At 46.4% G+C, this 67228-nt stretch overlaps 2 protein-coding genes and 5 long non-coding RNA genes across 16 annotated transcripts; all 7 read left to right on the top strand.

Moving 5' to 3' along the window:
* The first annotated feature begins 6387 nt into the window (after positions 1-6387).
* On the top strand, positions 6388-11303 carry LOC118701006 (GTPase-activating Rap/Ran-GAP domain-like protein 3). 4 transcript variants are annotated; one of them, XR_008509061.1, is made up of 7 exons: positions 6388-6916; positions 7444-7508; positions 8128-8191; positions 8456-8524; positions 8840-8915; positions 9686-9807; positions 10231-11303. XR_008509061.1 is itself a non-coding variant. In XM_054518254.1 (6 exons), exons 1-5 carry the CDS (start codon positions 6858-6860, stop codon positions 9751-9753), a joined length of 294 nt encoding a protein of 97 aa, XP_054374229.1. In that variant the 5' UTR covers positions 6388-6857; the 3' UTR covers positions 9754-9807; positions 10231-11303. The 4 variants fall into 4 exon arrangements, 1 of the variants encoding a protein (XP_054374229.1); XR_008509062.1 differs by having other exon boundaries at positions 8456-8915; positions 10254-11303; XR_008509060.1 differs by having other exon boundaries at positions 8456-8915.
* Positions 11304-15259: 3956 nt separating this feature from the next.
* On the top strand, positions 15260-15936 carry LOC129047110 (uncharacterized). The gene is made up of 4 exons (XR_008509078.1): positions 15260-15303; positions 15398-15568; positions 15652-15732; positions 15813-15936. It is a non-coding gene; the product is annotated as an uncharacterized LOC129047110 (long non-coding RNA).
* A 7722-nt stretch (positions 15937-23658) lies between these two features.
* LOC129047107 (uncharacterized) lies at positions 23659-26260 on the top strand. Its single transcript, XR_008509070.1, has 5 exons — positions 23659-23778; positions 23875-23918; positions 24019-24184; positions 24266-25725; positions 25856-26260. It is a non-coding gene; the product is annotated as an uncharacterized LOC129047107 (long non-coding RNA).
* A 9587-nt stretch (positions 26261-35847) lies between these two features.
* Positions 35848-37612, top strand: LOC129047109 (uncharacterized). Of its 2 annotated transcripts, XR_008509075.1 has the most exons (5): positions 35848-36041; positions 36116-36157; positions 36250-36305; positions 36383-37486; positions 37565-37612. It is a non-coding gene; the product is annotated as an uncharacterized LOC129047109 (long non-coding RNA). The 2 variants fall into 2 exon arrangements; XR_008509074.1 differs by lacking the exon at positions 37565-37612 and having other exon boundaries at positions 36383-37533.
* A 2244-nt stretch (positions 37613-39856) lies between these two features.
* Positions 39857-43889, top strand: LOC129047108 (uncharacterized). 3 transcript variants are annotated; one of them, XR_008509073.1, is made up of 8 exons: positions 39857-39930; positions 40825-40887; positions 40964-41005; positions 41102-41145; positions 41246-41289; positions 41371-41411; positions 41493-42912; positions 43458-43889. It is a non-coding gene; the product is annotated as an uncharacterized LOC129047108 (long non-coding RNA). The 3 variants fall into 3 exon arrangements; XR_008509072.1 differs by having other exon boundaries at positions 39863-40887; positions 41493-42892; XR_008509071.1 differs by having other exon boundaries at positions 39863-40887.
* A 3315-nt stretch (positions 43890-47204) lies between these two features.
* LOC129047105 (uncharacterized) lies at positions 47205-52098 on the top strand. 2 transcript variants are annotated; one of them, XR_008509067.1, is made up of 6 exons: positions 47205-47726; positions 48249-48313; positions 48931-48994; positions 49253-49712; positions 50481-50602; positions 51026-52098. It is a non-coding gene; the product is annotated as an uncharacterized LOC129047105 (long non-coding RNA). The 2 variants fall into 2 exon arrangements; XR_008509068.1 differs by having other exon boundaries at positions 47208-47726; positions 49637-49712.
* Positions 52099-61218: 9120 nt separating this feature from the next.
* On the top strand, positions 61219-66844 carry LOC129047103 (GTPase-activating Rap/Ran-GAP domain-like protein 3). 3 transcript variants are annotated; one of them, XM_054518255.1, is made up of 6 exons: positions 61219-61758; positions 63637-63700; positions 63998-64024; positions 64382-64457; positions 65227-65348; positions 65772-66844. In XM_054518255.1, exons 1-5 carry the CDS (start codon positions 61700-61702, stop codon positions 65292-65294), a joined length of 294 nt encoding a protein of 97 aa, XP_054374230.1. In that variant the 5' UTR covers positions 61219-61699; the 3' UTR covers positions 65295-65348; positions 65772-66844. The 3 variants fall into 3 exon arrangements, 1 of the variants encoding a protein (XP_054374230.1); XR_008509064.1 differs by lacking the exon at positions 61219-61758 and adding an exon at positions 62817-63017 and having other exon boundaries at positions 63998-64066; XR_008509063.1 differs by lacking the exon at positions 61219-61758 and adding an exon at positions 62803-63017 and having other exon boundaries at positions 63998-64457.
* Positions 66845-67228: the final 384 nt, after the last annotated feature.

Raw genomic sequence — 67228 nt, 5'->3', positions numbered from 1 at the left:
AGGGGCTCTCTGGCACCTTTTGCCTCCGTTCTCTGCCAGCGCCCAAATCGTGTCGCAGTCCCGGAAGAGGCGCTTGTCATCCCGAGAGCCAAAAGGAAGACGTGTAAAATCCCAGCTCTGCCTTGGGTTTCGTGTGGGTTTTGTACTTCGTATCGATGTCATTCCAGAGAGCAAGGAAAGAAGAAATGTGACCGGGTCCCACTATTACTGCGTGAAGGCTTTCTTGAAAGGCTGCTGTATTTCTATTGTCTTTTTCCACTCCAAGCTTGACTTTTCCCTTTGTTTTTCGAGCTCTGCTGCATTGGGTGTCCCAAGGAGGGCGGGGTTCCTCAGCAGGGCTCTTAGGAGGTGGCGCTGATTCTGCTTTTTCTGAAGGCGTCTCAAAGCGTGCTACCAGAATGACAGTTTTGTGCACTGGAAAGCTTTCCCTCAGTGCCATCAGCGCACGTCCGTGTCTGAATTGTGGAAGCGGACGGACTAAGAACAGCCAGCACCCGGAGCAGATGTCTGTTGGCTCTGTGTCTGTGAGAAGCGGGCTGTGTGCTGGACGGGGAGAGGCGCTGTTGGAGAGTGGCATCAGCGCCAGGTGTGAGCTGTGAGGATGATGGGGGGCTCGGAGCAGCCCCAGGTGTGAGCTGTGAGGATGATGAGGGGCCGGCTCCTGCCGGGGCGGGGGGGGGAGGCAATTTTAGGGGGAGGCTTCGCCTCAGCTCCCTTTTGCATGGAGCTGCTGAGAAGAGGGGTTCATGGGGGGCTCCCGGGGCTGTCTCATGGAAGGACTGCGAGAGCTTCTCGCAGCGTCTGGGCGAACACCTGGATGCGCGCTTGGAGACGCGGAGCATCGCTTCAAGGAGGTGCCGAGGGACGAATCTTTGTGCCGGGAAGCAGCAGCCGAACGGGTGAGCGCGTGTGGATTTGGAGCGGGGACTTTGGTCCTTTCCCTTTTCGATTTGATCTTGGCAGTCCCCCCTCCCCGGTTCCCCAGGACCAAAAACGGAGCTTGTGAAGACAAAAGAAGGAGAGGCAAGCAGCTACTCTCCTAATATTGTCTGTGTTCGAACTGGGAGGGATCCGCCTTCACCTGCGGTTCGAAGGGTGTTGATTGAAGGAAAACCTGCCTTTTCCCGGCTGTTAGGGGTATCCCAGGGGTGACAGGGAATCCCTGCGTTCCATTTGAACGGGAATGGGCAAAGTATTGTTGTCATCTGAGGGGTTTGATTTGAAGGCAGCCAGCCCATTTTCATCATCCTAAGGTTTAAATGGAGGGGACAGCGCTGGTGTCCCTCCTTTGCAAGGGTTTGAATTGAGGTCCAAATCCCCCTTTCCACACGGCTTGAAGGATTTCATTGGAGGAAAGCCCCTTCTTTTCTGCTCTCCCAGGGGATGAACTTGAAGGGGAGAACCCATTTCTTTGCCCTTGTTGAAGCGAGGTGAGCGCCGCCCGCGGCGTCAGTTTCGGGGTTCAGTTGCGGGAAGCCGCAGCTCTGGCAGCGTTTGCAGGGCTGCAGTCGGGGCTGTGCCGCTGCATTTGAGGGCGCTTCTTGTGGCCGCGGCCCGGCCCGGAGCGTTGCCGCTCGGGAGAGCTGCCGGCCCGGGCCGGGCGGTTGCCGAGGCGCACGGGGAATTTGGCGCGGCAGCGGCCGAGCCGCTCTGCCGGTGCGAGCCGCCGTGCGGAGCCGAGGGCGGCTGGCGCCGGGCCGGCCGAGGGCGGCAGAGGCGGCGCGGGCGCTGCTGCGCCGGCCCGGCCGGTGCCCGCCGCTCTGTCCGCTCCGGGCGCGGGGCTCGGGCGCCGCCGGGGTCCCCCGGGCAGGGGGAGCGGGCGGGGGCGGGGGGGTCTCCGGGGCGGCGCCGCCCCTGCTCGCCGGAGGAGCCGCTTTGCCACCGGGAGCCGCGCTCCGTCCGGGGCCGGCAGCGCGGGGTTCGGCTGCCGCAAGTTCTTGGGTGTCGTGGTTCGGAGGTGCTCTGTAGGGATCGATCGCACGGTTTTGTGTGGGTCGCAGTGGGTGTGCGCTAAGGGCTCTGGCGTTCTTCCTGACCGGTACGGTTCTCGGTTCAGGTGGTGACGATAAAGGTTTGGTTTGAATCGAGTTCTGTAGTCGGATATTTTTTTTGCCGGGCTATTCTGTTTTTAAAGGCGTGCAATGGTTTCTACGGGTCGTTGCGCGAAGCAGCGGCTCGGATTTTAATTCTGTCGCGGTGGCTTTTATTAGCGTGGGCGTGTAGCGTTTGTTTCGGTGGGTTCGAGGTGGCGTCGTGTCGTTAATAGCAGCGGGGTTTTTAAAATCTCTCTAATTGCGTTCGTGTTTATCGTCTTCCAGGGCTTTTATTGATTTGGTTTGTTTGATTGTAGTGTATGTTGTATTGTTACGGGATCATTTGGGAGATATTGTTAATGGTTACGTTTCTCTTTAGGCTTTGTGTTTATTTCTGGGTGGTATTTTTATTTTGATCGAATGAGGCTCTATGCGTTTATTCTTCAGCTGGGAATAATTTTTTTGTTGTAAATTAAAGTTGATTTGGTTTGGGGGACTTTTGTTTTACAAATGTATTTTCTTTTGGTTTTTTCCTTTCTTTTTTTTTTTTTTCTTTTCGTTTTTTGTTGTCCTTCGACGTATTTGGTGGTTGTTGATCAGTTTTATTTTTGGGAACGTGGGTATTTATATGGTGGGTCTTTTTAAGTAGTTGTTTGTTTTTGTTGTTTTGTTTTGGTTTTTTTTTAATTTGGGTAGTTATTTTCTTATTTTTTAGTGGTTGAGATTTTTTGGTTTTTTTTTTTTTTTCTATTTCGTTCATTAGTTCGCTTTCTAAAGTTCTTTTGACAGAGTATTGCTTATTCTTTGAGTTAGTGTAGATGTAGAATTTTGGTTAGTTTTTAAAATGACGTTCAGGGTCAGTGGCACTGATTGGAGTTGAGCGAGTTGGTTTGGGTTTTTTTAGAGGCTTTTGTGATTTGCTGCGTGTGTTTCTCCAGGGTTTTCTTTTCGTTTGGTTCCATTTTTCTGATGTGATGAGAACTGTCAGTGAAAAGAGTGTTGTGTGTTTTTTTCGCTGGCAGTTGTTTGGCTGGTGGAGGTATCTTGATGGTTTTGGAAGACATTGGTGGGAATTCGATGCTGTTTGTTTTGTCCTTGTATTTAGGAATTGGATTTTAAATGTAAAATTCTAAGGATAGCTATCTTTAAACAAAACAAGTAGCTGTGCAGAAATGGGAATAAACTTTTATTTTGATCTATTCGATCTATATTTAAAATTTAACAGGTAACATAAGTCATGATATATTCCAAGAAGATATTGTATTTTTTAATAGAGCGTTGTGTATGTTTATAGATATATCAATAGAGATGATAAATATAAACACAGCTCAAAGGAAATTTTAAATATAGAAATGTGTTGCGAATCTATGCAGATATATATATATAAAATTATTAAAGGATTGTAAATCTAAAGTGACATAAATCCATACAACACGTAATACAAGTGATACTGTATATATCTTATTATGATCTATTATAGGAAATAGCCATAAATCTAGTACATCACTATGATATAATATCTAAAACATTATAGATATGGTAAATGTAAATACAACAATATTATTAAAAGTAGTTTAAAAGAAAGGAAGGTTTTGTTTTTTACTTGGCAAAAGCAGGGGTTTTATGATAAAAACTACAAATACAAATGATAGAAAGGTAGAAATCTACTTGTAAAAATATCTCATGACTACATCAAGATGGATATAAAAATTGAAAATATTAGAAAAAAGAAGTTGTAGCAGTAGATTTGGTACATAATAAAAATAATAATTTATCTATATGATGTGAATAATATATATGTGATATGTAATTATGAAGAGAATGCATCAGTATAAACTGTGACTATAAAAGTGAGTATAATTATGCAAGCTATAAATATAAAACGATTTCAATATAGTTTAAAAGAAGGGTTTTTTGGTATTTGTTTGGTTAGAGATGGGATTTTTTTTTGGAATAATAAAAGTATGATAGAAATCTAAATCAAAGTATAGAAATATGCAATCAATATATAATGATATTGATAAAACCACAAAATATGAATAAATACAGATAATAGGAATAGGCATAATAGATTGTATAAACGACGTAACACATCAATGTCCGGTATAAATATGCGTGTGAATAGAACTAGGAAAACTAGAACTATAAAATTTATTTCAAGAAGGCTTGAAAGAAAGGGGGCTTATTTGGTTCTTGTTTGGTAAGAGGCAGGTTTTTGGCATTTATTTTTAGAGGAGTTTTTTGCGGGGGGGAATCGCCCCTGTTCTTTTTTGCCGCCTTGGCTGCCCGCAGCCCCAAGGCGCGCGGCGCCCCCGGCTGGGGTGGGCGGCAGTGCTGCCGCCTTGTGGGCAGAGCGCGGTACTGCAGCCCGCCGCCGCCAGGCAGCCCTCTTGGGCGTGGCGCGTGGCGGAGTTTGTTTGACCTTCTAAAAATGGCGGCCCAAAGGGCGGGAAACCGGAGGACCCCGGTGTGTCTATCCGGACTGCCTGCACGGAGCACCGACGCCGCCGCGGCGCCGGCGGAATTTTTGTGGCGTTTTAGGTGTACCCGAGACGGGCTGTGCGGTCAGCGGCGCCGCGGGCGGGCGTATTTCGGCGGTTTTCTGACCGGCATCTGAGTAACCGCCTCTCTCGGCCGAGGGGGTCCTCCCACGGCCGCCATGTTGGGAGTGGCGCGTCACCAATGTCGCGGGAGTTTGTTTGACCTTCTCAAAATGGCGGCCAAAAGGGCGGGAAACCGGAGGACCCCGGTGTGTCTATCCGGACTGCCTGCACGGAGCACCGACGCCGCCGCGGCGCCGGCGGAATTTTTGTGGCGTTTTAGGTGTACTCGAGTCGGGCTGTGCGGTCAGCGGCGCCGCGGGCGGGCGTATTTCGGCGGTTTTCTGACCGGCATCTGAGTAACCGCCTCTCTCGGCCGAGGGGGTCCTCCCACGGCCGCCATGTTGGGAGTGGCGCGTCACCAATGTCGCGGAAGTTTGTTTGACCTTCTCAAAATGGCGGCCAAAAGGGCGGGAAACCGGAGGACCCCGGTGTGTCTATCCGGACTGCCTGCACGGAACACCGACGCCGCCGCGGCCCCGACGAGATTTTCTGTGGCGTTTCGATTGCGATGATGGCATTCCGGTTCGCCTGCAGGGTTCGGCGTCGCGGGAAATCGTTTCTAGGGCTCGAGGTGGGTGTCGGCATTTTGATCAGGCAGCTGGCAAAACGCCTACGCCTTGGGGTCTTTCCAAGGGGCGCTGGGGGCGTGGCCGGGGCGGGGCGCCGTGTTGACGAGGTGACGTCATTAGGCGGCACTCTGCCTGCAGTGCGCCCATGCAGACGGCAGGGGGCGCTGTGCCTGCAGTGCGCCAAAGCAGGCGGTAGGGGGCGCTGTGCCTGCAGTGCGCCCATGCAGACGGCAGGGGGCGCTGTATAAATAGAGTATTAAGTATCAACTATCTAGAAGAAGAAATAAAAGCTCTATGTCACCTGCAGCTGTAGAAAATTTCAGGCTCCCATGGAGGAAATAGTTTTCCTAAAATCATTACCGTTTTGGGGTTTTTTGCACTCCCCGGTAGCCTGAACGTTTCTACTGCTGCTTTTTTATTCTAAAGCTAGAATGGAAATCCAAGATTAGAAATACAGGGAAATAAAGAGAGAAAGAAATAAAGAGAGAAAGAGAGAGAGAGAGAGAGAAAGAAAGAAAGACAGAAAGAAAGAAAGAGAGGGACAGGAAGAGAGCGAGAGAAAGAAATAGAGAAAGACAGACAGAAAGAAAGAAAGAGAGAGACAGGAAGAGAGCCAGAGAAAGAAAGAAAGAGTGAGAGAAAGAAATAGAAAAAGACAGACAGAAAGAAAGAAAGAGAGAGACAAGAAGAGAGCCAGAGAAAGAAAGAAAGAAAGAAAGAAAGAAAGAAAGAAAGAAAGAAGAGAGCCAGAGAAAGAAAGAACGAGAGAGAGAAAGACAGACAGAAAGAAAGAAAAGGAAAAAGGAAAGGAAGAAAAAAAAAATAGAAGGAAGAGAAAGGAAGAAAAAAAAATGAAAAAGGAAAAGGGTGAGAGTGAAAAAGAAAGAGCGAAAGTGGAAAAGGGGGTGAAAAAAAGAAAAAAGAGTTGGCGTGGAAAAGAAAGGACATTCGGGAGGGGCGGTGCTGCCTAAGGTGCTTCCGCGCCCAGGAGCGAAGGAGCCGTTTGATCCCCCCGGCGGGACCGCAGCTCCCGGTGGCGGAAAACGGAGCGGTGGCTGTCAGTCCGAGACTACAACTCCTGGCAGGCCCTGCGGCCGTAAAGCGCGGCGTCTGACGCAACGGCCGACGCGCCATATGAATGGCTGGCGGGCCGAGGCGGCCGCGCGCCGGGGGAGTGGGCTGGGCGCGGGGAGCTCCCGGCGCCTCTCCCGCGCGGGACGGAGCCGCGGCAGCGACGCTGGAGGGGCGAAGCCTCCGGCCGGCCGCCCGCACGGAGCCGAGCGGCGCGGAAGGGGCGTCCGCCCGGTGCCTCGGCCTCGCTCAGCGGTCCCGGTGGCGGGGGCTCAGCTCGGGCGGGGCGCGCTGCCGCCCGCCGATGGCGGAGCGCCAGGCGGTGCTTTGCTGCCGCGGGCCGGGAGCTGCAGGAGCCGCCCCGGGCGAGCGGCGCCGGGCGCTGCCGCGGTCACTGTGCGGCGGCTGGCGGAGGCGCGGGAGCCGCCGAGCTGCAGCCGTGTCCCTCGGGCTGCTGCCGCTGCTGCGGGCGGGGGCGGACGAGCGGCTGGAATGACACGGCTGCTGAGTGCCTCAGTGCTCGTGGCTCTTTCTTCCACGCAAACAGATGGAGCGGCATCGCTGAGCAGTAAAACACAGCGATGGCCCGGAGAATGGCGAGCGCAAGGAGCGCGCGGGCTGGATCCTTCTGCTGGCACAGGTGCGATCCGCAAACTCAGCCCCTTGTGCCCCTACCCTCCCGACCCCCAGGGGAAATGCTCTCCAGCCTCGAGCTGCTGCAAGACAAAACGTGTGATTTGACACTAGGGTCCGGAAAAGGTTTCCGTTTAGATTAGCAAATGCCTCAATTGTTCTTGGTTACATCCTAGGATCGGTTTTAGGCAGTGACTTTATACCGCTTGTCGGATTTTTCTTGTGCAATGGTAAGAAAATAGGCAGGTCTGATACTGGTTTCGCTTTTTTTCTACTTCATGTTCCATGAGCTGCTTTTATCCAAGCAATTGTTTTAAAGTTCTACTGTAGGCGTTTCTGGTTCACTTTTTTTTTTTCTTTGCAGCACCCGTGACTTTTTTTTTTTTTTTTTTTTCTCTAAATCGGCAGCAAATATAGCTGAGTAAAATTACCTTGGTTTTCTTCCTTCTTAAATGTTTTTATTGATAATCCTATTTGAATATGCAGAACAAGTGGGTATGTCCTGTAATATATCCTAGCTTTTCTTGTTTACAGGGTACTCAGAAAATACTTTTCCCTTAGAGTCCCACTGAAACATTCTCAGTGCAATCTCCGTTAAGGTATGTGTTTACAAATAAGCCACCATCAGCTGAGATATTTGCCTGTGTACCTTTTCCTGTAATTCAGAGCTTGCGTTCTGTGGTTTTTATGATAAACCTATCAAACTTGCGAAACTGTTTTGCAAGTCTTAATCGTTGAAGGCAGCAAGAAGTGGTTTAAAAGCCTGTTCTTGAGCAGACAAAGGGAAAAAGTGTGAATTTGATGCTGAACTTGTCCTTTTTCATTTGACTTGCCTTGAATGATTTAGGAAGAGAGAGAACTAGAAAAAAGAGAGAAATAGAATTGGTTCTTGGGCCCTCCTAAAATGCTCCCCGTGATTCTGTGTGGAGCCAAAGTGAAGGGTGATGGAACAGAGCCCTGTGCTTTAGAAGGAAATCAATTTCAACCTGATCTCCACCCTGAGTCTCCCTAATTTCTGTTTTTAAAATGCAAACTAAGTTTAGGAAGTGTTGGAAGTTAGTATTTTGGGGAAGAAATGGCAGTTGCACCAACCGTTCCATTTCCCAGAGGCTCTGGGAACGATTCATTTTGTAAGCGCTGTAACTGCAATCGGTTGGTGGTTCGGGGTTGGAATGTGCACTTGCCCTCCTCTAAAGCACTCGTTCATTTGCATTTCAGTGCCAGGAGTCTTGAGAAACTGGAGAAGAGCCCAAGAGACATTTTTCATCCTGAGATACAAAAGGTAGGAAGTGACTTTTTTTTGTTTGGTTCTTTTTCTTTATGATTTCCTGGAAATAGAAGTAATTAAGTATAGATACTACTGGTTTGTTTCTTCCAGTAGCTAATAATAATAATAATAATAATAATAATAATCGAATACTACTTAAACTGTCTCTTTATCCATTGAACTGGCCATTTCAAATCCAAACTTCTAAACAGAAATAAAACCATCATCCTTGTAGAATCTTTAATAGGAGGGGGCTAAAGATGCTGTTTTTGTTGACAGGATTTATTGGTTGTTGAAGGGCAAGAGGTGAGTACAAGCCTAACTACTTCTTGCTCACAGACCCGTCCGGTGAGTACAGCTTTGTATTTTGATGGGCTTTTGATGACTTCTAAATCAATTGCTCGTTACAGTAAAAAGAAGTAATGTTTTTTTGAACCTGACAGCAAAAATAACTTGAAGCACCAACTTAATAATAATTGATCACCCATCTAAGTTAATGGTTTTATGCTATACTATCAAAGTTTAAAGGTAAATTATCGTGTAGTAGGAGATAGTATAAAATGTATGTTCTGATGTGTAGGATGTATGCAAAGATTAGAGGACCCAAATTGTTATGTCTTCTGTTTGACTGTTTACCAAATAATATTTGGTTTTATTTTCCAGGGATCGGTGAATTTTAAATTTGGAATCCTCTATGCTAAGGATGGTCAGCTTACAGGTGATGAAATGTTCAGTCATGGTGAGTTTTCCACCTTCTCCTTAATTGTTTTGCTCATCTGAAAAAAAAAAAAAAAAAAAAAAAAAGGTATGTTTATTATTTGTTACCCTGTTCTGTCCGTTTCCTCAGTATTTGCTGGAGCTCTGCTTACCCAAGCTTTGGGTAAAACAAGCTTTGGGTTCCTTCTGTCCCACTGGGTGTTGCCCAGTTTGGTTGCATCTGGTGAAATTCACCCTGAGCCCTTACAGAACCAGCTCAAACCACGTGAGAGCCATTCGCAGCTCTCTCAGGACACCCGGAGGAGGATGGGTGACGTTTCTGAGCATCTGGCAAGTGTACTTCTATCAAAACTCGGCCTGTGACATTGCTGGGGAAAACCCTTCTGTATCCTGGAGGGTTCCTCAAACTCTGTTGAGGATCCAGGTAGCAGTTGCTCACCTGGATGGTTCCAGCTCCTCAAGTTAACACTTGTACTCTTGCCCTGTAGTTTAGATCTATTGTAGTTTTGTTATTTTGCACGATTTTACGTCTTTGGAAAATAACGTGCGTTTCACTCTTTGGAACCTCTCGGATCATTCTTTGGTGCAGCACCACCTAATGGGACACTTGGCTGCTGTGCTGAAGGGCTTGGTTACTAGGATTGTAAATCCCGGAGAGTTTGTAAGTCTTCTGTCCCCAGGGAGGTATCACGCTTTGTTCACTCTGTTTGTCAGGTGCTGCTTCTCGTCGGAAGTATTAACTTCAAACTGCCCTGTTCTTTTTTTAACTTTTTTTCCTGGTTCTCTCCGTAGGGCAGGGAAGGACTCTCGTATCCCGGTCGTCAGACTCAGCGCTGCCCGAGAAGATACAGAGAGTGTAAAAATCATAAGAAGCAAATAGGACTGCAGAGGAAACAAACTGGAGAGAACAAAAGGTGATATTGTTCTCCTTAGCCTGGATTAGAAACATCCCCTGTGCTTTGATGCCGGTGGCTGCCAGGGGCTCGTTAGGTCTTTTTAGGCAGGTGTAGGTGTTCACTTGTAGGTTCTATTTTTTGGCAAAGGACCATGAGAGAAGTTTATTTCTACATCCAAATAAACATTCATCTTATCTGAACATAACCTGTCATCCCATTTCTGACGTTAAGGACTCCTGTATAAATACTTGGGGAGGTTTTCTTTGTCGTTTCTGAATGGTTCCATTTTGGTTCCATCTACCTGCCGGATACTTGAACGAGTCTGAGGTGGTTTAATTGCATACTGCTTCCTTGAAATTCTGTTGGTCTCTGCTTGGAACCCTTCTTGTAGTGCTCAATGCAAGACTTCTGATGGTGTTTTCTTGCCTGTTTGTGTTTAAGGTCGTGCTCTGATGCATTTACAGAAACCATGGCAGGAGAGAGTCAGCTGCTGGAGAAGAGGAGACAGTATTATCCCTGGGCAGCATAGAACTGCGCTACTGCTGTGTCATCAGCTGTGTCTGCACTGAAAGTAGCCACCTTCACTTGTAGGTAGCTCCTTGGTGCTTTAGGACACGCTGAGGGATTTATTCCTTTTGGGATCCACGATGAGAATTCCCAAGAGAGGTAGTAATAAGGTATGAGATTGGAAAAAAGCCTGTGTCCTTGGAATGTTGTTGTTGTCGTCAAAAGTTAATTTTTCCTTCTTTCTTAGCCAGTAGTCAGCTTTTTGCTTTATTTTTTGTGGGATCAGTACTTGATTGTTTAAAAAATGGCTTCAAAATAACTGCAGCGGCTGGCCACCAGGACCTTGTTCAGATTTGCCTATTTGCTTGTAGCTAAAACGTTTCCGTATTGTTTCTCGTTCTATTGAAGAAACTGCTGCCCAGTCAACTAAGAACTGAACATCTATCTGTCTAGGACATGGGGAGAGGATTTAGGTCGTGTCTTTGTTTCCAGAAAAAAGTTCCAGTGTAGTTTCTAACTAGAGGAAAAGGGGGGGTGAAGACTCGGGGCTCTGATGCCGTTGGGGGCACCCCGAGGTGCCCAGGAGAGGGAGCCCCACTGCGGTGCAGGAGCAGGTATGTTATCACGTACTAGAGAGCAAATGATAAATAGAAAGAGGAAAATTATAAATATAAAAATATTTTTTAAATCGTTAAAGAAAGCGGTTTTTTTTACTTGTCAGTAGGCAGGGTTTTGATGATAAAAATGATAAATACAAAGAATATGAAGGTAGAAATCTAAGTCTAGAAATATATCATAAATACGTACAGATAAAGTTTAAAACTAGAAGAAAAAATCAGTTGCAGCAGTAGATACGATACATAATATAAATAATACTTTAAATACATGTCTAGAATTTTATAGCTATTATAGATAATTATTAATAGATTGCATCAAAAGAAACCATATATATAAATGTGAGTATAACTATACAAAGTATAAAAATATTTCGATACCGTTTAAAAGAAGGTGTTTTCGTGTATTTTTTTGGTTAGAGATGGGGTTTTTATTTGGATTAATAGAAGTATTCTAGAAATATAAATCTAACTATAGAAAGATACAATCGATAGAGAAAGATATTTCTAAAAACACAACCGAACGCCGCCGCCTTCGGGGGAATCGCACGAGCTCGGCCGAAGCAAGGCGAGAGCGGCCGACCCTGACGGCCTCGAGCGAACCGGGGCGAGCGGAGCCGAGGCGCGCCGAAGGCACCGAGCGGCTGGGAGTTGGGCCGAAGCGAGGCGAGCTCTGCCGAAGAGGCGAATGCAGGCGCCAAGAGCCGAGTTGAGGCGACAAGAGCCGACTCGAGCCGAGCGTCTCCGGAGCGAGCCGAGCTCCGCCGAGTGCAGCATCCCGGGCAGGGCGAGGCGCCGGGCCGGGCTCGGGGTGCAGCCGGGGCTCTGGGGGGCTTCCCCGCCTGTCCCTCTCTCTAGCCCTCCTTCCTTCTCCCCGTATTCGCCTTCTCTCGCTCCCTTTCCCCCATTCCCTCTCCCCCCACAAACCCGGCTCCTTCCTGTCCTGTCCCTAGCCCGCTACTCCCTTCTGTTCCCCCTCTCTCCTTCCTCTGCCCAGCCTCCCTGTACCCTCGTCCCGGGCTTTCCCTTCCCGTCCCGCTTTCCTGCGCAGCCCGAGCTCCCTCGCCGCCCTTTCTCATGCCCTGCTCTCGCTCCTCTCTTCCCGTGCCCCCTTTCCTTCTTTGCCCCGCAGCCGCGGGGCTCGGGCTGCCGGAGAATAAAGCCCCGAGGGCCGGAGCCCGGCGGCCCTGGGCCCTTGCAGGAGTCCCCGCGCGGGGCCGGAGGCTCTCGGCGGATCCCCCCGTGCCGCTCAAGCAGCCCGGCCGACAGCGCCGGAGCTGCGGCTTTGCCGGCATCGCGCTGAGAGCGGCCCCCGCCCTGTGCCGGGCCGTCCCCGCCGTCTGTGCCGCTCCCTCTCTCGCTGCCCCCGGCCCGTGACAGCGAGGCTGGGCAGGAACCTCAAGCCTTCTGGGGGCTGCCCCCGCTTTCTTGTTGCAGCAGAATCCCTTGCTGGGGCCATGCACGTGTGGGAAGGGCTTGGGGGAAGCGCTGCGCTGCTGTCCAGGGCAGTCGGATTCGTTCTGAGCCTTCTTTGGGGGTCAGGAAAAGGGGGGGGGGGTGAAGACTCGGGGCTCTGATGCCGTTGGGGGCACCCCAAGGTGCCCAGGAGAGGGAGCCCCACTGCGGTGCAGGAGCAGGTGGGGGGCGGGCGAGGGGCGGGGGTCACGCTGGGTGCCGTCCCCCAGAGGGACCCAAAGCTGCCACCAAATGCGCAGGGAAATTGCATTCCAATGTCTTGGGACAGAGGCTCATGGGAAGTTTTCTCAGCTATCCAAGGCACGGAGCCCTGGAGCCAAGTCAGCCTGAGCTGCTGCGTGCTTGCTGTGAGCCTTGAGGTGAGCGCGCATCATTGCGGGCTTGGGATCGATTGAAATGCACTAAGGAAACCAGCTCTGGGGAGGGAGGGAGGGAGGGAGGGAGGGAAATGCTCTCTTAACATGTGCCAATTCTTCTGTCAAACTCATCAGGGCAGGACAGCGTTCAGACTGAAAGCGTAAGAAGATGTGGAGTGAGACAGAATCTGACAGGAGCACCGGACTCACAAGTGCACGAATTTTGCTTTTGGCTTGGATTTAAACTCAGAAGTTGTAAGGAATTTGGGAAGGAGAAGGGACATTCCAGAAGGAAAAGCAGAAAAAGAAGTTGTTGTTGTTACAGCCCTGGCAAAATCTTTGGTTCTAGCTAATAAAGGAAGTTAGTTGAAATTAAAAAAAAAGAAAAAAACGTGGGTTTTTTCCTTCACTGTTGTATTCGTTGGTGGTAGATGGTGTGTTGTTTTATTTCTTGGTCTTATTAACTCTGTGTAAATAGTTTTTTGAGTGAAGCTACCTTTCTGGATGGGTTGGTTTGTATTTGAGGTAGGATTAATTTCAAGAGGTTTCTTTCCTAGACTTCTGGTAGGTATTACTGGGATTTTGGTTTTGTTTACTGTATGTATCAACAGAGAGATTTGGTAGGGCCAGCTGGGCTGCTGGAGTTTTGGGTGTTAATTTATTAGATGGCTTTTGTTAAACACAGAATAATTATGTAAGTTAACAGCAAATTACCCAATTTATCTAGGTATGCTACCTAAACACAATGCTTTATGTTTTACCATTTTTCTATTCTTCTGCTCCAAGTAGTTGTGTCAAAAAAGAAAGCACTGCTATTTTTCTGAAGAGCTTTCTTCTATAACAAGGCCTTTATTCCCTTTGAATTTGAGTCAGAGGAGCCAAACAGCTGCAGCTGCTCTGGGGGCTTTTATATTTGGTGGGATTAGCCCCCTCCCTTTTCCCAGGCATCATGGGAATGGGAGGCGGGCACCATCGGGGTATATTAACCCCAGCCTTTGCTGAGGGGTTTCATTCCCTCTCTGGGATGTGCTGGGGTAAGAGCTCTCCTGTCATTTCAGTGAAGAGGCTCTTTCAGCTTATCTCAGCCTGTTTTCAGCAGGTGTTTCTGGGCATCTAAAGCAACAGAGAAGATCCTGTGAAGAAAACAGCATGGAATACAGGGAGTATTTAAGGTGACGATTTCGGATTTTGTGTTTAGGGGTGATAAAGCGCATTTGCAATTTCTGGTTTTGTTCTTGTTTTGTGTTTTTATTGTTTTTAGGAGGTGCACAGCTTCCAGAGATCCCAGGTTGTGTCAAGCACAGCACTTCTTTCAGCAGATTCATCATGTCACAGGAGGCATCTGCCCAGTGTCAAAAATGATGTTTGAGATTGAGGCTTCAGGTGACTTGAGGTTTGTGACTGGGAGAGGGAGGGTGAGCAGGTATCCAGTTAGGAGTTATTGGGGGGCAGGGGGGTTTGCAGGCAGCAGGGTGAGAAAGGGTGTTTATTTGAGGGCCCCCCCACACAAGGCTTTTCAGAAGCATAGCAGAGGCATTCCCATGTCTTCCTCACACAAGGTCATCCACTGCACTCACAGGAATGCCATTTAACTTTGCTTTTCTCTAACCCAGGTGCCACTGATAATAAAGGTCACACCCTTGGAATCAGGATGAAGCTGGAGCCTGAAGGAGCCAGGCACACTCAGGAGAGGGCAAGTAGCTGACTTGCTGGGATTTGGCCCACATAACTCATACATTGGTTTTGATTTTCTTTATTGTAGCTGACTGAGAGAGGCTAAGAGGCGATCACGGGGCCCTCCGAGGCAGACTCATTTCAGGTGCAACGTGGATTCACATCACCGATCATCCAAAAGATAAGTCAGGGGCCACGGCCCAGAGATGGGAGAGTAGAGGGTTGGGAGTTCTTGGGATAGATTGAAAAATTAGCAGAGGGAAAAGCAATCTTCTCCAAAAGGCCTCTTAGGACAGCTCAAGGGAGAGACTCCACATTTGATGGCAGCGTGCAGGTGGGCAGGGCAGAGCAGTTCCGGTCCACGTCATGTTGTCCGGTGTACCGTGTTACCTAGTGTGTCTTTGGGGTCCCTTTGGTCAGATATCTCTCCCTTTTCCCCTCGAGGCTCTCACCACAAGCCTAATGTGTCATGTTTAACATCCCCCGGTTTGTCGCGTTCGGTGTCACGGGTGTCTGCACGCGTTTGTGCCGGAGCTGCTCTGCCCTGCCGCATAACCTGCTGCAACAGGAGAAGTCCCGGGGACTTGGAATTTGTAATGTGGGGTGTAGTTGGACTCTAGGTGGGATTTGTCGATGGACACAAGATATCTGGAGCTCTTAAGTTATCCCGCAGCCCTTTGACTTTTGTCCTAACTCTTTTTCAGATTCAGATAGATTAAATCTATGCCAGAGGGCCCCATCCCGGGTGAGGGGTTTCTCCCGAGCAGGTGAGGCACCATTTGTCTCTGCCGAGGAAGTGTAAATGGTGTCTGTGTTACAGCACTGTTCTTTGTCTTTCTTTTTAGGAAGTCAAAGCAGAGAGCAGCAGTCAAGGCTGAGTGGGCAAGGTGAGCATTGAGTAGCGTACAGAAGCAGTGGTTATTGCTCAAGTCTCACTCTCTGGTGCAACTACAAGCATCCATTCTCGTTTGTGCAATTTAGGCAATCGACTCGGCGTATGTCCGGCCCCTGTCACCAACCGGCCGATGCACCGGGTTTCCTGCAAATATGAGCTCCATGGAAGTATTACAGGACTCCGTGATGATGAAGCCTTCAAATTTTCTATTTCACGGTCCCATCCGAGGAGCCCTCGGGAGCGGCCGAGGAGTTGCGGTGAGCGGAGGAGGTAGGGAGGAGGGGGGAGGCTCAACTCAGGTCACAGCAATGGCAAATCACCTCGTCTCCACTTTACCCAGGCGCACCCTGCGACAACGGCGTCGGCCTCCAAGCGAGCCCGAAGCGTGCAGCCCGAGGAGCCGAGCATTCTTAGGAGAAGGGTGAGTAGCAGACTTGTCGTGTTTTGGCTGCCATGCTGCTAAGATCGTGCACTCACGTTTGGTTTCCTTTCTCTTGGCAGACTAAGAGAACAATAGCCCGTGTCAGCAGGGACTTCCCAGACGGTGCATCCGCTTCCTATCGAAGCTGACACGCATCGGCACACCCACCCGTCCGAGAGATAAGTAGAGGGCTGCAACCCACATAGGGGCTGAAAGTGGGGTGCTGGGTTGGGACTCTCTGGGGGGGGGGATGTTGAGTCAGCTCTGGAGATGAGGGTAGCCAAGAAGTGGGCCCTTAGGCCCATAAAAGGAAAGTCTCACTTTTGATCACAGTGCTGAGGTGCACAGGGCAGAGCAGTCCCGACGTGTATCGTGTCACTTGTCTATCGTGCATTATGTGTTGTTTGCATATCTCGGGTCTTTTACCTTAGGCCTTTGAGGGGCCTAGCAGAAACCCTGGCATCATTCTTAGCATCTGTGATCTCAGCATTCCTTGCCCCGGCACCCAGACAATAGATGCGATTCTGATACCTGTCTGAGCTCCGCAATCAAAAGTTCTCTCTTTGGAAGCATCCAGTCAGATGTCTTGTCTTGTCAGGTCTTTTTCTGAGCTGTATGGATAGCTATGCCCTGCCAGGATCCATTATGGTGGATTAGGACTTGTAAGAATCTGATGTTAGGGAGAGGATTCTGACCATAGGATTCCTGGGCATTCATCTTTGCAGTTCTTGAAATAAATCATTCAGTTAGGATCTTCTTCCTCCAGGGTTCTCTGAGCCTCACCATCTCACCATCGGTCTCACCTCGATCATCTCCTTTTGCATTCTCTCAGTCCTTGCAGCCATTTTCCTCTCCAAGGGATTTCCGTCCGTGTCTCGTGCCCATTGTTTGTCACGTCCCGTCCATCCCGTGTCACCGGTGTACGCACGCATTTGTGCCGGAGCTGCTCTGCCCTGCCGCATAGCCTGGTGCAGTAGGAGAAGTCCCGGGGACTTGATGTTTGTAATGTGGGGTGTAGTTGGACTCTAGGTGCGATGTGTAGATGGACACAAGATATCTGGAGCTCTTAAGTTATCCTGCAGCTCTTTGACTTTCATCCTAACTTTCTTTCAGGTGCAGAAGGATAAAATCCAGGGCAGAGCCCCCCATCCCGGGTGAGGGGATTCCCCCGAGCAGGTGAGGCACCATTTGTCTCTGCTGAGGAAGTGTAAATGGTGATTGTGTTACAGCACTGTTCTTTGTCGTTCTTTTTAGGAAGTAAGTCCAGACACCAGTAGTCAAGGTGAGCAGTGGAGAGAAGTAGTTGTTATTGCTCAGCTCTCAGTGTCTGGTGCAGCTCTAAGTTTCCATTCTCTTTTTTTGTGGTTTAGGCAATCCACTCGGAGCCTGCCGAGCCCCCGTCACCAGCCGGCCGATGCACCGGGTTCCCTGCACGTGTGAGCCCTGTGGATGCGTTACAGGACCTGGTGATGAAGCCCAGAACTTTTCTATTTCAAGGTGCCATCTAGGTGGCCTTCAGCACCTGCCAAGGAGTTGGAGTGAGTCGGGGAAGTAGGGGGTAGGAGCGAGGGTCCCCTCAGGTTTCAGCCATGCCAAATCACCTCATCTCCTCTTAACCCAGGCACCCTCTGTGACGACGGCTTCGGTCTCCGAGCGTGCCCGAAGCGTGCGGCCCGAGCAGCTGAGCGTTCTTAGGAGCACGGTGAGTAGCAGACTTGTGGGGTTTTGGCCGATGGGCTGCCGAGATTGGGCACTGATGTTTGGTTTTCTTTAATACAGCTGTCTAAGAGACACCAGCCCGGTGCCAGCAGGAGCTTCCCGGCTGACGAGGTGGCCTTTCTTCGCACCCAAGACCGGCATCCCCAGATGTGCGAGAGATAAGTAGAGGGCCACGACCCACAGAGGGGATGAAAGCAGGGTGCTGGTTTGGGAATTACTGGGAGGGGTTTTTGTTTCCCCTTTGGAGGTGGCGGTGTCCCTGAAGCGGCCCCTTAGGCCCCATAAAAGCAAAGCCTGACTTTGGATCACAGTGCTGAGGTGCGCAGGGCAGAGCAGTCCTGGTGTGTATTGTGTCACTTGTCTTTTGTGTATTATGTGTTGTTTGCATATGTCATGTCTTTTCCCTGAGCCCTTTGAGGGGCCTGTCAGAAACCCTGGCATCATTGTTAGCATCTGTGCTCTCTGCATTCCTCGGCCTGGCACCCAGGCCATAGAACTTTTGACTCGGGATCTCAGACAGGCATCAGACTCTCTTGTCTCTTTAGAAGCATCCGGTCGGATGTCTTTTCAGGTCTTGTTCTGAGCTGTATGGACAGCTATGCCCCGCCAGGATCCATTATGGCGGACTTGGACTTGAAAGAACGTGAGGGCAGGTAGAGGCTTCTGGCCGTAGGATTCTCGGGCATCCATCTTTGCAGTTCTTGGAATAAATCATTCAGTTAGCGTCTTCTTCCTCCAGGTTTCTCTGAGCCTCATCAGCTCACCATCGGTCTCCCCTCGGTCATCTCCTTTTGCATTCTCTCAGTCCTCGCAGCCATTTTCCTTGCCAGGAGATTTCTGTCCGTGTTGTGTCCCCGTTGTTTGTCATGTCCTGTCTGTCCTGTGTCACGGGTGTGCGCACACACATTTGTGCCGGAGCTGCTCTGCCCTGCCGCATAGCGTGGTGCAATATGAGAAGTCCCGGGGACCTGGACTTTGTAATGTGGGGTGTAGTTGGACTCTAGGTGGGATTTGTAGATGGACACAGGATATCTGGAGCTCTTAAGAGCCAGACTGTTGCAGGATAACTTGTCCTAACTTTTTTTTCAGATTCAGATGGATTAAATGTGTGCCAGAGGGCCCCATCCTGGGTCAGTGGTTTCCCCCAACCTGGTGAGGCACCGTTTATCTCTGCAGCAGAAGTGTTTGTGGTGACTCTGTTACAGCTCTGTTCTTTGTCTTTCTCTTTAGGAAGTAAATCTGGGTACCAGCAGTCAAGGTGAGCAGTGGAGAGAAGTAGTTGTTATTGCTCAGCTCTCAGAGTCTGGTGCAGCTCTAAGTTTCCATTCTCTTTTTTTGTGGTTTAGGCAATCCACTCGGAGCCTGCCGAGCCCCCGTCACCAGCCGGCCGATGCACCGGGTTCCCTGCACGTGTGAGCCCTGTGGATGCGTTACAGGACCTGGTGATGAAGCCCAGAACTTTTCTATTTCAAGGTGCCATCCAGGTGGCCTTCAGCACCTGCCAAGGAGTTGGGGTGAGTCGGGGAAGTAGGGAGGAGGACTGATGGTCCCCTCAGGTTTCAGCCATGCTAAATCACCTCATCTCCTCTTAACCCAGGCACCCCCTGTGACGACGGCCTCGGTCTCCGAGCGTGCCCGAAGCGTGTGGCCCGAGCAGCTGAGCGTTCTTAGGAGAAGGGTGAGTAGCAGACTTGTGGGGTTTTGGCCGATGGGCTGCCGAGATTGGGCACTGATGTTTGGTTTTCTTTAATACAGCTGTCTAAGAGACACCAGCCCGGTGCCAGCAGGAGCTTCCCGGCTGACGAGGTGGCCTTTCTTCACACCCGAGACCGGCATCCCCAGCTGTGCGAGAGATAAGTAGAGGGCCACGACCCACAGAGGGGATGAAAGCAGGGTGCTGGTTTGGGAATTACTGGGAGGGGTTTTTCAGTCCACTTCGGAGGTGGCGGTGTCCCTGAAGCGGCCCCTTAGGCCCCATAAAAGCAAAGCCTGACTTTGGATCACAGTGCTGAGGTGCGCAGGGCAGAGCAGTCCTGGTGTGTATTGTGTCACTTGTCTTTTGTGTTTTATGTGTTGTTTGCATATGTCATGTCTTTTCCCTGAGCCCTTTGAGGGGCCTGTCAGAAACCCTGGCATCATTGTTAGCATCTGTGCTCTCTGCATTCCTCGGCCTGGCACCCAGGCCATAGAACTTTTGACTCGGGATCTCAGACAGGCATCAGACTCTCTTGTCTCTTTAGAAGCATCCGGTCGGATGTCTTTTCAGGTCTTGTTCTGAGCTGTATGGACAGCTATGTCCCGCCAGGATCCATTATGGCGGACTTGGACTTGAAAGAACGTGAGGGCAGGTAGAGGCTTCTGGCCGTAGGATTCTCGGGCATCCATCTTTGCAGTTCTTGGAATAAATCATTCAGTTAGCATCTTCTTCCTCCAGGTTTCTCTGAGCCTCATCAGCCCACCATCGGTCTCGGTCATCTCCTTTTGCATTCTCTCAGTCCTCGCAGCCATTTTCCTTGCCAGGAGATTTCTGTCTGTGTTGTGTCCCCGTTGTTTGTCATGTCCTGTCTGTCCTGTGTCACGGGTGTGCGCACACACATTTGTGCCGGAGCTGCTCTGCCCTGCCGCATAGCGTGGTGCAATATGAGAAGTCCCGGGGACCTGGACTTTGTAATGTGGGGTGTAGTTGGACTCTAGGTGGGATTTGTAGATGGACACAGGATATCTGGAGCTCTTAAGAGCCAGACTGTTGCAGGATAACTTGTCCTAACTTTTTTTTCAGATTCAGATGGATTAAATGTGTGCCAGAGGGCCCCATCCTGGGTCAGTGGTTTCCCCCAACCAGGTGAGGCACCATTTGTCTCTGCAGCAGAAGTGTTTGTGGTGACTCTGTTACAGCTCTGTTCTTTGTCTTTCTTTTTAGGAAGTAAATCTGGGTACCAGCAGTCAAGGTGAGCAGTGGAGAGAAGTAGTTGTTATTGCTCAGCTCTCAGTGTCTGGTGCAGCTCTAAGTTTCCATTCTCTTTTTTTGTGGTTTAGGCAATCCACTCGGAGCCTGCCGAGCCCCCGTCACCAGCCGGCCGATGCACTGGGTTCCCTGCACGTGTGAGCCCTGTGGATGCGTTACAGGACCTGGTGATGAAGCCCAGAACTTTTCTATTTCAAGGTGCCATCCAGGTGGCCTTGGGCACCTGCCAAGGAGTTGGGGTGAGTCGGGGAAGTAGGGAGGAGGAGCGAGGGTCCACTCAGGTTTCAGCCATGCCAAATCACCTCATCTCCTCTTAACCCAGGCACCCCCTGTGACGACGGCTTCGGTCTCTGAGCGTGCCCGAAGCGTGCGGCCCGAGCAGCTGAGCGTTCTTAGGAGCACGGTGAGTAGCAGACTTGTGGGGTTTTGGCCGATGGGCTGCCGAGATTGGGCACTGATGTTTGGTTTTCTTTAATACAGCTGTCTAAGAGACACCAGCCCGGTGCCAGCAGGAGCTTCCCGGCTGACGAGGTGGCCTTTCTTCGCACCCGAGACCGGCATCCCCAGATGTGCGAGAGATAAGTAGAGGGCCACGACCCACAGAGGGGATGAAAGCAGGGTGCTGGTTTGGGAATTACTGGGAGGGGTTTTTGTTTCCCCTTTGGAGGTGGCGGTGTCCCTGAAGCGGCCCCTTAGGCCCCATAAAAGCAAAGCCTGACTTTGGATCACAGTGCTGAGGTGCGCAGGGCAGAGCAGTCCTGGTGTGTATTGTGTCACTTGTCTTTTGTGTTTTATGTGTTGTTTGCATATGTCATGTCTTTTCCCTGAGCCCTTTGAGGGGCCTGTCAGAAACCCTGGCATCATTGTTAGCATCTGTGCTCTCTGCATTCCTTGGCCTGGCACCCAGGCCATAGAACTTTTGACTCGGGATCTCAGACAGGCATCAGACTCTCTTGTCTCTTTAGAAGCATCCGGTCGGATGTCTTTTCAGGTCTTGTTCTGAGCTGTATGGACAGCTATGCCCCGCCAGGATCCATTATGGCGGACTTGGACTTGAAAGAACGTGAGGGCAGGTAGAGGCTTCTGGCCGTAGGATTCTCGGGCATCCATCTTTGCAGTTCTTGGAATAAATCATTCGGTTAGCGTCTTCTTCCTCCAGGTTTCTCTGAGCCTCATCAGCTCACCCTCGGTCTCCCCTCGGTCATCTCCTTTTGCATTCTCTCAGTCCTCGCAGCCATTTTCCTTGCCAGGAGATTTCTGTCTGTGTTGTGTCCCCGTTGTTTGTCATGTCCTGTCTGTCCTGTGTCACGGGTGTGCGCACACACATTTGTGCCGGAGCTGCTCTGCCCTGCCGCATAGCGTGGTGCAATATCAGAAGTCCCGGGGACTTGGACTTTGTAATGTGGGGTGTAGTTGGACTCTAGGTGGGATTTGTAGATGGACACAGGATATCTGGAGCTCTTAAGAGCCAGACTGTTGCAGGATAACTTGTCCTAACTTTTTTTTTCAGATTCAGATGGATTAAATGTGTGCCAGAGGGCCCCATCCTGGGTCAGTGGTTTCCCCCAACCTGGTGAGGCACCGTTTATCTCTGCAGCAGAAGTGTTTGTGGTGACTCTGTTACAGCTCTGTTCTTTGTCTTTCTTTTTAGGAAGTAAATCTGGGTACCAGCAGTCAAGGTGAGCAGTGGAGAGAAGTAGTTGTTATTGCTCAACTCTCAGTGTCTGGTGCAGCTCTAAGTTTCCATTCTCTTTTTTTGTGGTTTAGGCAATCCACTCGGAGCCTGCCGAGCCCCCGTCACCAGCCGGCCGATGCACCGGGTTCCCTGCACGTGTGAGCCCTGTGGATGCGTTACAGGACCTGGTGATGAAGCCCAGAACTTTTCTATTTCAAGGTGCCATCCAGGTGGCCTTCAGCAGCTGCCAAGGAGTTGGGGTGAGTCGGGGAAGTAGGGAGGAGGAGTGATGGTCCCCTCAGGTTTCAGCCATGCCAAATCACCTCATCTCCTCTTAGCCCAGGCACCCCCTGTGACGACGGCCTCGGTCTCCGAGCGTGCCCGAAGCGTGCGGCCCGAGCAGCTGAGCGTTCTTAGGAGCACGGTGAGTAGCAGACTTGTGGGGTTTTGGCCGATGGGCTGCCGAGATTGGGCACTGATGTTTGGTTTTCTTTAATACAGCTGTCTAAGAGACACCAGCCCGGTGCCAGCAGGAGCTTCCCGGCTGACGAGGCGGCCTTTCTTCACACCCGAGACCGGCATCCCCAGATGTGCGAGAGATAAGTAGAGGGCCACGACCCACAGAGGGGATGAAAGCAGGGTGCTGGTTTGGGAATTACTGGGAGGGGTTTTTCAGTCCACTTCGGAGGTGGCGGTGTCCCTGAAGCGGCCCCTTAGGCCCCATAAAAGCAAAGCCTGACTTTGGATCACAGTGCTGAGGTGCGCAGGGCAGAGCAGTCCTGGTGTGTATCGTGTCACTTGTCTTTTGTGTATTATGTGTTGTTTGCATATGTCATGTCTTTTCCCTGAGCCCTTTGAGGGGCCTGTCAGAAACCCTGGCATCATTGTTAGCATCTGTGCTCTCTGCATTCCTCGGCCTGGCACCCAGGCCATAGAACTTTTGACTCGGGATCTCAGACAGGCATCAGACTCTCTTGTCTCTTTAGAAGCATCCGGTCGGATGTCTTTTCAGGTCTTGTTCTGAGCTGTATGGACAGCTATGCCCCGCCAGGATCCATTATGGCGGACTTGGACTTGAAAGAACGTGAGGGCAGGTAGAGGCTTCTGGCCGTAGGATTCTCGGGCATCCATCTTTGCAGTTCTTGGAATAAATCATTCAGTTAGCATCTTCTTCCTCCAGGTTTCTCTGAGCCTCATCAGCTCACCCTCGGTCTCCCCTCGGTCATCTCCTTTTGCATTCTCTCAGTCCTCGCAGCCATTTTCCTTGCCAGGAGATTTCTGTCCATGTTGTGTCCCCGTTGTTTGTCACGTCCTGTCCTGTGTCACGGGTGTCTGCACACACATTTGTGCCGGAGCTGCTCTGCCCTGCCGCATAGCCTGGTGCAATAGGAGAAGTCCTGTGGACTTGAAGTTTGTAATGTGGGGTGTGGTTGAACTCTAGGTGCGATGTGTCGATGGACACAAGTTATCTGGAGCTCTTAAGTTATCCTGCAGACCTTTGACTTTCGTCCTAACTTTCTTTCAGATGCCGATGGATAAAATCCAGGGCAGAGCCCCCGATCCTGGGTGAGGGGATTGCCCTGAGCAGGTCAGTCACTGTTTGTTTCTGCAGAGGGAGCATAAATGGTGGCTGTTACAGCAGTGTTCTTTGTCTCTCTTTTTAGGAAGTCAAGGCCGAGTGGGTGAGGTGAGCATTGAGTAGCGTACAGAAGCAGTTGTTATTGCTGATGTCTCAGTTTTTGTGCAGTTGTAAGCATCTCCTCTTGTTTTTTTTGTCTTTTAGCTGGTCCACTTGCCATCTATCCTGGCCGAGCATATCCGTGCCAGGTGTGTGCAGGCTTAAGGTATTGTTGTGGCATCCTTGTCAGATTTGGGAGGTTGTGTTTTCACAGTATCTCAGCAAATTTTCTGCTTTGTTTCTTTGCAGGTGCTGTCGCTGCCCTAGGCACGCCAAGGAACAGAGGAGGGCAGGTGAGTCGGAGGTTAGGCAGGCTGACTCCTAGGTGAGCGTTACACAGCAGCATGCTAAGCGTGTACCTTTTCTTTTCGCCGGTATCTTCCGGGCACCCTCTGGAGTCAAATCAAGATTTGAGGTGAGCCGGGGCAGTGGTGTGGAGGAGTCCCGGGGATTACTGTTTTTGAGGGCAATAGTCAGGTTTTCTGTTTTGTCTTAGGTACCCTGAGGAGGCTCGTAGCCAAAGCTTGGAAACGGCAGCACCGAAGCACACACGGAGAGCATCTCAACGTCCACGTCCGACCAAGGATGGATTTTGTCCGCTCCTCTTCCAAAAGCTAAGTGTCGGGGACAGTGGCTGGGAGAAGGGTAAAAACCTTTACTCTCACAGGAGGCAATCAGATGTCAGCTTAGGGGACAGGTCTGTAGGGGGGCGGGCTCTCTGGAAGTAAAGGGAGAGGGTTTCCCCTCAGCCTCGCCAGAGCCTTTGCCGGGCAGGGCAGTTCCGACCCATCTCCACATTTTCGCGTACTTTGTGTCGTCCGCCTTCCTCGACTCGACGTCGTCACGGATCTTTCCCCCGAGGAGCTCGCCTTCACGTCCGGAGCTACGGCCACGGTCACCCGGCAGTCGGCTTCTTTCTCTAGGCTCGCCGAGCCTCTCGAGCATCCTCTTAATTGCTGTGGCACTAACTTGTTTTAACGAGTTCCGTTTCATCATCACGTGCTCTCGTCATAGGGCTTCCTTTCCTTTGGCATCATCAGCCTCTGGCTCATCTTGCGTTAGGAATCTCGGGTCCCTACGGGGACAGTGCCAGGCAGTTGTCACTCATCTCTGTGTTATGTCGTCTGTGTCTATGTTATGTCGTCTGTGTCTGTGTTATGTAGTCTGTGTCCATTGTCTTACGTGTCACAGGCCTTTGTCACGTCTCGATGCTTTATTGGCACTATTCCGTGCCACATTGCCCATATTCTAGTCACGTTCCTTTCCGGATATCCCTTATTCCGGCATCTTTACATTTTTACTCTTTGAGACAGGAATGTCTCAAAGGGACAAGATGTTCTCATCCGTCTTCCTACTCACTACCGGCTTTGGTAGTGCCTTTTTTTCCACGCCATTCTCTTGGACTTCTGGAGGAAGCGTCTTACACCCTCCTCACGTGACTGCAGAAGTTCTATAGGTTCTATCTTCTCAAAGGGTATAGGGCTCAAGAATTAGTATCTTCCAGAGAGTTACCTCAAGTCCTGGCTTATACTGTATGTGCTTACATTGCTTGTACCTATGCTGGCTTATACTGTATGTACTTATATTGTGTGTACCTATGTTGGCTTATACTGTATGTACTTACACTCCATGTACACTTGCACTGTATGCGTCGGCTTATATCGTGTGTACTTACGTTGTACCACTTATGGTCGGAGCTGCCCTGCCCTGGCACATAGTCACAGTTAGGTAGAAGAGTTATAAAAACTTTACTGTTCATCTGTCTTTTATGGGATTTTGGGTAGAAAATTTATTGGTCCAGAGCGGGGACAAGTCCTAGCTGTCAGATAGCCACTCGTTGACCGCTTCCTGTCGTCTCACAGGTCCCCGAGGCTGCCGATTTCCCCAGAATCTACCATTTGACGTCGAGGAGCGGCAGCCAGAAGAAGCGTGGAAGCGCGTTCTTCAGCGTCTCGAGTAAGAGCCACAGGGAACGTTTAAATGGGAGGAGTGCGTGAGCATGTGTCTGTGTCTGTCTGTGTCTGCTCATCTCTGAGTGTGTGAGTGCATGCTGACTGGATTTAACCGTGTGACTTTTGCTTTTCAGGTTTTTCAACTCATTTGTAAATTTAGAGTAAAAAATCCCTAGCCTGGTTCCCCACCGCCACCCCCGGCTGGGTTTTTTTTCTTTTTTTTTTTGCCCCCCGGCTGGGTTTTTTTTCCCCGGTCCCGGTCAGTCTGCGAGGCGACGTTCATCGCCAAAGTTTGGGCGCGCACCGTCCAGGGACTGGGTATTTCGTCAGGCAGGAGGATTTTTTGGAGGCTCCTGGGAACCATGTTCCTGAGGACCAAGGATTGCTGGGGTGTAATTTAGCAGTTGTGAGGGGAGGGACGGTGAGTTTGTGTGTAATGTGACGGGGGTGTTAATGGTAGATGAGTGCTGTTTTTTGTGTGCTTTTGTTGTTTTGGGTGTCCTGTAACAATAAATCCACAAGTAATGAAAATAGAAAAAGGTTATCATCTTGTGTTAATGTGTGTGTTGTGTTGTATTGCTCTGTATTGCAGTGTGAGCACAGGGTGAACTCTCTCCTCCTTGCTGTGACACCTGGGCTGGCAGGGATGACACAGTGACCTCTGCCAGCCCATGCTGCCTGTGCCATCACCTGGCACTGACGTGTTTGATGAAAATCCTTTCGCTGGGATTTTTCTCCTGAGAAGCCTCAGAACAGAAATGGAACCAATAACAATCTGGTGGCTGTGGAGTGTGGGCTGGAGATGGTTTAGCAACAGGGGCATCTTGGGTTGGTCTCCTGTGCATTGTTTCTACTTGATGACCAATCATGGTCCAGCGGTGTCGGGGCTGTGATCAGTCCCAGGTTTTTATTATTCATTCCTTTCCAGCTTTCTGATGTCTCCTTGCTCTTTTAGTGTAGTTCTAATATCTCATTTTCTTTTAATATAATAGAGATGATAAAATAATATTTCAGCCTTCTGAAAGGTGGAGTCAAGATTCTTATCTCCTCCCTTGTCCTGGAGGACCCTCAAACACCACCACAATCAGCGGCCGAGTGGGTTTGTGCGAGCCCCTCAGGAACCCTTGGCCGGTCCTGAGTTGGCAGCCCCGGCACGGCCGAGAGCGGGGAGACACTGTCTGTGCCCCGATGGTACTGAGGGCACCTGGGCTGGGGGGAGACACTCTCTGTGTGTGCCCCGAGGGTGCTGAGGGCACCTGGGCTGGGCACCTGGGCTGGGCCCCTGTGCAGCACAAGAGACACCAGAGACAGCAGTAGAAGATAAAGGGCCGACTCTTAGCAGGGGTTAATCCAAGGTTTTATTAGGAGTCCCATAGGAGCTCCTGCACCTCAGGGGGCTCCTGCCGAGAGTCCCGGGAGATGTGCCAAGGTTACATTTGAAGGGAGGTGGAAACCGACAGTAGATAACATCCTACCAACCATTAAGTGACCCTAAGGGATGGATGCTGGGGGATAGACATATAGGACAGCGTATGGGGCAAGGCTTGGGGGGCTGACCCCTGGCCTCTGGCTCATCACTCGAGGACTTGGACCGAAACTTCTGCATGGAGGGGATGGGAGGCTGAGTGATTGACAGAGAGCCAGGGTGGGGGTTTGGGGATGATCTCATCCCGGGAGAGGGATAACACAGGTAAAGGGAGGGGGGGGTACAGTTTGGGATAAACCATTTGGGAAAAATATGAGGATACAAAACAAAATTACTTCAAAGTATTACAAAGTATAAAAATGCACTACAGGAGGTTTGGGCAGCACCAAATAAAATAAAATAAAAAGCTTTAAAAATAGAAAAATTAAAAATAAAAATTAAATTAAAAACAAAATTAAAAAAATAAATGCTTTAAAAATAGAAAAATTAGAAATAAAAAATAAAAATAAAATTAAAAAAAAATGCTTTAAAAAGAGAAAAATTAAAAATAAAAATTAAATAAAAATAAAATTTAAAAAGTGCTTTAAAAATAGAAAAATTAAAAATAACAATTAAATAAAAAATAAAATTAAATAAATAAAATAAATGCTTTAAAAATATAAAAATTAAAAATAAAAATTTAATACAAACAAAATTTAAAAAATATAATAAATGCTTTAAAAATAGAAAAAATAAATATAAAAATTAAATTAAAAATTAATAAAATTAAAGGGTTTAAAAATAGAAAAATTAAAAATAGAAATAAAAAATAAAATTAAAAAATAAAAAAGGTTTCAAAATATAAAATTAAAAATAAAAAGTAAATTAAAAATAAAATTTAACAATAAAGAAGCTTTGAAAATAGAAAAACTAAAAATAAAAATTAAATAAAAAATAAAATTAAAAAAATAAATGCTTTAAAAATAAAAAAATTAAGAATAAAAATAAATAAAAAATAAAATTTAAAAAATCAAAACCTTTGAAAATAGAAAATTTTAGAAATAAAAATTAAATAAAAAACAAAATTAAAAAATAAATGCTTTAAAAATAGAAAAAATAAATATAAAAATTAAAAAAACCCCAAAATTAAAAAATAAATGCTTTAAAAATACAAAAATTAAAAATAGAAAAATAAATAAAAAACGAAATTAAAAAAATAAATGCTTTAAAAATAGAAAACTTAAAAATAAAAAATTAAAAATAAAATTAAAAAAATTAAAAGCTTTAAAAATAGAAAAATTAAAAACAAAAACAAATTAAAAAAAATTATAAAAGGTTGAAAAATAGAAAAATTGAAAATTAAATAAAAAAATTTTAAAAATCAAATAAATGCTTTTAAAATAGAAAAGTTAAAAATAAACATTCAATAAAAAACAAAATTAAAAAATATAATAAATGTTTTAAAAATAAAAGAATTAAATATAAAAATTAAATAAAAAATTAATAAAATAAAATGCTTTTAAAATAGAAAAATTAAATATAAAAACAAATTTAAAAAATTTTAAAAAGGCTTTAAAAATAGAAAAATTAAAACTTAAATAAAAAAAATTAAAAATCAAATAAATGCTTTAAAAATAGAAAAATAAACATTCAATAAAAAACAAAATTAAAAAATATAATAAATGCTTTAAAAATAAAAGAATTAAATATAAAAATTAAATAAAAAATTAATAAAATAAAATTATTTTAAAATAGAAAAATTAAAAATAAAAACAAATTTAAAAAATTTTAAAAAAGCTTTAAAAATAGAAAAATTAAAACTTAAATAAAAAAAATTAAAAATCAAATAAATGCTTTAAAAATAGAAAAATAAACATTCAATAAAAAACAAAATTAAAAAATATAATAAATCCTTTAAAATAAAAAAATGAATTATAAAAATTAAATAAAAATTAACAAAATAAAAATCTTTAAAAATAGAAAAATGAAAAATAAAAATAAAAAAAATTAAAACAATAGTTTAAAAAGAGAAAAATTTAAAAAAATTTAAAATAAAATTTAAAAAAACCCCTTTAATAATAGAAAAATTAAAAATTAAATATAAATATTTAAAAAATAAAATAAATGTTTTAAAAATAAAAAAAATTAAAAAAAATTAAAAAATAAAAAGGTTTAAAAATAAAAAGAAATAAAAAATAAAAAATACAAAGGCTTAAAAATAGAAAAATAAAAATTAAATAAAAAACAAAATTAAAAAAATAAATGCTTTAAAAAAAGAAAAATTAAATTTAAAAATTATATTTTAAAAAATTTTAAAAATAAAATAAAAAGCTTTAAAAATAGAAAAATAAAAAAACAAAAAAATTTAAAAAATAAAATAAAAAGCTTTAAAAATAGAAAAATTTAAAAAAACCCAAAATTAATAAAATAAAATTAATTAAAAATACATGAAAAACAAAATAAAAACTCTAAAGTGCTGTAAAGTGCCGTAAAATTTCCATAAAACGTCGTAAAACTGCCGTAAAGCGCGACTGTCGTAAAACTGCCGTAAAGCGCGACTGTCGCAAAAGGTGCCGTAAAGCGCGACTGTCGCAAAAGGTGCCGTAAAGCGCGACTGTCGCAAAAGGTGCCGTAAAGCGCGACTGTCGTAAAACTGCCGTAAAGCGCGACTGTCGCAAAAGGTGCCGTAAAGCGCGCCTCTCGTAAAACTGCCGTGAAGCGCGACTGTCGTAAAACTGCCGTAAAGCGCGACTGTCGCAAAAGGTGCCGTAAAGCGCGACTGTCGCAAAAGGTGCCGTAAAGCGCGACTGTCGCAAAACTGCCGTAAAGCGCGACTGTCGCAAAAGGTGCCGTAAAGCGCGACTGTCGCAAAACTGCCGTAAAGCGCGACTGCCGCAAAACTGCCGTAAAGCGCGACTGTCGTAAAACTGCCGTAAAGCGCGAGTGTCGTAAAACTGCTGTAAAGCGCGACTGTCGCAAAACTGCCGTAAAGCGCGACTGTCGCAAAAGGTGCCGTAAAGCGCGACTGTCGCAAAAGGTGCCGTAAAGCGCGACTGTCGTAAAAGGTGCCGTAAAGCGCGACTGTCGCAAAAGGTGCCGTAAAACGCGACTGTCGCAAAAGGTGCCGTAAAGCGCGACTGTCGCAAAAGTGTCGTAAAAGGTGCCGTAAAGTGCGACTGTCGCAAAACTGCCGTAAAGCGCGACTGTCGCAAAAGGTGCCGTAAAGCGCGACTGTCGTAAAACTGCCGTAAAGCGCGACTGTCGCAAAAGGTGCCGTAAAGCGCGACTGTCGTAAAAGGTGCCGTAAAGCGCGACTGTCGCAAAAGTGTCGTAAAAGGTGCCGTAAAGCGCGACTGTCGCAAAAGTGTCGTAAAAGGTGCCGTAAAGCACGACTGTCGCAAAAGTGTCGTGAAAGGTGCCGTAAAGCACGACTGTCGTAAAAGGTGCGTTTTTTCGACAGTCGCGCTTTACGACACTACCTTTTATGGAACTTTTACGGTACTTTACAGTACTTTACGGATTTTATTTGGTTTTTTAATTACTTTTAATTAATTTTTTTTTAATTTAATTTTTATTTAATTTTTTTAAATTTTCCTATTTTTAAAGCTTTTTTTAATTTTTTTTTGTTTTAACTTTTCTATTTTAAAGCATTTATTTTATTTTTTATATTTCCTTTTTATTTAATGTTTAGTTTAAATTTTTATATTTTTAAAGCATTTAAAAATTTTTCTATTTTTATTTTTTTCTTAATTTTTAGTTTTGAGGGTTTTTTTTAAAGCTTTTTTTCTTATTATTTTTGATTTAATTTTTATTTTTGATTTATCTATTTTTAAATCTTTTTATTTTATTTTTTAATTTTTTAATTTTAATTTTTGTTTTATTTTTTTAAAGCATTTATTTTTTTTAATTTTATTTTTTAGTTTTTAGTTTTCATTTTTTATTTATAAACTATTTATTTTATTTTTTTAATTTTATTTTTTATTTCATATTTATTTTTGCTTTATCTTTTTTTAAAGCATTTATTTTATTTTTTTAGTTTTTATTTATTTTTAGATTTGATTTTTTTGTTTTTAAAGCATTTATTTTATTTTTTATTTTTTATTTAGTTTTTATTTTTTATTTTTCTATTTTTAAAGCTTTTTATTTTATCTTTTAATTTTATTTTTTATTTCATTTTTATTTTTTGCTTTTTTCTATTTTTAAAGCTTTTTTAAAAAATTTATTATTTATTTAATTTTTAGTTTTGATTTTTTTATTTTTAAAGCTTTTTTTAATTTTTTATTTATTTTAATTTTTGATCTTTCTATTTTTAAAGCTTTTTTTAATTTTTTATTTAATTTTTTATTTCATTTTTAGTTTTAATTTTTTATTTTTAAACTATTTATTTTATCTTTTTAATATTATATTTTCTTTCATTTTTATGTTTTGCTTTTTCTATTTTTAAAGCATTTATTTTATTTTTTTAATTTTATTTTTTATTTAATTTTTGTTTTGATTTTTTTATTTTTAAACATTTTTTTTAATTTATTTTTATTTTTGATCTTTCTATTTTTAAAGCTTTTTAATTTTTTTTTAATTTTTAGTTTTAATTTTTTTATTTTTAAACATTTATTTTATTTTTTAATTTTATTTTTTATTTCATTTTTAGTTTTAATTTTTTATTTTTAAACTATTTATTTTATTTTTTAAATTTTCTTATTTATTTAATTTTTAGTTTTGATTTTTTTATTTTTAAAGCATTTTTTATTATTTTTTATTTAATTTTTATTTTTGATCTTTCTGGTTTTAAAGATTTTTTTTATTTTTTATTTAATTTTTTAAAATTTTTCTATTTTTAAACCTTTTTTTTATTTTTTAATTTTATTTTATATTTCATTTTTAGTTTTAATTTTTTATTTTTAAACTATTTATTTTACCTTTTTAATTTTATTTTTATTCAACTTTTATTTTTTGCTTTTTCTATTTTTAAAGCTTTTATTTTATTTTTTAAATTTTCCTTTTTATTTAATTTTTATTTTTGGTTTTTTTATTTTTAAAACATTTTTTTATTTTTTATTTTTTATTTAATTTTTATTTTTGATCTTTCTATTTTTAAAGCTCTTTTTATTTTTTATTTAATTTTTAGTTTTAATTTTTTTATTTTTAAACATTTATTTTATTTTTCAAATTTATTTTCTTATTTCATTTTTAGTTTTAATTTTTTATTTTTAAACTATTTATTTTATTTTTTTAATTTTCTTTTTTATTTAATTTTTAGTTTTAATTTTTTTATTTTTAAAGCATTTTTTTATTATTTTTTATTTAATTTTTATTTTTGATCTTTCTGTTTTTAAAGATTTTTTTATTTTTTATTTAATTTTTAAAATTTTTTCTATTTTCAAAGCTTTTATTTTATTTTTTAATTTAATTTTTTATTTTTAAACTATTTATTTTATCTTTTTAATTTTCTTTTTTATTTAATTTTTATTTTTTGCTTTTTCTATTTTTAAAGCTTTTATTTTATTTTTTAAATTTTCCTTTTTATTTAATTTTTAGTTTTGATTTTTTTATTTTTAAACATTTTTTATTTTTTATTTTTTATTTACTTTTTATTTTTGATCTTTCTATTTTTAAAGCTCTTTTTATTTTTTATTTAATTTTTAGTTTTAATTTTTTTATTTTTAAACATTTATTTTATTTTTTAATTTTCTTTTTTATTTATTTTTAGTTTTAATTTTTCTATTTTTAAAGCATTTCTTTTATTTTTTAAAATTTTTTTTTAATTTTTAGTTTTAATTTTTCTGTTTTTAAAGCTTTTTATTTTTTAAATTTTCTATTTTTTTTTTATTTTCCCAGTTTTAAAGCATTTATTTTATTTTTTATTTTATTTTTTATTTAATTTTTATTTTTAATTTTTCTATTTTTAAAGCTTTTTTTTTTATTTTATTTGGTGCTGCCCAGACCAACTCAAGCTGGTGATTGGGGTGGTGTTTGAGGGTCTTGCAGTTACCCAGATTAATAGGTAGAGATGGTGTTTGGAGGCCACAGTGTTACAGGTAGGGGTTAAACTGTTTTTTAGGGTCTTTCAGGTGATTTTTCAGGGATTTTTAGGGATATTTTAGGGGTTTTTTTTCAGGAGTTTTTTAGGAATTCTCTGGAAATGTTTAGGATACCTTTAGGGCTTTTTCAATAATTTTTAGGGTGTTTTAATGACTGTTTTACCCGGGCGCCCCAGCCACCCAAGGCACCCCATGCCAAGGGAAGAGCCCTTTTGCCAAGGGGCAGCATCTGAGCAGGCCAGGCAGCATGTGGGGTTCCAGGAGAGGGCTTTCAACTTTCCCCTTTTACTGTGCCAGTCCCTCCCAGAGCCCCCAGGCCCTCCACAGCACTCCCAGAAAGGAGAGGGGTTATTAGGAGAAAAAGGGTTTAGAAAAAAGGGATAAAGCTTCCTTTTCCTTTATTTTTTGTGTTCAAACTGGGAGGGACTCTGCTTCCCCTGCAATTTTAGTGGTCTCAGTTGAAAGAATCCCTGCCTTTTCTGTGCTGTTCGGGGTATTAATTGACAGGGAGTCCTCATTTTTGATTATTTTCCTGTTTAAGTAGAAGGGGAAAACCTTGATAATGTTTCTTATGGGTTTGAATTAAGGGTAGCCAGCCCCTTTTTGTTGTCCTGAGGCCTAAATTGAGGGAGAAGCCCAGCTATACCCTCCATCTTAAGAGTTTGAACTGAGGGAAAAATCCCTCTTTTTTCATCACTGGAGAGATTTAAAGAGAGAGGAAAACCTCTGGATTCCACTGGAGAGGAAAACCCCTCTTTTCCCAGTACTTAAGGAGAATAAATTAAAGGGCAGAAGCTATTTATTTGCCATTGTATTAGTTTCAGTAGAGGTAGCTGCCCCATTTCCTCTGTTTAAGGGGTTCACTGGAAGGAAGCTCTGCTTTTTTCAGCATTTTAAGGGTTTAAAACTACATTTCAGGGCTCTTCTTTCTGTGCCATAGGACCAAGTATCTCAGAGCAGGGTAAGCCGGGCACGCACTTAACCCTTACACTGCCTGGGAAGCTTTTATTTTTCTTATTTTTACTTATAAAGTAGTTAGGCCTAATTAGAGGTCCCAAGGAGACTTAGACAATTTTCTCCACCCAGCTTAGTCACACGTGAAATACTACTTAGTAGCCACTAAGGAATGATTAGGAAAGTTAACAGCAAATCACCCAATTTATCTAGTTATGCTGTCTAAACAGAAACTTTTATTTCTTACCAGTTTTGTACCCTTTTGCTCCAAATAGATGTTGCAAAAAAAAAAGCACTGATATTTTTCTGGAGAGTTTTCTTCTATAACAAGCCCTCTACTCCCCTTGAAATCAAATTAGAAACGCCAAACACCTGCAGTCGCTCTGAGGGTTGTTATACCCCGTGGGACTCGCCCCCTCCCTTTTCCTGGGTGCCATGGGAACGAGAGGCGGGCACCATCAGGGGTATATTAACCCCAGCCTTGGCCCAGGGCCTTCATTCCCCCTCTGGGATGTGCTGGGATAAGAGCTCTCCTCTCATTTCAGGTAAGAGGCTCTTTCAGCTTACCTCAGCTTGTTTTCAGCAGGTGTTTCTGGGCATCTAAAGCACCAGAGGCTTTGAAGATACTGTGAAGAAAACAGCCTGGAATACAGCAAGTATTTAAGTTCACAATTTTGGGTTTTGTGTTTAGGGGTGGTAAAGTGCATTTGTAATTTCTGATTTTGTTCTGTTTTTTTTTTTAGGAGGAGGAGTGCAGCTTCCAGAGGCTGCAGGTTGTGTCAGCTACAATACTTTTTTCAGCAGATTCATCGTGTCCCAAGAGGCATCTGCCCAGTGTCTAAGATGATGTTTGAGACTGAGGCTTCAGGTGAGTTGAGGATTGTGACTAGGAGAGGGAGGCTGAGCAGGTATCCGGTTAGGAGTTATTGTTGGGGGGGTGATTTTGAAGGCAGCAGGGTGAGAAAGGGTGTTTATTTGAGCCCCCCACCCCAGGCCTTTTAGAAGCCGAGCAGAGGCATTCACACGTCTTACAGCACACAAGGTCACCCACTGCACTCACAGGAATGCCATTTAACTTTGCCTTTCTCTAACCCAGGTGCCACTCATAATAACGGCCACAGCCTTGGAATCAGGATGAAGCTGGAGCCTGAAGTACTCAGGCACACTCAGGAGAGGGCAAGTAGCTGACTTGCTGGGATTTGGCCCACATAACTCTGTACTCATACATTGGTTTTGTTTTTCTTTATTGTAGCTGACCGAGAGGCTAACAGGCGATCACGGGGCCCTCCGAGGCAGACTCATTTCAGGTGCAATGTGGATCCTCGTCACCGATCATCCAAAAGATAAGTCGGGGCCACGGCCTGGAGATGGGACAATGGGAGAGTAGCGGGTTGGGAGTTCCTGGGACAGATTTAAAAAATAGCAGAGGGAAAAGCAATCTCCTCCAAGGGGCCTCTTAGGACAGCTGAAGGGAGAGGCTCTGATTTTGATGGCAGCTTTCAGGCGGGCAGCGCAGAACAGTTCCGGTCCCTGTCGTGTTGTCCGGCGTACCGTGTTACCTAGTGTGTCTTTGGGGTCCCTTTTGCCTTTTCCCCTCGAGACCCTCACCACAAGCATGATGTGTTGTGTTTATCGTCCCCCTGTTTGTCACGTTCTGTGTCACGGGTGTCTGCACATATTTGTGCCGGAGCTGCTCTGCCCTGCCGCATAGCCTGCCGCAAGAGGACAAGTCCCAGGGACTCGCAGTTTGTGGGGTGTTTGCAGAGTCTAGATGATATTCCTAGATAGACAGAAGATGTTTGGAGCTGTGAAGTTATCCTGCAGGCCTTTGACTTTTGTCCTCACTTTCTTTCAGACGCAGAAGGATAAAATCCAGGGCAAAATCCATCCACCCATCCCGGGTGAGGAGGTTCCCCCGAGCAGGTCAGTCACCGTTTGTCTCTGCAGGGGGAGTGTAAAGTGTGACTCTGTTGCAGCTCTGTTCTTTTTCTTTTTAGGAGGTAAAGCTGGATATCAGCAGTCAAGGTGAGGTGGGCAAGGTGAGCATTGAGTAGCGTACAGAAGCAGTTGTTATTGCTCCAGTCTCACTTTCCGGTGCAACTCTAAGCATCCGTTCCTGTGTTTTCATCAGCCTCGGAGCGCGGCCGAAGGGTGCGGCCCCAGGAGCCGGGCATGCTTAGGAGAACGGTGAGTGGCAGAATTGTTGGGTTTTGGCCAGTGTGCTGCAGCGATCATGCATTGATATTTGCATTTCTTTCATGTAGCTGACTAAGAAACAACAGGGAGTTGTTGAACAACAGTGCCAGCAGGAACTTCCCAGATGTTGAGGCTGCCTTCTTTTGCACCTGACACGGACCTGCATCCCCAGATGTCTGAGAGATAAGTAGAGGCGTACAACCCACAGAGGGGATGAAAGCGGGGTGCAGGGTAGGGACCCACCGGGAGGGGTTTTTGAGTCTCCTTTGGAGATGGGGGTGTCCATGAAGCGGACACCCTTAGGCCCCATAAAAGGAAAGCCTGACTTTTGATCACAGTGCTGAGGTGCGCAGGGCAGAGCAGTCCCGGTGTGTATCGTGTCACTTGTCTTTTGTGTATTATGTGTGTTTGGATATGTCATGTCTTTTATCTTAGGCCTTGGAGGGGCCTGTCAGAAACCCTGGCATCATTGTTAGTATCTGATCTCTGCATTCCTCGGCCTGGCACCCAGGCCATAGAACTTTTGACTCGGGATCTCAGACAGGCATCAGACTCTCTTGTCTCTTTAGAAGCATCTGGTCGGATGTCTTTTCAGGTCTTGTTCTGAGCTGTGTTGACAGCTCTGCCCCACCAGGATCTATTATGGCGGACTAGGACTCGAAAGAACGTGAGGGCAGGTAGAGGCTTCTGGCCGTAGGATTCTCGGGCATCCATCTTTGCAGTTCTTGGAATAAATCATTCGGTTAGCATCTTCTTCCTCCAGGTTTCTCTGAGCCTCATCAGCTCACCCTCGGTCTCACCTCAGTCATCTCCTTTTGCATTCTCTCAGTCCTCGCAGCCATTTTCCTTGCCAGGAGATTTCTGTCCGTGTCGTGTCCCCGTCGTCTGTCACGTCTTGTCTGTCCCGTGTCACGGGTGTCTGCACACATTTGTGCTGGAGCTGCTCTGCCCTGCCACATAGCCTGGCGCAATAGGACAAGCCCTGGGGGGTTGAAATTTGTAATGTGGGGTGTACTTGGAATCTAGATGCCATTCCTAGATTGACCTAAGGTGTTTGCAGCTTTTGAGTTATCCTGCAGGTGTTTGACATATGTTCTGACTTTCTTTCAGGTGCAGATGCATTGCACCCATGGCAGAGCCCCCATCCTGGGTGAGTGGGTTCCCACAAGCAGGTCAGTCACCATTTGTCTCTGCAGGGGAAGTGTCGAGGGGGACCCTGTTACAGCTCTGTTCTTTTTCTTTATTTTTAGGAAGTAAAGCTGGATCTCAGCAGTCAAGTTCAGGAGAGCAAGGTGATCAGGAGCATTTCTTGTTGCTGAGGTCTCAATTCCTGGGGCAAGTCTAAGTCTCCATTCTCTTTTGTGTGGTTTAGGCAATCCACTCGGAGCCTGCCGAGCCCCCGTCACCAGCCGGCCGATGCACCGGGTTCCCTGCACGTGTGAGCCCTGTGGATGCGTTACAGGACCTGGTGATGAAGCCCAGAACTTTTCTATTTCAAGGTGCCATCCAGGTGGCCTTGGGCACCTGCCAAGGAGTTGTGGTGAGTCGGGGAAGTAGGGAGGAGGAGCGAGGGTCCCCTCAGGTTTCAGCCATGCCAAATCACCTCATCTCCTCTTAACCCAGGCACCCCCTGTGACGACGGCCTCGGTCTCCGAGCGTGCCCGAAGCGTGCGGCCCGAGCAGCTGAGCGTTCTTCGGAGAAGGGTGAGTAGCAGACTTGTGGGGTTTTGGCCGATGGGCTGCCGAGATTGGGCACTGATGTTTGGTTTTCTTTAATACAGCTGTCTAAGAGACACCAGCCCGGTGCCAGCAGGACCTTCCTGGCCGACGAGGTTTCCTTTCTTTGCACCTGAGACCGGCATCCCCAGATGTGCGAGAGATAAGTAGAGGGCCACAACCCACAGAGGGGATGAAAGCAGGGTGCTGGTTTGGGAATTACTGGGCGGGGTTTTTGTTTCCCCTTCGGAGGTGGCGGTGTCCCTGAAGCGGCCCCTTAGGCCCCATAAAAGCAAAGCCTGACTTTGGATCACAGTGCTGAGGTGCGCAGGGCAGAGCAGTCCCGGCGTGTATCGTGTCACTTGTCTTTTGTGTATTATGTGTTGTTTGCATATGTCATGTCTTTTCCCTGAGCCCTTTGAGGGGCCTGTCAGAAACCCTGGCATCATTGTTAGCATCTGTGCTCTCTGCATTCCTCGGCCTGGCACCCAGGCCATAGAACTTTTGACTCGGGATCTCAGACAGGCATCAGACTCTCTTGTCTCTTTAGAAGCATCCGGTCGGATGTCTTTTCAGGTCTTGTTCTGAGCTGTATGGACAGCTATGCCCCGCCAGGATCCATTATGGCGGACTTGGACTTGAAAGAACGTGAGGGCAGGTAGAGGCTTCTGGCCGTAGGATTCTCGGGCATCCATCTTTGCAGTTCTTGGAATAAATCATTCAGTTAGCATCTTCTTCCTCCAGGTTTCTCTGAGCCTCATCAGCTCACCCTCGGTCTCACCTCAGTCATCTCCTTTTGCATTCTCTCAGTCCTCGCAGCCATTTTCCTTGCCAGGAGATTTCTGTCCGTGTCGTGTCCCCGTTGTTTGTCATGTCCTGTCTGTCCTGTGTCACGGGTGTGCGCACACACATTTGTGCCGGGAGCTGCTCTGCCCTGCCGCATAGCCTGGTGCAATAGGAGAAGTCCCGGGGACCTGGACTTTGTAATGTGGGGTGTAGTTGGACTCTAGGTGGGATTTGTAGATGGACACAGGATATCTGGAGCTCTTAAGAGCCAGACTGTTGCAGGATAACTTGTCCTAACTTTTTTTTCAGATTCAGATGGATTAAATGTGTGCCAGAGGGCCCCATCCTGGGTCAGTGGTTTCCCCCAACCAGGTGAGGCACCGTTTATCTCTGCAGCAGAAGTGTTTGTGGTGACTCTGTTACAGCTCTGTTCTTTGTCTTTCTTTTTAGGAAGTAAATCTGGGTACCAGCAGTCAAGGTGAGCAGTGGAGAGAAGTAGTTGTTATTGCTCAACTCTCAGTGTCTGGTGCAGCTCTAAGTTTCCATTCTCTTTTTTTGGGGTTTAGGCAATCCACTCGGAGCCTGCCGAGCCCCCGTCACCAGCCGGCCGATGCACCGGGTTCCCTGCACGTGTGAGCCCTGTGGATGCGTTACAGGACCTGGTGATGAAGCCCAGAACTTTTCTATTTAAAGGTGCCATCCAGGTGGCCTTGGGCACCTGCCAAGGAGTTGGGGTGAGTCGGGGAAGTAGGGAGGAGGAGTGATGGTCCCCTCAGGTTTCAGCCATGCCAAATCACCTCATCTCCTCTTAACCCAGACACCCCCTGTGACGACGGCCTCGGTCTCCGAGCGTGCCCGAAGCGTGCGGCCCGAGCAGCTGAGCGTTCTTAGGAGAAGGGTGAGTAGCAGACTTGTGGGGTTTTGGCCGATGGGCTGCCGAGATTGGGCACTGATGTTTGGTTTTCTTTAATACAGCTGTCTAAGAGACACCAGCCCGGTGCCAGCAGGAGCTTCCCAGCTGACGAGGTTTCCTTTCTTCACACCTGAGACCGGCATCCCCGGATGTCTGAGAGAGAAGTAGAGGGCCACGACCCCCAGGGGGGATGAAAGCAGGGTGCTGGTTTGGGAATTACTGGGAGCGGGGGGTTTGAGTCCGCTTTGGAGGTGAGTAGGTTTGGAGGTGAGGAGTGTCCCTGAAGCGGCCCCTTAGGCCCCATAAAAGCAAAGCCTGACTTTTGATCCCAGTGCTGAGGTGCGCAGGGCAGAGCAGTCCTGGTGTGTATCGTGTCACTTGTCTTTTGTGTATTATGTGTTGTTGGATATCTCATGTCTTTTATCATAGCCCTTTGAGGGGCCTGTCAGAAACCTTGGCACCAGTCTTAGCATCTGTACTCTCAGCGTTCCTTGCCCTGGCACCGATGCCATGGAACTTTTAACTTGGTAGCTCAGACAGGTATCAGAATAGCAACTCTTTTTCGAAGCATCCGGTCAGATGTCTTTTCAGGTCTTGTTCTGAGCTGTACGGACAGCTATGCCCTGCCAGGATCCATTATGGCAGATTAGGACTTGTAAGAATGTGGGGACAGGTAGAGGCTTCTGGCCGTAGGATTCTCGGGCATCCATCTTTGCAGTTCTTGGAATAAATCATTCAGTTAGCATCTTGTTCCTCCAGGGTTCTCTGAACTTCATCAGCCCGCCATCAGTTTCACCTTGGTCTTCTAATTTTGCGTCCTCTCGGTGCTCGCTGTCATTTTCCTTACCCAGAGATTTCTGTTCCTGTTGTGTCCCCGTTGTTTGTCCTGTCCTGTGTCACAGGTATCTGCACACACATTTGTGCTGGAGCTGCTCTGCCCTGCTGCATAGCCTGGTGTAATAGGCGAAGTCCCGGGGACTCGATGTTTGTAATGTGGGGTGTAGTTGGACTCTAGGTGGGATTTGTAGATGGGCACAAGATGTCTGGAGCTCTTAAGTTATTCTGCAGCTCTTTGATTTTTGTCCTTTCTTTCAGGTGCAGAAGGATAAAATCCAGGGCAGAGCCCCCCATCTCGGGTGAGGGGATTCCCCCGAGCAGGTCAGTCACTGTTTGTCTCTGCAGAGGGAGCATAAATGATGGCTGTTAGAGCAGTCTTCTTTGTCTCACTTTTTAGGAAGTCAAAGCAGAGAGCAGCAGTCAAGGCCGAGTGAGCGAGGTGAGCATTGAGTAGTGTACAGAAGCAGTTGTTTTTGCTGATGTCTCAGTTTCTGGTGCAGCTCTAAGCATCTCCACTTTTTTTTTTCTATTTTAGGTGGTCCGCTTGCCATCTATCCTGGCCGAGCATGCCCATTCCAGGTGTGTGCAGCTTAAGGTATTGTTGTGGCATCCTTGTCAGATTTGGGAGGTTGTGTTTTCACAGTGTCTCAGCATGCTTTTCTGCTTTGTTTCTTTGCAGGTGCTGTCACTGCCCTAGGCATGCCAAGGAACGGAGGAGGGCAGGTGAGTCGGGGTTTAGGCAGGCTGACTCCTAGGTGAGCGTTACACAGCAGCATGCTAAGCGTGTCCCTTTTCTCTTTGCAGGTATCTTCTGGGCACCCTCTGGAGTCAAATCAAGATTTGAGGTGAGCCGTGGCAGCGGTGCGGGGGAGTCCCGGGGATTACTGTTTTTGAGGGCAATAGTCAGGTTTTCTGTTTTGTTTTAGGTACCCTGAGGAGGCTCGTAGCCAAAGGTTGGGAAGGACAGCACCGAGGCACACACGGAGCACGTTTCATCATCCACGTCCGACCGAGGATGGATTTTGTCTGCTCCTTTTCCAAAAGCTAAGTGTCGGGGCCAGTGGTTGGGAGAAGGGGAAAAACCTTTACTATTGCAGAGGGCAATTTGATGTCAGCTTGGTGGAGAGGTCTGTAATGGGACAGGCTCTCTGGAAGTAAAGGGAGAGGGTTTCCCCTCAGCCTCGCCAGAGCCTTTGCCGGGCAGGGCAGTTCCGACCCATCTCCACATTTTCGCGTACTTTTTGTCGTCCGCCTTCCTCGACTCGATGTCGTCACGGATCTTTCCCCCGAGGAGCCCGCCTTCAGGGCCGGAGCTATCACCACGGTCACCCGGCAGTCGGCTTCCTTCTCTAGGCTCGCCGAGCCTCTCGAGCATCCTCTTAACTGCTTTGGCACTAACTTGTTTTAACGAGTTCCGTTTCATCATCACGTGCTCTCGTCATAGGGCTTCCTTTCCTTTGGCATCATCAGCCTCTGGCTCATCTTGCACTAGGAATCTCGGGTCCCTACGGGGACAGTGCCAGGCAGTTGCCACTTGTCTCTGTGTTATGTCACCCATGTCTATGTTATGTTGTCCGTGTCTGTGTCCGTTGTCTTCCATGTCATAGGCCTTTGTTACGTCTCGATGCTTTATCGGCACTATTCTGTGCCATATAGGCCGTATTCTACTCACGTTCCTTTCTGGATATCCCTTATTCTGGCATCTTTACATTTTTACTCTTTGAGACAGGAATGTCTCAAACGGACAAGATGTTCTCATCCATCTTCCTTCTCACTACCAGCTTTGGTAGTGCCTTTTTTCCATGCCATTCTCTTGGACTGCTAGAGGGAGTGTCTTACACCCTCCTCATGTGACTGCAGTACTTCTATAGGTTCCATCTTCTCAAGGGTATAGGACTCAAGAATTCATCTTCCAGCGAGTTATCTCAAGTCCTGGCTTTTATATTGTGTGTACCTGTGCTGGCTTATACTGTATGTATAAGCTGTCACTACACTCTATGTACACTTGCACTGTATGCATCGACTTACATTGTTGTGTGTACTTATATTGTACCACTTATGGTTGGAGCTGCCCTGCCAGGGCACATAGTCACAGTTAGGTAGAAGAGTTATAAAAACTTTACTGTTCATCTGTCTTTTATGGGATTTTGGGTAGAAAACTTATTGGTCCAGAGTGGAGACAAGTCCTAGCTGTCAGATAGCCACTCGTTGACCGCTTCCTGTCGTCTCACAGGTCCCTGAGGCTGCCGATTTCCCCAGAAGCTACCATTTGACGTCAAGGAGCGCAGCCAGATGATGTGTCGCAGCACGTTCTTCAGCGTCTCGAGTAAGGGCCGCAGCGAGCGTGTAAGTGGGAAGAGTGTGTGAGCGTGTGTGAGAGCACGTGTCTGTGTCTGTCTGCGTCTGCTCGTCTCTGCATGTGTCAGCGCATGCTGACTGGATTTAACCTTGTGTGTGTGACTTTTGCTTTTCAAGTTTTTCAACTCATTTTTAAATTTAGAATAAAAAATCCCCAGCTGGGTTCCCCCCCCGCCCCGGCTGGTTTTTTTTTTTTTCCTCGGTCCCGGTCAGTCTGTGAGGCGACGTTCATCACCAAAGTTTGGGTGCGGACCGTCCAGGGACCGGGGTTTTTTTGTCAAGCAGGAGGATTTTTTTGAGGCTCCCGGGAACCACGTTCCCAAGGACCAATGATTGCTGGGGTGTAATTTAGCAGTTGTGATGAGAGGGATGGTGACTTTGTGTGTCATTTGAAGGGGGTGTTAATGGTAGATGAGTGTTGTTTTTTGTGTGCTTTTGTTGGTCTGGGTTTCCTATAACAATAAATCCACATGTAATGAAAATAGAAAAAGGTTATCATCTTGTGTTAATATGTGTGTTGTGTTGTATTGCAGGGTGAGCACAGGGTGAGCTCTCTCCTCCTTGCTGTGACACCTGGGCTGGCAGGGATGACACAGTGACCTCGGCCGGCCGATGCTGCCTGTGCCATCACCTGGCACTGACGTGTTTGATGAAAATCCTTTTGCTGGGATTTTTCTCCTGAGAAGCCTCAGAACAGAAATGGAACCAGTAACAATCTGCTGGCTGTGGAGTGTGGCCTGGAGATGGTTTAGCAACAGGGGCATCTTAGATTAGTCTCCTGTGCATTGTTTCTACTTGATGACCAATCATGGTCCAGCGGTGTCGGGGCTGTGATCAGTCCCAGGTTTTTATTATTCATTCCTTTCCAGCTCTCTGATGTCTCCTTGCTCTTTTAGTATAGTTCTACTATCTCATTTTCTTTTAATATAATAGAGATCATAAAATAATATTTCAGCCTTCTGAAAGGGGGAGTCAAGATTCTCGTCTCTTCCCTCGTCTTGGGGACCCTCATCACCACAATCAGCGGCCGAGAGGGTTTGTGCAAGCCTCTCAGTAACCCTCGGCTGGTCCCAAGTCGGCAGACACCGGGGGGGCAGCCCCGACACGGCCGAGAGCAGGGAGACACCCTCTGTGCCCCGAGGGTGTTGAGGGCACCTGGGCTGGGGGAGACACTCTCTGTGCCCCGAGGGTGTTGAGGGCACCTGGGCTGGGGGGAGACACTCTCTTTACCCTGAGGGTGCTGAGGGCACCTGGGCTGGGGGGAGACACTCTCTTTGCCCTGAGGGTGCTGAGGGCACCTGGGCTGGGCCCCTGTGCAGCACAAGAGACACCAGAGACAGCGGTAGATGATAAAGGGCCGACTCTTAGCAGGGGTTAATCCAAGGTTTTATTAGGAATCCCAAAGGAGCTCCTGCACCTCAGGGGCCTCCTGCCGTGAGCCCCGGGAGATGTGTCAAGGTCACCTTTAAAGGGAGGTGGAAACCAAAAGTAGATAACATCTTACCAACCATTAAGTGACCCTAAGGGATGGATGCTGGGGGATCCAGACATATAGGACAGCGTATGGGGCAAGGCCTGGGGGGCTGACCCCTGGCCTCTGGCTAATCACTCGAGGACTTGGACCGAAACTTCTGCATGGAGGGATGGGAGGCTGAGTGATTGACAGAGAGGCAGGGTGGGGGTTTGGGGATGATCTCATCCCGGGAGAGGGATAACACAGGTAGAAGGAGGGGGGTACAGTTTGGGTTAAACCATTTGGGAAAAATATGGGGATACAAAACAAAATTACTTCAAAGTATTACAAAGTATAAAAATGCACTACAGCAGGTTTGGGCAGCACCAAATAAAATGTAATAAAATGCTTTAAAAATAAAAAAATTAAAAATAAAAAAAAATAAAATTAAAAAAAACCAAAATTAATTTAAAATAAATGAAAAACAAAATAAAAACTGTAAAGTGCTGTAAAGTGCTGTAATTGTTCCATAAAAGGTAGTGCCGTAATGCAAGACCCTCAAACACCACCACAATCACCAGCTTGAGTTGGTCTGGGCAGCACTAAATAAAAAAAACTAAAAACCTTTAAAAATAGAAAAATTAAAAATAAAAAATAAAATTAGAAAAATACAGAAAGCTTTAAAAATAGAAAAATAAAAAATAAAATTAAAAATAAAATTAAAGCTTTAAAAATAGAAAAAAGAAAAATAAAATTTAAATAAAAAATAAAAATAAAAAATAAATGCTTTAAAAATAGAAAAATTAAAAATAATAAGTAAATAAAATTTTTAAAATAAAATAAAAAGCTTTAAAAATAGAAAAATTTAAAATAAACATTAAGTAAAAAATAAAATTAAAAAATTAAAATAAATTTTAAATAAATTAAAAACAAAATAAAAACCGTAAAGTGCTGTAAAGTACCATAAAAGTTCCATAAAGGGTAGTGCCGTAAAGCGCGACTGTCGTAAAACTACCGTAAAGGGCGACTGTCGTAAAAGGTGACGTAAAGCGCGACTGTCGCAAAAGGTGCCGTAAAGCGCGACCGTCGCAAAACTGCCGTAAAGCGCGACTGTCGTAAAAGGCGCCGTAAAGCACGAATGACGTAAAAGGTGCCGTAAAGCACGACTGTCGCAAAGGGGGCCGTAAAGCGCGACTGTCGTAAAAGGTGCCGTAAAGCGCGACTGTCGTAAAAGGTGTCGTAAAGCGCGACTGTCGCAAAAAATTGCCGTAAAGCGCGACTGTCGTAAAAGGTGCCGTAAAGCGCGACTGCCGTAAAATTGTGCCATATAGGCTGGCAGCGCCGTGGCCGTCACGGAATGCCGCACAAGATCGCGACGGCCTCCCGAGTGGGCGTGGCCGGGGCGGGGCGCCGTGTCGACGGGCTGACGTCATTAGGCGGCACTCTGCCTGCAGTGCGGTGGCGCAGACGGCAGGGGGCGCTGTGCCTGCAGTGCGCCAAAGCAGGCGGCAGGGGGCGCTGTGCCTGCAGTGCGCCCATGCAGACGGCAGGGGGCGCTGTAGAAATAGAGTATTAAGTACAAACTATCTAGAAGAAGAAATAAAAGCTCTATGTCACCTGCAGCTGTAGAAAATTTCAGGCTTCCATGGAGGAAATAGTTTTCCTAAAATCATTACCGTTTTGGGGTTTTTTGCACTCCCCGGCAGCCTGAACGTTTCTACTGCTGCTTTTTTATTCTAAAGCTAGAATGGAAATCCAAGATTAGAAATACAGGGAAAGAAAGAGAGAAAGAAATAAAGAGAGAAAGAAATAAAGAGAGAAAGAAAGAAAGAGAGAGAGAGAGAAAGAAAGAGAGAGAGAAAGAAATAGAGACAGAAAGAGAGTGAAAGAAAGAAAGAGAGAAAGAAATACAGACAGAGAGAGACAGAAAGAGAGCGAGAGAAAGAAATAGAGACAGAAAGAAAGAGACAGAAAGAGAGCGAGAGAAAGAAATAAAGAGAGAGAGAAAGAAATAGAGAAAGACAGACAGAAAGAGAGAGAAAGAGAGCGAAAGAAAGAGAGAGAAAGAAATAGAGACAGAAAGAAAGAGACAGAAAGAGAGCGAGAGAAAGAAATAAAGAGAGAGAGAAAGAAATAGAGAAAGACAGACAGAAAGAGAGAGAAAGAGAGCGAGAGAAAGAGAGAGAAAGAAATAGAGAGAGACAGAAAGAAAGAGAGAGACAGAAAGAGAGCGAGAGAAAGAAAGAGAGAAAGAAATAGAGACAGAAAGAAGGAGACAGAAAGAGAGCGAGAGAAAGAAAGAAAGAGAGAAAGAAATAGAGAGACAGAAAGAAAGAGAGAGAAAGAGAGAGAGAGACAGAAAGAAAGAAAAAGAGAGAGAAAGAAATAGAGAAAGGGAGACAGAAAGAGAAAGACAGAAAGAAAGAAAGAAAGAGAGAAAGAAAGAAAAGGAAAAAGGAAAGGAAGAAAAAAAAAAGAAGGAAGAGAAAGGAAGAAAAAAAATGAAAAAGGAAAAGGGTGAGAGTGAAAAAGAAAGAGCGAAAGTGGAAAAGGGGGTGAAAAAAAGAAAAAAGAGTTGGAGTGGAAAAGAAAGGACATTCGGGAGGGGCGGTGCTGCCTAAGGTGCTTCCGCGCCCAGGAGCGAAGGAGCCGTTTGATCCCCCGGCGGGACCGCAGCTCCCGGTGGCGGCAAACGGAGCGGTGGCTGTCAGTCCGAGACTACAACTCCCGGCAGGCCCTGCGGCCGTAAAGCGCGGCGTCTGACGCAACGGCCGACGCGCCATATGAATGGCTGGCGGGCCGAGGCGGCCGCGCGCCGGGGGAGCGGGGTGCTCCCGGCGCCTCTCCCGCGCGGGACGGAGCCGCGGCAGCGACGCTGGAGGGGCGAAGCCTCCGGCCGGCCGCCCGCACGGAGCCGAGCGGCGCGGAAGGGGCGTCCGCCCGGTGCCTCGGCCTCGCTCAGCGGTCCCGGTGGCGGGGGCTCAGCTCGGGCGGGGCGCGCTGCCGCCCGCCGATGGCGGAGCGCCAGGCGGTGCTTTGCTGCCGCGGGCCGGGAGCTGCAGGAGCCGCCCCGGGCGAGCGGCGCCGGGCGCTGCCGCGGTCACTGTGCGGCGGCTGGCGGAGGCGCGGGAGCCGCCGAGCTGCAGCCGTGTCCCTCGGGCTGCTGCCGCTGCTGCGGGCGGGGGCGGACGAGCGGCTGGAATGACACGGCTGCTGAGTGCCTCAGTGCTCGTGGCTCTTTCTTCCACGCAAACAGATGGAGCGGCATCGCTGAGCAGTAAAACACAGCGATGGCCCGGAGAATGGCGAGCGCAAGGAGCGCGCGGGCTGGATCCTTCTGCTGGCACAGGTGCGATCCGCAAACTCAGCCCCTTGTGCCCCTACCCTCCCGACCCCCAGGGGAAATGCTCTCCAGCCTCGAGCTGCTGCAAGACAAAACGTGTGATTTGACACTAGGGTCCGGAAAAGGTTTCCGTTTAGGTTAGCAAATGCCTCAATTGTTCTTGGTTACATCCTAGGATCGGTTTTAGGCAGTGACTTTATACCGCTTGTCGGATTTTTCTTGTGCAATGGTAAGAAAATAGGCAGGTCTGATACTGGTTTCGCTTTTTTTCTACTTCATGTTCCATGAGCTGCTTTTATCCAAGCAATTGTTTTAAAGTTCTACTGTAGGCGTTTCTGGTTCACTTTTTTTTTTTTCTTTGCAGCACCCGTGACTTTTTTTTTTTTTTCTCTAAATCGGCCGCAAATATAGCTGAGTAAAATTACCTTGGTTTTCTTCCTTCTTAAATGTTTTTATTGATAATCCTATTTGAATATGCAGAACAAGTGGGTATGTCCTGTAATATATCCTAGCTTTTCTTGTTTACAGGGTACTCAGAAAATACTTTTCCCTTAGAGTCCCACTGAAACATTCTCAGTGCAATCTCCGTTAAGGTATGTGTTTACAAATAAGCCACCATCAGCTGAGATATTTGCCTGTGTACCTTTTCCTGTAATTCAGAGCTTGCGTTCTGTGGTTTTTATGATAAACCTATCAAACTTGCGAAACTGTTTTGCAAGTCTTAATCGTTGAAGGCAGCAAGAAGTGGTTAAAAGCCTGTTCTTGAGCAGACAAAGGGAAAAAGTGTGAATTTGATGCTGAACTTGTCCTTTTTCATTTGACTTGCCTTGAATGATTTAGGAAGAGAGAGAACTAGAAAAAAGAGAGAAATAGAATTGGTTCTTGGGCCCTCCTAAAATGCTCCCCGTGATTCTGTGTGGAGCCAAAGTGAAGGGTGATGGAACAGAGCCCTGTGCTTTAGAAGGAAATCAATTTCAACCTGATCTCCACCCTGAGTCTCCCTAATTTCTGTTTTTAAAATGCAAACTAAGTTTAGGAATGTTGGAAGTTAGTATTTTGGGGAAGAAATGGCAGTTGCACCAACCGTTCCATTTCCCAGAGGCTCTGGGAACGATTCATTTTGTAAGCGCTGTAACTGCAATCGGTTGGTGGTTTGGGGTTGGAATGTGCACTTGCCCTCCTCTAAAGCACTCGTTCATTTGCATTTCAGTGCCAGGAGTCTTGAGAAACTGGAGAAGAGCCCAAGAGACATTTTTCATCCTGAGATACAAAAGGTAGGAAGTGACTTTTTTTTGTTTGGTTCTTTTTCTTTATGATTTCCTGGAAATAGAAGTAATTAAGTATAGATACTACTGGTTTGTTTCTTCCAGTAGCTAATAATAATAATAATAATAATAATCTAATACTACTTAAACTGTCTCTTTATCCATTGAACTGGCCATTTCAAATCCAAACTTCTAAACACAAATAAAACCATCATCCTTGTAGAATCTTTAATAGGAGTGGGCTGAAGATGCTGTTTTTGTTCACAGGATTTATTGGTTGTTGAAGGGCAAGAGGTGAGTACAAGCCTAACTACTTCTTGCTCACAGACCCGTCCGGTGAGTACAGCTTTGTATTTTGATGGGCTTTTGATGACTTCTAAATCAATTGCTCGTTACAGTAAAAAGAAGTAATGTTTTTTTGAACCTGACAGCAAAAATAACTTGAAGCACCAACTTAATAATAATTGATCACCCATCTAAGTTAATGGTTTTATGCTATACTATCAAAGTTTAAAGGTAAATTATCGTGTAGTAGGAGATAGTATAAAATGTATGTTCTGATGTGTAGGATGTATGCAAAGATTAGAGGACCCAAATTGTTATGTCTTCTGTTTGACTGTTTACCAAATAATATTTGGTTTTATTTTCCAGGGATCGGTGAATTTTAAATTTGGAGTCCTCTATGCTAAGGATGGTCAGCTTACAGGTGATGAAATGTTCAGTCATGGTGAGTTTTCCACCTTCTCCTTAATTGTTTTGCTCATCTGAAAAAAAAAAAAAAAAAAAAAAAGGTATGTTTATTATTTGTTACCCTGTTCTGTCCGTTTCCTCAGTATTTGCTGGAGCTCTGCTTACCCAAGCTTTGGGTAAAACAAGCTTTGGGTTCCTTCTGTCCCACTGGGTGTTGCCCAGTTTGGTTGCATCTGGTGAAATTCACCCTGAGCCCTTACAGAACCAGCTCAAACCACGTGAGAGCCATTCGCAGCTCTCTCAGGACACCCGGAGGAGGATGGGTGAGGTTTCTGAGCATCTGGCAAGTGTACTTCTCTCAAAACTCGGCCTGTGACATTGCTGGGGAAAACCCTTCTGTATCCTGGAGGGTTCCTCAAACTCTGTTGAGGATCCAGGTAGCAGTTGCTCACCTGGATGGTTCCAGCTCCTCAAGTTAACACTTGTACTCTTGCCCTGTAGTTTAGATCTATTGTAGTTTTGTTATTTTGCACGATTTTACGTCTTTGGAAAATAACGTGCGTTTCACTCTTTGGAACCTCTCGGATCATTCTTTGGTGCAGCACCACCTAATGGGACACTTGGCTGCTGTGCTGAAGGGCTTGGTTGCTAGGATTGTAAATCCCGGAGAGTTTGTAAGTCTTCTGTCCCCAGGGAGGTGTCACGCTTTGTTCACTCTGTTTGTCAGGTGCTGCTTCTCGTCGGAAGTATTAACTTCAAACTGCCCTGTTCTTTTTTTAACTTTTTTTCCTGGTTCTCTCCGTAGGGCAGGGAAGGACTCTCGTATCCCGGTCGTCAGACTCAGCGCTGCCCGAGAAGATACAGAGAGTGTAAAAATCATAAGAAGCAAATAGGACTGCAGAGGAAACAAACTGGAGAGAACAAAAGGTGATATTGTTCTCCTTAGCCTGGATTAGAAACATCCCCTGTGCTTTGATGCCGGTGGCTGCCAGGGGCTCGTTAGGTCTTTTTAGGCAGGTGTAGGTGTTCACTTGTAGGTTCTATTTTTTGGCAAAGGACCATGAGAGAAGTTTATTTCTACATCCAAATAAACATTCATCTTATCTGAACATAACCTGTCATCCCATTTCTGACGTTAAGGACTCCTGTATAAATACTTGGGGAGGTTTTCTTTGTCGTTTCTGAATGGTTCCATTTTGGTTCCATCTACCTGCCGGATACTTGAACGAGTCTGAGGTGGTTTAATTGCATACTGCTTCCTTGAAATTCTGTTGGTCTCTGCTTGGAACCCTTCTTGTAGTGCTCAATGCAAGACTTCTGATGGTGTTTTCTTGCCTGTTTGTGTTTAAGGTCGTGCTCTGATGCATTTACAGAAACCATGGCAGGAGAGAGTCAGCTGCTGGAGAAGAGGAGACAGTATTATCCCTGGGCAGCATAGAACTGCGCTACTGCTGTGTCATCAGCTGTGTCTGCACTGAAAGTAGCCACCTTCACTTGTAGGTAGCTCCTTGGTGCTTTAGGACACGCTGAGGGATTTATTCCTTTTGGGATCCACGATGAGAATTCCCAAGAGAGGTAGTAATAAGGTATGAGATTGGAAAAAAGCCTGTGTCCTTGGAATGTTGTTGTTGTCGTCAAAAGTTAATTTTTCCTTCTTTCTTAGCCAGTAGTCAGCTTTTTGCTTTATTTTTTGTGGGATCAGTACTTGATTGTTTAAAAAATGGCTTCAAAATAACTGCAGCGGCTGGCCACCAGGACCTTGTTCAGATTTGCCTATTTGCTTGTAGCTAAAACGTTTCCGTATTGTTTCTCGTTCTATTGAAGAAACTGCTGCCCAGTCAACTAAGAACTGAACATCTATCTGTCTAGGACATGGGGAGAGGATTTAGGTCGTGTCTTTGTTTCCAGAAAAAAGTTCCAGTGTAGTTTCTAACTAGAGGAAAAGGGGGGGTGAAGACTCGGGGCTCTGATGCCGTTGGGGGCACCCCGAGGTGCCCAGGAGAGGGAGCCCCACTGCGGTGCAGGAGCAGGTATGTTATCACGTACTAGAGAGCAAATGATAAATAGAAAGAGGGAAATTATAAATATAAAAATATTTTTTAAATCGTTAAAGAAAGCGGTTTTTTTTACTTGTCAGTAGGCAGGGTTTTGATGATAAAAATGATAAATACAAAGAATATGAAGGTAGAAATCTAAGTCTAGAAATATATCATAAATACGTACAGATAAAGTTTAAAACTAGAAGAAAAAATCAGTTGCAGCAGTAGATACGATACATAATATAAATAATACTTTAAATACATGTCTAGAATTTTATAGCTATTATAGATAATTATTAATAGATTGCATCAAAAGAAACCATATATATAAATGTGAGTATAACTATACAAAGTATAAAAATATTTCGATACCGTTTAAAAGAAGGTGTTTTCGTGTATTTTTTTGGTTAGAGATGGGGTTTTTATTTGGATTAATAGAAGTATTCTAGAAATATAAATCTAACTATAGAAAGATACAATCGATAGAGAAAGATATTTCTAAAAACACAACCGAACGCCGCCGCCTTCGGGGGAATCGCACGAGCTCGGCCGAAGCAAGGCGAGAGCGGCCGACCCTGACGGCCTCGAGCGAACCGGGGCGAGCGGAGCCGAGGCGCGCCGAAGGCACCGAGCGGCTGGGAGTTGGGCCGAAGCGAGGCGAGCTCTGCCGAAGAGGCGAATGCAGGCGCCAAGAGCCGAGTTGAGGCGACAAGAGCCGACTCGAGCCGAGCGTCTCCGGAGCGAGCCGAGCTCCGCCGAGCGCAGCATCCCGGGCAGGGCGAGGCGCCGGGCCGGGCTCGGGGTGCAGCCGGGGCTCTGGGGGGCTTCCCCGCCTGTCCCTCTCTCTAGCCCTCCTTCCTTCTCCCCGTATTCGCCTTCTCTCGCTCCCTTTCCCCCATTCCCTCTCCCCCCACAAACCCGGCTCCTTCCTGTCCTGTCCCTAGCCCGCTACTCCCTTCCCGTCCCGCTTTCCTGCGCAGCCCGAGCTCCCTCGCCGCCCTTTCTCATGCCCTGCTCTCGCTCCTCTCTTCCCGTGCCCCCTTTCCTTCTTTGCCCCGCAGCCGCGGGGCTCGGGCTGCCGGAGAATAAAGCCCCGAGGGCCGGAGCCCGGCGCCCCTGGGCCCTTGCAGGAGTCCCCGCGCGGGGCCGGAGGCTCTCGGCGGATCCCCCCGTGCCGCTCAAGCAGCCCGGCCGACAGCGCCGGAGCTGCGGCTTTGCCGGCATCGCGCTGAGAGCGGCCCCCGCCCTGTGCCGGGCCGTCCCCGCCGTCTGTGCCGCTCCCTCTCTCGCTGCCCCCGGCCCGTGACAGCGAGGCTGGGCAGGAACCTCAAGCCTTCTGGGGGCTGCCCCCGCTTTCTTGTTGCAGCAGAATCCCTTGCTGGGGCCATGCACGTGTGGGAAGGGCTTGGGGGAAGCGCTGCGCTGCTGTCCAGGGCAGTCGGATTCGTTCTGAGCCTTCTTTGGGGGTCAGGAAAAGGGGGGGGGGGGGGTGAAGACTCGGGGCTCTGATGCCGTTGGGGGCACCCCAAGGTGCCCAGGAGAGGGAGCCCCACTGCGGTGCAGGAGCAGGTGGGGGGCGGGCGAGGGGCGGGGGTCACGCTGTGTGCCGTCCCCCAGAGGGACCCAAAGCTGCCACCAAATGCACAGGGAGGGAGGGGTGAGTGGGTGTAGGATGCTAAAACCTGGCAAGGCGTTCGGTTTTCTAGGTATTGCTAAAGAATAGGAATTGGTCTCTAAACTCAGCTGGGGAGAAACCCTCTCTACGCACTCATTTGTTTCCAGGAATGTAGAAGTTTCCGACTGGAGATGGGTAGTAGTTCTGAAGATATTGCCGTGAGGTTTTGATCTAGGAACGGACCGAGCTGTGCCCTGGAACCCTCAGAACAGCTGCAGGGGCTGAAGGCGATAGAAGGGGCTCTCTGGCACCTTTTGCCTCCGTTCTCTGCCAGCGCCCAAATCGTGTCGCAGTCCCGGAAGAGGCGCTTGTCATCCCGAGAGCCAAAAGGAAGACGTGTAAAATCCCAGCTCTGCCTTGGGTTTCGTGTGGGTTTTGTACTTCGTATCGATGTCATTCCAGAGAGCAAGGAAAGAAGAAATGTGACCGGGTCCCACTATTACTGCGTGAAGGCTTTCTTGAAAGGCTGCTGTATTTCTATTGTCTTTTTCCACTCCAAGCTTGACTTTTCCCTTTGTTTTTCGAGCTCTGCTGCATTGGGTGTCCCAAGGAGGGCGGGGTTCCTCAGCAGGGCTCTTAGGAGGTGGCGCTGATTCTGCTTTTTCTGAAGGCGTCTCAAAGCGTGCTACCAGAATGACAGTTTTGTGCACTGGAAAGCTTTCCCTCAGTGCCATCAGCGCACGTCCGTGTCTGAATTGTGGAAGCGGACGGACTAAGAACAGCCAGCACCCGGAGCAGATGTCTGTTGGCTCTGTGTCTGTGAGAAGCGGGCTGTGTGCTGGACGGGGAGAGGCGCTGTTGGAGAGTGGCATCAGCGCCAGGTGTGAGCTGTGAGGATGATGGGGGGCTCGGAGCAGCCCCAGGTGTGAGCTGTGAGGATGATGAGGGGCCGGCTCCTGCCGGGGCGGGGGGGGGAGGCAATTTTAGGGGGAGGCTTCGCCTCAGCTCCCTTTTGCATGGAGCTGCTGAGAAGAGGGGTTCATGGGGGGCTCCCGGGGCTGTCTCATGGAAGGACTGCGAGAGCTTCTCGCAGCGTCTGGGCGAACACCTGGATGCGCGCTTGGAGACGCGGAGCATCGCTTCAAGGAGGTGCCGAGGGACGAATCTTTGTGCCGGGAAGCAGCAGCCGAACGGGTGAGCGCGTGTGGATTTGGAGCGGGGACTTTGGTCCTTTCCCTTTTCGATTTGATCTTGGCAGTCCCCCCTCCCCGGTTCCCCAGGACCAAAAACGGAGCTTGTGAAGACAAAAGAAGGAGAGGCAAGCAGCTACTCTCCTAATATTGTCTGTGTTCGAACTGGGAGGGATCCGCCTTCACCTGCGGTTCGAAGGGTGTTGATGGAAGGAAAACCTGCCTTTTCCCGGCTGTTAGGGGTATCCCAGGGGTGACAGGGAATCCCTGCGTTCCATTTGAACGGGAATGGGCAAAGTATTGTTGTCATCTGAGGGGTTTGATTTGAAGGCAGCCAGCCCATTTTCATCATCCTAAGGTTTAAATGGAGGGGACAGCGCTGGTGTCCCTCCTTTGCAAGGGTTTGAATTGAGGTCCAAATCCCCCTTTCCACACGGCTTGAAGGATTTCATTGGAGGAAAGCCCCTTCTTTTCTGCTCTCCCAGGGGATGAACTTGAAGGGGAGAACCCATTTCTTTGCCCTTGTTGAAGCGAGGTGAGCGCCGCCCGCGGCGTCAGTTTCGGGGTTCAGTTGCGGGAAGCCGCAGCTCTGGCAGCGTTTGCAGGGCTGCAGTCGGGGCTGTGCCGCTGCATTTGAGGGCGCTTCTTGTGGCCGCGGCCCGGCCCGGAGCGTTGCCGCTCGGGAGCGCTGCCGGCCCGGGCCGGGCGGTTGCCGAGGCGCACGGGGAATTTGGCGCGGCAGCGGCCGAGCCGCTCTGCCGGTGCGAGCCGCCGTGCGGAGCCGAGGGCGGCTGGCGCCGGGCCGGCCGAGGGCGGCAGAGGCGGCGCGGGCGCTGCTGCGCCGGCCCGGCCGGTGCCCGCCGCTCTGTCCGCTCCGGGCGCGGGGCTCGGGCGCCGCCGGGGTCCCCCGGGCAGGGGGAGCGGGCGGGGGCGGGGGGGTCTCCGGGGCGGCGCCGCCCCTGCGCGCCGGAGGAGCCGCTTTGCCGCCGGGAGCCGCGCTCCGTCCGGGGCCGGCAGCGCGGGGTTCGGCTGCCGCAAGTTCTTGGGTGTCGTGGTTCGGAGGTGCTCTGTAGGGATCGATCGCACGGTTTTGTGTGGGTCGCAGTGGGTGTGCGCTAAGGGCTCTGGCGTTCTTCCTGACCGGTACGGTTCTCGGTTCAGGTGGTGACGATAAAGGTTTGGTTTGAATCGAGTTCTGTAGTCGGATATTTTTTTTGCCGGGCTATTCTGTTTTTAAAGGCGTGCAATGGTTTCTACGGGTCGTTGCGCGAAGCAGCGGCTCGGATTTTAATTCTGTCGCGGTGGCTTTTATTAGCGTGGGCGTGTAGCGTTTGTTTCGGTGGGTTCGAGGTGGCGTCGTGTCGTTAATAGCAGCGGGGTTTTTAAAATCTCTCTAATTGCGTTCGTGTTTATCGTCTTCCAGGGCTTTTATTGATTTGGTTTGTTTGATTGTAGTGTATGTTGTATTGTTACGGGATCATTTGGGAGATATTGTTAATGGTTACGTTTCTCTTTAGGCTTTGTGTTTATTTCTGGGTGGTATTTTTATTTTGATCGAATGAGGCTCTATGCGTTTATTCTTCAGCTGGGAATAATTTTTTTGTTGTAAATTAAAGTTGATTTGGTTTGGGGGACTTTTGTTTTACAAATGTATTTTCTTTTGGTTTTTTCCTTTCTTTTTTTTTTTTTTCTTTTCGTTTTTTGTTGTCCTTCGACGTATTTGGTGGTTGTTGATCAGTTTTATTTTTGGGAACGTGGGTATTTATATGGTGGGTCTTTTTAAGTAGTTGTTTGTTTTTGTTGTTTTGTTTTGGTTTTTTTTTAATTTGGGTAGTTATTTTCTTATTTTTTAGTGGTTGAGATTTTTTGGTTTTTTTTTTTCTATTTCGTTCATTAGTTCGCTTTCTAAAGTTCTTTTGACAGAGTATTGCTTATTCTTTGAGTTAGTGTAGATGTAGAATTTTGGTTAGTTTTTAAAATGACGTTCAGGGTCAGTGGCACTGATTGGAGTTGAGCGAGTTGGTTTGGGTTTTTTTAGAGGCTTTTGTGATTTGCTGCGTGTGTTTCTCCAGGGTTTTCTTTTCGTTTGGTTCCATTTTTCTGATGTGATGAGAACTGTCAGTGAAAAGAGTGTTGTGTGTTTTTTTCGCTGGCAGTTGTTTGGCTGGTGGAGGTATCTTGATGGTTTTGGAAGACATTGGTGGGAATTCGATGCTGTTTGTTTTGTCCTTGTATTTAGGAATTGGATTTTAAATGTAAAATTCTAAGGATAGCTATCTTTAAACAAAACAAGTAGCTGTGCAGAAATGGGAATAAACTTTTATTTTGATCTATTCGATCTATATTTAAAATTTAACAGGTAACATAAGTCATGATATATTCCAATAAGATATTGTATTTTTTAATAGAGCGTTGTGTATGTTTATAGATATATCAATAGAGATGATAAATATAAACACAGCTCAAAGGAAATTTTAAATATAGAAATGTGTTGCGAATCTATGCAGATATATATATATAAAATTATTAAAGGATTGTAAATCTAAAGTGACATAAATCCATACAACACGTAATACAAGTGATACTGTATATATCTTATTATGATCTATTATAGGAAATAGCCATAAATCTAGTACATCACTATGATATAATATCTAAAACATTATAGATATGGTAAATGTAAATACAACAATATTATTAAAAGTAGTTTAAAAGAAAGGAAGGTTTTGTTTTTTACTTGGCAAAAGCAGGGGTTTTATGATAAAAACTACAAATACAAATGATAGAAAGGTAGAAATCTACTTGTAAAAATATCTCATGACTACATCAAGATGGATATAAAAATTGAAAATATTAGAAAAAAGAAGTTGTAGCAGTAGATTCGGTACATAATAAAAATAATAATTTATCTATACGATGTGAATAATATATATGTGATATGTAATTATGAAGAGAATGCATCAGTATAAACTGTGACTATAAAAGTGAGTATAATTATGCAAGCTATAAATATAAAACGATTTCAATATAGTTTAAAAGAAGGGTTTTTTGGTATTTGTTTGGTTAGAGATGGGATTTTTTTTGGAATAATAAAAGTATGATAGAAATCTAAATCAAAGTATAGAAATATGCAATCAATATATAATGATATTGATAAAACCACAAAATATGAATAAATACAGATAATAGGAATAGGCATAATAGATTGTATAAACGACGTAACACATCAATGTCCGGTATAAATATGCGTGTGAATAGAACTAGGAAAACTAGAACTATAAAATTTATTTCAAGAAGGCTTGAAAGAAAGGGGGCTTATTTGGTTCTTGTTTGGTGAGAGGCAGGTTTTTGGCATTTATTTTTAGAGGAGTTTTTTGCGGGGGGGAATCGCCCCTGTTCTTTTTTGCCGCCATGGCTGCCCGCAGCCCCAAGGCGCGCGGCGCCCCCGGCTGGGGTGGGCGGCAGTGCTGCCGCCTTGTGGGCAGAGCGCGGTACTGCAGCCCGCCGCCGCCAGGCAGCCCTCTTGGGCGTGGCGCGTGGCGGAGTTTGTTTGACCTTCTAAAAATGGCGGCCCAAAGGGCGGGAAACCGGAGGACCCCGGTGTGTCTATCCGGACTGCCTGCACGGAGCACCGACGCCGCCGCGGCGCCGGCGGAATTTTTGTGGCGTTTTAGGTGTACCCGAGACGGGCTGTGCGGTCAGCGGCGCCGCGGGCGGGCGTATTTCGGCGGTTTTCTGACCGGCATCTGAGTAACCGCCTCTCTCGGCCGAGGGGGTCCTCCCACGGCCGCCATGTTGGGAGTGGCGCGTCACCAATGTCGCGGGAGTTTGTTTGACCTTCTCAAAATGGCGGCCAAAAGGGCGGGAAACCGGAGGACCCCGGTGTGTCTATCCGGACTGCCTGCACGGAGCACCGACGCCGCCGCGGCGCCGGCGGAATTTTTGTGGCGTTTTAGGTGTACTCGAGTCGGGCTGTGCGGTCAGCGGCGCCGCGGGCGGGCGTATTTCGGCGGTTTTCTGACCGGCATCTGAGTAACCGCCTCTCTCGGCCGAGGGGGTCCTCCCACGGCCGCCATGTTGGGAGTGGCGCGTCACCAATGTCGCGGGAGTTTGTTTGACCTTCTCAAAATGGCGGCCAGAAGGGCGGGAAACCGGAGGACCCCGGTGTGTCTATCCGGACTGCCTGCACAGAACACCGACGCCGCCGCGGCCCCGACGAGATTTTCTGTGGCGTTTCGATTGCGATGATGGCATTCCGGTTCGCCTGCAGGGTTCGGCGTCGCGGGAAATCGTTTCTAGGGCTCGAGGTGGGTGTCGGCATTTTGATCAGGCAGCTGGCAAAACGCCTACGCCTTGGGGTCTTTCCAAGGGGCGCTGGGGGCGTGGCCGGGGCGGGGCGCCGTGTTGACGAGGTGACGTCATTAGGCGGCACTCTGCCTGCAGTGCGCCCATGCAGACGGCAGGGGGCGCTGTGCATGCAGTGCGCCAAAGCAGGCGGTAGGGGGCGCTGTGCCTGCAGTGCACCCATGCAGACGGCAGGGGGCGCTGTATAAATAGAGTATTAAGTATCAACTATCTAGAAGAAGAAATAAAAGCTCTATGTCACCTGCAGCTGTAGAAAATTTCAGGCTCCCATGGAGGAAATAGTTTTCCTAAAATCATTACCGTTTTGGGGTTTTTTGCACTCCCCGGTAGCCTGAATGTTTCTACTGCTGCTTTTTTATTCTAAAGCTAGAATGGAAAGCCAAGATTAGAAATAGAGAGAGAAAAAGAGAGAAAGAAAGAAAGAGTGAGAGAGAAAGAGAGAAAGAAAGAGAGACAGAATGAGAGAAAGAGAGAGAGAAAGAGAGAAAGAAAGAGAGACAGAAAGACAGAGAGAAAGAAAGAGAGACAGAATGAGAGAAAGAGAGAAAGAAAGAGAGAGAGAAAGACAGAAAGACAGACAGAATGAGAGAAAGAGAGAAAGAAGGAGAGACAGAGAGAAAGACAGAAAGACAGACAGAATGAGAGAAAGAGAGAAAGAAGGAGAGACAGAGAGAAAGACAGAAAGACAGACAGAATGAGAGAAAGAGAGAAAGAAGGAGAGACAGAGAGAAAGACAGAATGAGAGAAAGAGAGAAAGAAGGAGAGACAGAGAGAAAGACAGAAAGACAGACAGAATGAGAGAAAGAGAGAAAGAAGGAGAGACAGAGAGAAAGACAGAAAGACAGACAGAATGAGAGAAAGAGAGAAAGAAGGAGAGACAGAGAGAAAGACAGAATGAGAGAAAGAGAGAAAGAAGGAGAGACAGAGAGAAAGACAAAGACAGACAGAATGAGAGAAAGAGAGAAAGAAGGAGAGACAGAGAGAAAGACAAAGACAGACAGAATGAGAGAAAGAGAGAAAGAAGGAGAGACAGAGAGAAAGACAAAGACAGACAGAATGAGAGAAAGAGAGAAAGAAGGAGAGACAGAAAGACAGAATGAGAGAAAGAGAGAAAGAAGGAGAGACAGAAAGACAGAATGAGAGAAAGGGAGAAAGAAGGAGAGACAGAAAGACAGAATGAGAGAAAGGGAGAAAGAAGGAGAGACAGAAAGACAGAATGAGAGAAAGGGAGAAAGAAGGAGAGACAGAAAGACAGAATGAGAGAAAGGGAGAAAGAAGGAGAGACAGAAAGACAGAATGAGAGAAAGGGAGAAAGAAGGAGAGACAGAAAGACAGAATGAGAGAAAGGGAGAAAGAAGGAGAGACAGAAAGACAGAATGAGAGAAAGGGAGAAAGAAGGAGAGACAGAAAGACAGAATGAGAGAAAGAGAGAAAGAAGGAGAGACAGAAAGACAGAATGAGAGAAAGAGAGAAAGAAGGAGAGACAGAAAGACAGAATGAGAGAAAGAGAGAAAGAAGGAGAGACAGAAAGACAGAATGAGAGAAAGAGAGAAAGAAGGAGAGACAGAAAGACAGAATGAGAGAAAGAGAGAAAGAAGGAGAGACAGAAAGACAGAATGAGAGAAAGAGAGAAAGAAGGAGAGACAGAAAGACAGAATGAGAGAAAGAGAGAAAGAAGGAGAGACAGAAAGACAGAATGAGAGAAAGAGAGAAAGAAGGAGAGACAGAAAGACAGAATGAGAGAAAGAGAGAGACAGGAAGAGAGCCAGAGAAAGAAAGAAAGAGAGAGAGAACGAAATAGAAAAAGACAGAAAGAAAGAAAGAAAGAAAGAAAGAAAGAAAGAAAGAAAGAAAGAAAGAAAGAAAGAAAGAAAGAAAGAAAGAAAGAAAGAAAGAGAGAGACAGGAAGAGAGCCAGAGAAAGAAAGAACGAGAGAGAGAAAGACAGACAGAAAGAAAGAAAAGGAAAAAGGAAAGGAAGAAAAAAAAAAGAAGGAAGAGAAAGGAAGAAAAAAAAATGAAAAAGGAAAAGGGTGAGAGTGAAAAAGAAAGAGCGAAAGTGGAAAAGGGGGTGAAAAACAGAGTGAAAAAAAGAAAAAAGAGTTGGAGTGGAAAAGAAAGGACATTCGGGAGGGGCGGTGCTGCCTAAGGTGCTTCCGCGCCCAGGAGCGAAGGAGCCGTTTGATCCCCCGGCGGGACCGCAGCTCCCGGTGGCGGAAAACGGAGCGGTGGCTGTCAGTCCGAGACTACAACTCCCGGCAGGCCCTGCGGCCGTAAAGCGCGGCGTCTGACGCAACGGCCGACGCGCCATATGAATGGCTGGCGGGCCGAGGCGGCCGCGCGCCGGGCGCGGGGAGCTCCCGGCGCCTCTCCCGCGCGGGACGGAGCCGCGGCAGCGACGCTGGAGGGGCGAAGCCTCCGGCCGGCCGCCCGCACGGAGCCGAGCGGCGCGGAAGGGGCGTCCGCCCGGTGCCTCGGCCTCGCTCAGCGGTCCCGGTGGCGGGGGCTCAGCTCGGGCGGGGCGCGCTGCCGCCCGCCGATGGCGGAGCGCCAGGCGGTGCTTTGCTGCCGCGGGCCGGGAGCTGCAGGAGCCGCCCCGGGCGAGCGGCGCCGGGCGCTGCCGCGGTCACTGTGCGGCGGCTGGCGGAGGCGCGGGAGCCGCCGAGCTGCAGCCGTGTCCCTCGGGCTGCTGCCGCTGCTGCGGGCGGGGGCGGACGAGCGGCTGGAATGACACGGCTGCTGAGTGCCTCAGTGCTCGTGGCTCTTTCTTCCACGCAAACAGATGGAGCGGCATCGCTGAGCAGTAAAACACAGCGATGGCCCGGAGAATGGCGAGCGCAAGGAGCGCGCGGGCTGGATCCTTCTGCTGGCACAGGTGCGATCCGCAAACTCAGCCCCTTGTGCCCCTACCCTCCCGACCCCCAGGGGAAATGCTCTCCAGCCTCGAGCTGCTGCAAGACAAAACGTGTGATTTGACACTAGGGTCCGGAAAAGGTTTCCGTTTAGATTAGCAAATGCCTCAATTGTTCTTGGTTACATCCTAGGATCGGTTTTAGGCAGTGACTTTATACCGCTTGTCGGATTTTTCTTGTGCAATGGTAAGAAAATAGGCAGGTCTGATACTGTCTCGGTCTCTCTGCGAGCCTCTCAGGAACCCTGGGCCAGTCTCGAGTCGGCAGACACCAGGGAGGGCAGCCCCGACACGGCCGACAGCGGGGAGACACTGTCTGTGCCCCGAGGGTACTGAGCGCACCTGGGCTGGGCGCCTTTGCAGCACAAGAGACACCAGAGACATCGGTAGAAGAGAAAGGGCTGACTCTTAGCAGGGGTTAGTCCATGGTTTTATTCAGATCCCAAAGGAGCTCCTGCACCCCAGGGGGCCTCCTGCCGAGAGCCCCGGGAGATCCCCGAAGGTCACATTTCAAGGGAGGAGGAAACTAAAAGTAGATAACATTTTACCAACCAATAGGTATCTCTGAGGGATGGGAACTGGGGGATAGACATATAGGGCAGCGTATGGGACTAGGCCTGGGGGGCTGACCCCTGGCCTCTGGCAAATCACTCGACAACTTGGACCGAAACTTCTGGATGGGGGGGATGGGGGGGATGGGATGCTGAGTGATTGACAGAGAGCCAGGGTGGGGGTTTAGGGATGATCTCATCCTGGGAGAGGGATAACACAGATAAAGGGAGGGGAGTACAGTCTGGGATAAACCATTTGGGAAAAATATAGGAATACAAAACAAAACTACTTCAAAATATTACAAAATATAAAAACGCACTACAACAGATACTGGTTTCGCTTTTTTTCTACTTCATGTTCCATGAGCTGCTTTTATCCAAGCAATTGTTTTAAAGTTCTACTGTAGGCGTTTCTGGTTCACTTTTTTTTTTTCTTTGCAGCACCCGTGACTTTTTTTTTTTTTTTTCTCTAAATCGGCAGCAAATATAGCTGAGTAAAATTACCTTGGTTTTCTTCCTTCTTAAATGTTTTTATTGATAATCCTATTTGAATATGCAGAACAAGTGGGTATGTCCTGTAATATATCCTAGCTTTTCTTGTTTACAGGGTACTCAGAAAATACTTTTCCCTTAGAGTCCCACTGAAACATTCTCAGTGCAATCTCCGTTAAGGTATGTGTTTACAAATAAGCCACCATCAGCTGAGATATTTGCCTGTGTACCTTTTCCTGTAATTCAGAGCTTGCGTTCTGTGGTTTTTATGATAAACCTATCAAACTTGCGAAACTGTTTTGCAAGTCTTAATCGTTGAAGGCAGCAAGAAGTGGTTTAAAAGCCTGTTCTTGAGCAGACAAAGGGAAAAAGTGTGAATTTGATGCTGAACTTGTCCTTTTTCATTTGACTTGCCTTGAATGATTTAGGAAGAGAGAGAACTAGAAAAAAGAGAGAAATAGAATTGGTTCTTGGGCCCTCCTAAAATGCTCCCCGTGATTCTGTGTGGAGCCAAAGTGAAGGGTGATGGAACAGAGCCCTGTGCTTTAGAAGGAAATCAATTTCATCTTGATCTCCACCCTGAGTCTCCCTAATTTCTGTTTTTAAAATGCAAACTAAGTTTAGGAAGTGTTGGAAGTTAGTATTTTGGGGAAGAAATGGCAGTTGCACCAACCGTTCCGTTTCCCAGAGGCTCTGGGAACGATTCATTTTGTAAGCGCTGTAACTGCAATCGGTTGGTGGTTCGGGGTTGGAATGTGCACTTGCCCTCCTCTAAAGCACTCGTTCATTTGCATTTCAGTGCCAGGAGTCTTGAGAAACTGGAGAAGAGCCCAAGAGACATTTTTCATCCTGAGATACAAAAGGTAGGAAGTGACTTTTTTTTGTTTGGTTCTTTTTCTTTATGATTTCCTGGAAATAGAAGTAATTAAGTATAGATACTACTGGTTTGTTTCTTCCAGTAGCTAATAATAATAATAATAATAATAATAATAATAATAATAATAATAATAATAATAATAATAATAATCGAATACTACTTAAACTGTCTCTTTATCCATTGAACTGGCCATTTCAAATCCAAACTTCTAAACACAAATAAAACCATCATCCTTGTAGAATCTTTAATAGGAGGGGGCTAAAGATGCTGTTTTTGTTGACAGGATTTATTGGTTGTTGAAGGGCAAGAGGTGAGTACAAGCCTAACTACTTCTTGCTCACAGACCCGTCCGGTGAGTACAGCTTTGTATTTTGATGGGCTTTTGATGACTTCTAAATCAATTGCTCGTTACAGTAAAAAGAAGTAATGTTTTTTTGAACCTGACAGCAAAAATAACTTGAAGCACCAACTTAATAATAATTGATCACCCATCTAAGTTAATGGTTTTATGCTATACTATCAAAGTTTAAAGGTAAATTATCGTGTAGTAGGAGATAGTATAAAATGTATGTTCTGATGTGTAGGATGTATGCAAAGATTAGAGGACCCAAATTGTTATGTCTTCTGTTTGACTGTTTACCAAATAATATTTGGTTTTATTTTCCAGGGATCGGTGAATTTTAAATTTGGAATCCTCTATGCTAAGGATGGTCAGCTTACAGGTGATGAAATGTTCAGTCATGGTGAGTTTTCCACCTTCTCCTTAATTGTTTTGCTCATCTGAAAAAAAAAAAAAAAAAAAAAAAAGGTATGTTTATTATTTGTTACCCTGTTCTGTCCGTTTCCTCAGTATTTGCTGGAGCTCTGCTTACCCAAGCTTTGGGTAAAACAAGCTTTGGGTTCCTTCTGTCCCACTGGGTGTTGCCCAGTTTGGTTGCATCTGGTGAAATTCACCCTGAGCCCTTACAGAACCAGCTCAAACCACGTGAGAGCCATTCGCAGCTCTCTCAGGACACCCGGAGGAGGATGGGTGACGTTTCTGAGCATCTGGCAAGTGTACTTCTATCAAAACTCGGCCTGTGAAATTTCTGGGGAAAACCCTTCTGTATCCTGGAGGGTTCCTCAAACTCTGTTGAGGATCCAGTTAGCAGTTGCTCACCTGGATGGTTCCAGCTCCTCAAGTTAACACTTGTACTCTTGCCCTGTAGTTTAGATCTATTGTAGTTTTGTTATTTTGCACGATTTTACGTCTTTGGAAAATAACGTGCGTTTCACTCTTTGGAACCTCTCGGATCATTCTTTGGTGCAGCACCACCTAATGGGACACTTGGCTGCTGTGCTGAAGGGCTTGGTTGCTAGGATTGTAAATCCCGGAGAGTTTGTAAGTCTTCTGTCCCCAGGGAGGTGTCACGCTTTGTTCACTCTGTTTGTCAGGTGCTGCTTCTCGTCGGAAGTATTAACTTCAAACTGCCCTGTTCTTTTTTTAACTTTTTTTCCTGGTTCTCTCCGTAGGGCAGGGAAGGACTCTCGTATCCCGGTCGTCAGACTCAGCGCTGCCCGAGAAGATACAGAGAGTGTAAAAATCATAAGAAGCAAATAGGACTGCAGAGGAAACAAACTGGAGAGAACAAAAGGTGATATTGTTCTCCTTAGCCTGGATTAGAAACATCCCCTGTGCTTTGATGCCGGTGGCTGCCAGGGGCTCGTTAGGTCTTTTTAGGCAGGTGTAGGTGTTCACTTGTAGGTTCTATTTTTTGGCAAAGGACCATGAGAGAAGTTTATTTCTACATCCAAATAAACATTCATCTTATCTGAACATAACCTGTCATCCCATTTCTGACGTTAAGGACTCCTGTATAAATACTTGGGGAGGTTTTCTTTGTCGTTTCTGAATGGTTCCATTTTGGTTCCATCTACCTGCCGGATACTTGAACGAGTCTGAGGTGGTTTAATTGCATACTGCTTCCTTGAAATTCTGTTGGTCTCTGCTTGGAACCCTTCTTGTAGTGCTTAATGAAAGACTTCTGATGGTGTTTTCTTGCCTGTTTGTGTTTAAGGTCGTGCTCTGATGCATTTACAGAAACCATGGCAGGAGAGAGTCAGCTGCTGGAGAAGAGGAGACAGTATTATCCCTGGGCAGCATAGAACTGCGCTACTGCTGTGTCATCAGCTGTGTCTGCACTGAAAGTAGCCACCTTCACTTGTAGGTAGCTCCTTGGTGCTTTAGGACACTCTGAGGGATTTATTCCTTTTGGGATCCACGATGAGAATTCCCAAGAGAGGTAGTAATAAGGTATGAGATTGGAAAAAAGCCTGTGTCCTTGGAATGTTGTTGTTGTCGTCAAAAGTTAATTTTTCCTTCTTTCTTAGCCAGTAGTCAGCTTTTTGCTTTATTTTTTGTGGGATCAGTACTTGATTGTTTAAAAAATGGCTTCAAAATAACTGCAGCGGCTGGCCACCAGGACCTTGTTCAGATTTGCCTATTTGCTTGTAGCTAAAACGTTTCCATATTGTTTCTCGTTCTATTGAAGAAACTGCTGCCCAGTCAACTAAGAACTGAACATCTATCTGTCTAGGACATGGGGAGAGGATTTAGGTCGTGTCTTTGTTTCCAGAAAAAAGTTCCAGTGTAGTTTCTAACTAGAGGAAAAGGGGGGGTGAAGACTCGGGGCTCTGATGCCGTTGGGGGCACCCCGAGGTGCCCAGGAGAGGGAGCCCCACTGCGGTGCAGGAGCAGGTATGTTATCACGTACTAGAGAGCAAATGATAAATAGAAAGAGGAAAATTATAAATATAAAAATATTTTTTAAATCGTTAAAGAAAGCGGTTTTTTCTACTTGTCAGTAGGCAGGGTTTTGATGATAAAAATGATAAATACAAAGAATATGAAGGTAGAAATCTAAGTCTAGAAATATATCATAAATACGTACAGATAAAGTTTAAAACTAGAAGAAAAAATCAGTTGCAGCAGTAGATACGATACATAATATAAATAATACTTTAAATACATGTCTAGAATTTTATAGCTATTATAGATAATTATTAATAGATTGCATCAAAAGAAACCATATATATAAATGTGAGTATAACTATACAAAGTATAAAAATATTTCGATACCGTTTAAAAGAAGGTGTTTTCGTGTATTTTTTTGGTTAGAGATGGGGTTTTTATTTGGATTAATAGAAGTATTCTAGAAATATAAATCTAACTATAGAAAGATACAATCGATAGAGAAAGATATTTCTAAAAACACAACCGAACGACGCCGCCTTCGGGGGAATCGCACGAGCTCGGCCGAAGCAAGGCGAGAGCGGCCGACCCTGACGGCCTCGAGCGAACCGGGGCGAGCGGAGCCGAGGCGCGCCGAAGGCACCGAGCGGCTGGGAGTTGGGCCGAAGCGAGGCGAGCTCTGCCGAAGAGGCGAATGCAGGCGCCAAGAGCCGAGTTGAGGCGACAAGAGCCGACTCGAGCCGAGCGTCTCCGGAGCGAGCCGAGCTCCGCCGAGCGCAGCAT

This window comes from Molothrus ater, unplaced genomic scaffold, assembly GCF_012460135.2.
Source record: "Molothrus ater isolate BHLD 08-10-18 breed brown headed cowbird unplaced genomic scaffold, BPBGC_Mater_1.1 matUn_MA505, whole genome shotgun sequence".
NCBI lineage: Eukaryota > Metazoa > Chordata > Aves > Passeriformes > Icteridae > Molothrus > Molothrus ater.
This window is presented reverse-complemented; position numbering and strand designations above follow the sequence as displayed.

Bases quoted from the DNA above. Each gene is read 5' to 3' on its own strand.
- LOC129047103 (XM_054518255.1), top strand. From the start codon at position 61,700: ATGGCCCGGAGAATGGCGAGCGCAAGGAGCGCGCGGGCTGGATCCTTC. The intron at 64,025-64,381 runs GTGAGTACAAGC...TTTATTTTCCAG, and splicing joins TGGTTGTTGAAGGGCAAGAG to GGATCGGTGAATTTTAAATT. The intron at 64,458-65,226 runs GTGAGTTTTCCA...TTCTCTCCGTAG, and splicing joins TGATGAAATGTTCAGTCATG to GGCAGGGAAGGACTCTCGTA.
- LOC118701006 (XM_054518254.1), top strand. From the start codon at position 6,858: ATGGCCCGGAGAATGGCGAGCGCAAGGAGCGCGCGGGCTGGATCCTTC. The intron at 6,917-8,127 runs GTGCGATCCGCA...TTTGCATTTCAG, and splicing joins GGATCCTTCTGCTGGCACAG to TGCCAGGAGTCTTGAGAAAC. The intron at 8,192-8,455 runs GTAGGAAGTGAC...TTTTGTTGACAG, and splicing joins TTCATCCTGAGATACAAAAG to GATTTATTGGTTGTTGAAGG.